The 67,156-nt window shown below is 45.4% G+C and overlaps 1 protein-coding gene across 1 annotated transcript; it reads left to right on the top strand.

The window, feature by feature from the left end:
- Positions 1 to 14,998: 14,998 nt before the first annotated feature.
- Positions 14,999 to 55,692, top strand: TNFAIP8L3 (TNF alpha induced protein 8 like 3). Its single transcript, XM_069492126.1, has 4 exons — positions 14,999 to 15,070; positions 17,715 to 17,837; positions 17,918 to 18,266; positions 54,222 to 55,692. Exons 1-4 carry the CDS (start codon positions 14,999 to 15,001, stop codon positions 54,782 to 54,784), a joined length of 1,107 nt encoding a protein of 368 aa, XP_069348227.1. The 3' UTR covers positions 54,785 to 55,692.
- Positions 55,693 to 67,156: the final 11,464 nt, after the last annotated feature.

Below are 67,156 nucleotides of genomic sequence, written 5' to 3' on the forward strand. Positions count from 1 at the left end.
TGTGAGTTTTACATCTGGAGACTGAACGAAAACTCATCTAAGCACTTGCACAAGAGCTTCCTACTCGACTGGCAATCTCTTGAAAAGCCATGTGCAGTAAATGTGGAAAATTTTCAAAACACTAGTTTACTGAAAAATGATTTTCAGTTTGAATGCTGTATGAAGATTTTTAAATATTATTTCCGTTTTAATTTCAGGCTCCTCTTCTTGAAATGGCATTGTCTTTATTTCTTGTTTTGTTTTTGAGCACATAGCTCAGCAAGAAGAGGTCTGTATTCTGCCCTTCAGCAGAGGGTTTTGGGTACTTATTTTGCATGAACCTCCCACCCCCGAATCTAGCTAATTAACTCCCTAAAACTGAGAGGGTCTCATTTCTCACTGTATCCTCAGCAGGCCCGAGACGGGGCCTCACAGGTGACAAGTGCTCAGTGAGAACATGCAGACCCTAAGGGAACCGGGGGGGGGGGGGGGGGGATAGGCAGTGGCATGGCCTTATCCTAGGAAAACAGGGTCATGGGGCAGCCACCTGAGAGATCACTTTGTCCTCTGTTCTGGGGCCCTCATGATGGCAGAGACCAGGGCATACCTAGCTTTATGTCCCTAGCCCTCAGTGCCCACAAGGCATTCAATGAATGTTTGATGTAAGAGGCCTGGCATTAGGGCAGGGGGGAAAAGAACATTTATACATCAGGGGAAATAGTACAAGTGTAGGTTTTTTTCTCTTTGGAGTCAGGGAACTCTAGGCCAGAGGAGCAGCACTGTTGTGGATGCTGGCATAGTAGTGCTGTCACTGGCGGGGGATGACGGGAGAGTTCCCAGGCTCTTCATTCCTGGTGGGCGAACAGCGTGGGCAGGATGCACAGATCTGCTCCTCCGTGCCTGGAGCAGAAGCGCCATCTCTGCTACAAGTCTCAGTTCAGAACCTCTTTCTGCATACATTCAACCAGGACGGGCTCTGGGGAAAGACAGTGCTATAGTTTGGATGTTTGACTCTCTAAACCTCTGTTGAAATTTGATCCCCGATGTCGGGGGTGGGGACTAATGAGAGGTGTTTGGGTCATGGGGGCGGATCTCTCATGAATGGCTTGGTGCCAACCTCAGGGTAATGAGCCAGTTCTCACTCTATTAGTTCCCAGGAGAGCTGATTGTTAAAAAGAGCCTGACACCTCCCTCCCCTCTCTCTTGCCTCCTCTCTCACCATGTGATCTCTGCATGTGCTGGCTCTCCTTCACCTCTGCCATGAGTGGAAGCAGCCTGAAGCCCCCGCCGCCCCCAAGAAGCAGATGCCAGTGCCATGTTCCTTGTGCAGCCTGTAGAACCATAAGCCAAATAAACCTCTTTTCTTCATAAATTCTTGAGCTATTCCTTTATAGCAGCACAAATGCACTAAGACAGACAGGTTTGAGTTTCAAGCAAAACTTCACAATTTACCACCTGTGTGACCTTGGATAAATGACTTAGCTGTTCTGGGCTTCCATTTCCTCATCTTTAGAATGGGGATAAAATTTAGTAGTACTTGTCTCACTGGGAAGATTAAATGAAATCTTGACACATGTAAAGCACAGCACCTGACACATACCAAGCACTCAGTGAATTTCCCTAGGGTGGGAGAGGCTTACCCAGGCCACAATTGCCAGGTGAAAGGTGTTTGCCCACAACCCTCTCACAGCTCCTGTGGTGACTCCTCCCCTGAAAACAAGCCCAAGCTCAGGAATGGGGTGGGAGGATGGCTGGGGGCTCAGGGAGCATCACAGAAGCCGGCACAGGGCAGGGCTGGGGCCGAGGGGAACCACCTGCAAGGCGCCTGCCCCACCCTGTGTAGCGGAGTGGGGTGGCCGACCAAAGGCTACCTGGGCATGCCAGGGATGGCCCTGGAAAGTAGCCTGGACCAGGGATGGTGCAACAGGGCAAGATGGGGTGACAGTCCCAGGGGAATTGACAGAGGAATTGACAGGCAGTTTCCGGGGCCTCATCCAGGAAACTGGGGTTCTGGATACAGCTCCCATGTGAGTGCTCATGTCACCTACCAGGGCTTACTCTGAACTTTCAGGCACTAGGACAGGAATCAGGAGCAACGGCTCCTGCTCACCCCATGCCTCCATCCAGCCACCAATCTTCCTGCCTTTCCTCGACACACCAAGCCTCCAGGCTCAGGTCCTCTGTCCCCATATAGCTCACACTCACTGGTTCAGTCTCTGCTCACAGCTCTCTTCCCAATCGTCCCCTAGCCAAGAGGCTGTCCCTGTCTTCCATATAGAATATCACACATGTCTTCCCCCATCCCTAGCACTCTCCGGCCCCCTCATTTTCTTTACGGTAATTACCATGTGGCCCATGTACATTATTGGTAAATTTGTTATTCTCCACCTCTTGTGCTATAATGTATGTTCCATGAAGGCAGGGACTTTGTCCATTCCTGGATTTCCAGAGTCTAGCCAAATGCCTGGCACCTGAACACAAAAACAAGTATTTGATGAATTAAAGAATTAATGAATGAATGAGTGAACTACCAAATCCCATCTGCTGGTATGGGAAGGACCTAACATTCTGAATTGGTTCCAGAATTGGCCAGGACTGAACCAGGACCTCAAGAAGGTCACAGGGACTAGTTGCCAGCATGTTGGGAATTGGGGAGCAGAGGGCTGAGTTTAGAGAAGGCAGGAGCTCACCTTGGGGCCCCCATATACCTGTTCAAGTATCTATCCAGGGATATTTTCATTAGGGGACTCAGGTACACTGAAAAATTCCTTTTGATTCAGTGGTGTGAACTGCTGATGGTGGAATTCGGGCACTATGGCAGGTAGGGGAGAAGGTGTCATGCTGTTTGGCTCACCCAAATCATACCCCTTGAGTCACTGCACACCTGCTTATAAGACTAACTCCAATAGTTAGATCATATGTGCAGACGAGCCATTAGAGAATTGAGAATTCAGTCATAGTTTCAGCAGTATTACACACAGACAGACGGCAGCTTGTGGTTAGGTCTTGGATGGAGTTCTTGCCCACGGGTCTGGGTTTCTCCTCTTTGGTGCTTAAAATCACTGCCTTGCCAAGGAGGCAGCAGTCAGGGTATCATTACAGTGAATGATTTGTGACACAAAATGCAAGAATGTCCAAGCCCCACCTAGAAGCCCACGGTCATGATGCCTATGTGATCTGCTCAGGACTGAATCCATTGAGAGGAATTATTTGGGTACTAAGACCACATTTCTCGAATTCTCATCTGTACGTAGAGAGAAAAGGCACGCCTCTCTATGTGGCAGTGCCCAGAACCAAACGGTTCTCAGACTGGCGAGCGACAGAAGCCTCACCCACAGCCAGGGCTGACATCTGAGACGCTGGCCAGAGAGCCTCCTTGAAGAAGCAGTGATATTTTCCAGAGGAGGGTGGAGCACAGGGGTGATAATACGGAAGAGGAAAAAGAAAATGAAATTCCTGGTTCTGACTGCGTGAGCTCAGAAAGCAGCGGTTGTGTAAGAGGCTGTCCCTCGCAGGACTGTCATTCTTCCCTCTCCTGCAGCTCCACCTTCTCTGCCCGCCGCACCCCGGCGCATTGAATCTCTCCTGGACGTGACCAGTTACAACAAAACCCCATCCCAAAAGAATTGCATCTGCATGGTGTTCTCATGAACAGGATTTGATCTGTGCTCTTAGCAATATAAGATAACCATATGCCCATGGAGTTGTTTCATCAGGATTACGTGAGATTAAATGAAATTGTGCACATGAAGGACCTAGCAAATCTATGCCTGGGAGATAGTGTGTGCTCAATAAATATTATTTTTCCTGTCTAAGTACCTCATTGTTTTGTTTACCAGTGATATTATATTACCTTGTAATGAATATTATTTCTTGTAACATGTGGTTTAGAGTGCCTCTTTTAGCTTCTTGCATTTTTGTTTTAGAGAATATAAAGTATGCTTGCTTTTTAGTTATAATAGTTACAAGCTGGAACTAGCTCAGTCTGGTAATACTCTCAAACATTAGAGTGGGCTGGGCACAGTGGCTCATGCCTGTAATCCCAGCACTTTGGGAGGCTGAGGCAGGAGGATTGCTTGAGGCCAGGAGTTGGAGACCACCTGGGCAACATAGCGAGACCCCATCTCTACAAAAATTTTTTTTAGTTAAAAAAAATTAAAGTGATTTGAGGGACAATCATTCCCCCTATTATTTCATTTATACCCCACTTTGTTGCAAAAGTATTTTGAGGGGCCTTACAAAAATAAATATGGCAGGATACAAAGAGATAAGATTAATTATTATAAGTTGGTCACAGAGTTGGTCCCAAGCATCCTAGAAGCCAAAGCAAAGAAGGAAAGCTGAGCAATAAGATTCACAGTGTTTGCAAGATATCAGTGGCTTCAAAAAAACACAATTTTTCCTGTACTAAGGTCTAAGTGAACTCTATGCCCTCCTCAATGGTATCTCCACAGAATAGCTGCCTCTGGTCCTGCCTGTTAGTACAAACCAGGACACACAGGTGAAAGCCTCAAAGAAAAAAATCCAAGCAAGGTAAATTTCTTCTGGTCTAGGTCATAGGATCTTACTTGCAATGAAATGTACATTTGTTTCAGTTAGTACAGATGCATAACAAATTAACTCCAAAAACTAGTAGCTTACAACTACCTTTTTAGTTTGCTTACAATTTTGTGCAAGAGGAATTTGGACAGGGCACAACAGGGATAGCATATTTGCTCCATGGTGTTTGTTTGGGGTTCACCAGGAGCTGTGTGAAAGCTGGAATCTGGAAGCATCTTCACGTACATGGCTGGTGGTTGATGCTGAGACAGGACCACTCACACTTGGCTTCTCCCCAGGGCCAGGGCTGCCTCACCGCATGAAGGCAGGGGGTAGTCAGAATTCTTATGTGGCAGCTCGGGGCTCCAAATGTGAGCATCCCAGAGAGCCAAGCAGCAGCTGTATAGTCTTTTCTGGCCTAGCCTCAGAAGTCATGCAAAGTCCCTTTCACTGCATTTGGCTGCTTACAAAGCAAGTCACAACCCCCGCTCCCCCGGCCCCAGATTCAAGGAGAGAGGACACGGACTCCACTTCTATGCATGAGGCATGTCAAGGTCACATTGTAGAAAAGCATGTGGATGGGAGATACAGTTGCTGCCATCTTCAGAAAATATAATCTGCTACAACCTCCTTTATGCAATCACCCATAAACACCATATCTTGCAACCAAGATTTGATAAGAATTGAGCAGACCTGAGCCCCTAGTGAACCCCAAACAAACACCATGGAGCAGATATGCTATCCCTGTTGTGCCCTGTCCAAATTCCTCTTGCACAAAATTGTAAGTAAACTAAAAAGGTAGTTGTAAGCTACTAGTTTTTGGAGTAATTTGTTATGCATCTGTACTAACTGAAACAAATGTACATTTCATTGCAAGTGGTGCTTTTTGGTGCCAACCACTAGGTGAAGAGGTCTTGGCTTGGCCTAAATAGGTACACAGGAGATTTAAAAGTCACAGTGACCATAAACTAAATGGATCAAGAAGATCTGGGTCCTCCTGTGTTTCAGTCTGCTTAGGCCGTCATAACAACATACCATAGACTAAGAGGCTTAAACAACAGAAATTTTTTTCTCGCCATTCTGGATCCTGCAAGTCCAAGATCAGGGTGCCAGTATGGTTGGTTTCTGGTGAGGGCTCACCCCTTGGGTAGCAGATGGGCACCTTCTGGCTGGGTGCTCACCAGACTTCCTTGTGGGAGGAGAAAGTGGAAGGGGGGGTGGGACGGCAGCAGAGAGAAAGACAGAGAGAAAAATGGGAGACAGCACCCTCTTGTGTCTCTTCTTATGAGGGCATTCATCCCATCATAAGGGTCCTGCCCTCATGATCTCATCTAACCCTAATTACCTCCCAAAGGCCCCATCTCGAAATATCATCACACGGGGGTTAGGGCTTTACATGTGAATTTGGAAGGGACACAAACATTCAGCCATAACACCATGGGTACAGACATGGCCAGCATTCTGTGGAAAATGGTGTCAATCCCCGAATATTTCCAAATATCTGGAGTCTGAAATCAAGTAGATAATTCACCCACATATGTGAATTTTTCACTTTCTTTTCAACTTAGTCTTATAGCTAAAATTCAAGCCAGAGACTATGACATAGATATAAATAGACCCAGAGCATCATTATATATAATTTGGAAAGGGTTTCACTGGCACACATCTGTAGGCAGTTCAGGAACACTTTCAAGCTGTGTTTACATGATATCAAACATCTGGATGAAAACTGAAAAAAAAAATAATCAATTTGGACTGGAAACAAAACAGCAGTACCAATCTCAGCGCGCTGGCCCTTGGAATACTGAATGCAGAGCCGAACCCCACACCCCGGGAATGAGACAATGGTGCACAAGAAGGGCCATTGAAATGGCCAAGGGGGAAAGGGGGCTTCCGTGGGAAGGCGGACTTTTAAAAAAGAACTGCATTATGCAAACAGGGCATGGGGAGGGATGAAATCAAAGTCTGAGAAACATGAAGTCTGAATCTTAAAGAACAAAACTGCTGGAGCTTTGAAGCTTGAAGACAATGATTCTAATTCAGCTGAAAATCCAATAAATCCTGGCTATCCGGGAAAGAGGCATTCAGGAAACTCAAACTTCTAGAGACCCAAGGAATTATCCCTTTAAGCATCACAACATATTTTCACTTTTTCAGCTAGAACCCTTTCTAAAATGTGACACTTATTCCCTGGGCCCCTTAAAGAGAACACACTCCATCCAAATCACTACTCTGGCCCTCCGTGTGGACAGAAACTATGTCACATACCTGATGGTGTCCCGATGGTCTGTGTTAAAGGACCCCAGGGCACCCAAATCCTTTAGTTCTTGCCTCTGTTTTTCAGAGTTCTGCTGTTTTCTCGTCCCATCATTCCTCACTTCTAATTCTTGAGGCATGTCCTAGGGTAGGTGCCCTCAGAAGTAGACCCCAAGACAAGGCTTTGAGGGCAAGGTGTGTGTTTGGGGGTGATCCCAGGAAGCACCAGTCAGAGCTGGGACTGAAACAGGACAGGACAGGCAGCGAATGCGGGTACATCACTGAGAGGCCACTCACCCTCGTGGGCAGCTGGGGCGCAGTGCTGCTGGGATCTCTACACGACATGTAGAGCTGTCCCACACCGGGGACAGGAACCCGGATTGTATTCTCAAAATCTATCCATCGTTCTTTGAGGGCTGCTCCCCTTAGCTCCCTGGCACTTTCGAAAGCCTGCGGGTGTGTACAGTAGGAGGCGGTCAGGGCTAGGGAAGGTAGGAGGTAACATGGGCACGGACAGAAGCTCCTACACGCTGGCTCCAGTGCTACCTGGCGTCGCTGCTCCCCCCACCCCCCGCGCCCTCCTGTTCCCACCCCTGATAGAATTTATGGGTAAAGAAAGAAAACTAGACTATGAGTGAGAGCCTAAAGGACTCTCCCTTGAGTAAAAGATACCTTTTCTTACAGCTCAGGAGCCTTTACTTTCCAATTTCTCCCTGGTTCTTCATTATATTCTTAAAAGGTGCTATAAGGCAACTAGTAGTTAATAAAAACATTTTTGGTCACCCAAAAAGTCCAATCAAATTAATTTTCGAAGCAAAATAAGAGTCCACTAAATGGCAGATTATGTTAGGTAAAGAGAAAGAAACTGACTTATTGCTGTTCCCTCAAGTAATGGGAAATGGCCAGACCTCAGAAAGAGTCAGCATGCAGGTTGGGGGCTATTGTCCCAAGAGGGACACCTGAGTGCAAATGGAGAAACTGAGGCAAACCTCCCCAAGCACACTGACTGACACTCTGTGGGGTAGAGCCGAAGGGAAAACTGAGGGCTATATAAGGGGCCCAGGGCACAAGGGATGTCAGGTTCAAACAGGAGACATCCCCTCCCTCATCTTCTGGGTCAGGACTGGCTCAGGAACCAGCAGGGAAGGGGGCGCAGGAAGCCATGTTCGTGGCATGCAAGACGGCAAGCCGAAAGTGCTCAGAACTGGCATCTGAAGAGAGCTGGCACAGGCAGTCCCTGACCTGTTTAGGCCCCATATCAAGTTCACAAACAGCCAGAGCAAAAATCCAGGTGTCTTCACTCCAACACAGCAGAAATTACTCAACACTTAGTTGTCCAGAGGCAAGGCTAAGAAGAGGACACGGGCTCCAGGAACACAAGGGCATGCTAGCCAGAAGGTCCCATGAGGATAACTCCGGGGAGAAGGGCCTAAGGCCAAGCCAGAGAGCCAAACCCTGTAGCCATCGCAGCAGCGCATCCCGCTGCAGGGAGGAGAGAGGCCGGGAGTGCACACACCAGGGATGGGGTGCAGCAGGCTGGGAGCCAGAGAAATGAAACAGGGTGTCAGGAAGCAGAGAGAGACTGAGATGGAGAGGATGTGGGACAGGGCTGGCCTGTGACAAACCCATCATGGCATGGACCCTGCTGAGTTCTTTGTTTTGATACATCTTCAGGGCTGTCCTGTGGGTGGGGAGCAGAGCAGGACAGTAAGGAGGCAGGCTCTCAGACAAAGAGAAGGAGGATGGTTGAGAAAGCCCGAGCTCTGGCTCGGGTGTAGCTGGATTTGGGCAAGGCTGGAAAGGGGAGACGAGCCAAGAGCGTGTTATTGCAGCAATCGTGACACGGGCAGAGAGCTGGGAGGAGGGAGACCATGGATATGGAACGGAAAGGGTAAAATCAAAAGACTCGTGGCAAAAATGGCATTAGAATTTGATAGGGCTTTGGATGCCAACATGGAAGTAAGACAGAAATAAGGAAACTAATTTGAAGCCTATGAGCCTAGGGAACTAGGAGGCTGTTGGCACCTTGGATGCAAAGGAGATGTAATTGTTGGAAAGCTATGGTTGTTTGGATGGAACTGAGAGTCCTTGCACTGACCCCACCCTCCACTCTATACTAGGAGAGGAGAGCATGACGGGGTCATAATTCCTGGTTTCTTAGGCTGTTCTCTTTCCTGCCAGTAGCTCCCCATTCCTGTTAACTCTTGCAGCAATATCACCTATACCAAAGGAGAGGGCAGGTGTCCTGTACTCTTGTTTTCTGGGACAGAACCCCAGTATTTGATCCTTGGACTTGCTGATTTCATCAAAAGAAATTAAAGTTCTCGACAATTATGTGACTGGGACAGAATCCACATTGGAGGAAAGTAACACAGAATTTGCAAGGATAGAATATCACAATCAGGCCGGGCGTGGTGGCTCACACCTGTAATCCTAGCACTCTGGGAGGCTGAGGTGGGAGGATCACTTGAGCTCAGGAGTTCGAGACCAGCCTGAGCAAGAGTGAGATCTCATTTCTACAAAAAATAGAAAAATTAGCCGGGCGTAGTGGCACACCCCTGTAGTTCCAGCTACTCAGGAGGCTGAGGCAGGAGGATCACTTGAGCCCAGGAGTTTGAAGTTGCTGTGAGGTAGGCTGATACCACGGCACTCTAGCCTGGGCAACAGAGTGAGACTCTGTCTCAAAAAAAAAAAAAAAAAGAAGATGATGATGATCACAATTAAGCCAACTGGAAATATGGTGTCAACGTGTCTGTTTTGGGGGAGGACCAGTTCACTTGAACAAGGTCACTGTGACTCAAATATTATGCTGTAATGATGTTATACTGAAAGAGCTTCAATAAATCTAACCACTCGTAAATGTCTAGATAATACAAATTTGGCAAGATCTAAAAACCAGCTAAGATTGAAACTGACAGCCAAAGGAGAAAGTTGTTGAAACACTGGAAGTTCCCACGGGATGATATGTGTTAATGGTCTGAACTGAAATAAATTTGATATCCTTGGCCACGGGAGGATTTCCCATCTCTGCAATAGCGTTTGAGGTGTTAAGATGCTCACATCCACAGTCAAGAGGCCAGGGAGGTAACCGAGACAGGCCCAGGCGTCAGCTGCTAAGGGATGACATCAAGTGCCTTTCTTCAGAGAATGATCAAAGGTTTATGGCAACCAGGGATCAGATCCAGTGATTGGAAGATTCCTCCCTCAGAAGTATTGAAGGCTTCAACCAGGCAGATTGGCTTTGAACACAGAAGGGAGGGATCACTTTAAGGACAATGCCAAGGGAAGACTTGGTAGGGAATAAAATGTTGGCTGGAGAGAAGAGAGAAATGAAAAGTTTGAAAACCCAGAAAAGAATAAAAGGGGAGGGGAGGGGAGGGAAGGGAAGGGGAAGGGAGACATAGGGAAGAAATCACTGGGGAGATGAAGAAATTGAAAAAGGCTTTGGTCGAGTCCGGCTTTTGATAATTCCATTTCAGGTGGAGATGGGCTACTAGAACACTGGTAGGCAGGAGGTCAACAAAGGGGAAAGATCAGTACTGGGGAGAGATTTGGAACACACTGAAAACTGGACATAGTCAAGGAGAATAGAAGGGCCGTAAAGGTCACGGTAATAAGATGGGATATCCTGAAGTGGGGTCAGAGACTTGGGTTCGAGTCTCAGTTCTGTTTCTAACTTCCGACAAGCCACTCCATCTTTCTAGATTTGTTTCTTCATGTCTAAAGTGATGGGGTTAGACCAAGTGACCTTGAACATTCCTTCCCTCTTCTGCAGCCCTCAATTCATCATAGGCGTTATGAAATCAGAGACTTTCATAAATGGCACCTTCCAGATTGGAACATGTATTTAGCTTTTCTAAGTAGAAAATGCTTTGAAGGGAGGAATAAAAGGTTCCACTCAACACTTGGCGAGCAATATTTGTTCTGTAAAATAATTAGCAAGCAAGCATTATTGAACAGGGTTGTCACATAATTACAAGAGAATTAAAAGGAAAAAACGAATTTAGGAGATTCAGTTTTCCCTCCCATAGATCAGCAGGGTGATTAACATAAACCATAGGAGGATGGCTAATAAAGATTCATGCAGGAGGAGAGAGCCAACGTTCAACGGAAAAAGTGCTGGTCTAGAGGTCAGGAGCCTTGAGTTCCAGTCCCAGCTCTGCCACTTCCAGGACGTGGGCATGTCATTTCCTTTCTGTGCCTCAGCTTCCAGAGGAAAGCTAAGATTGTGGACTCCAGCCTCCCACAATACCCCTGCTGATGGGGTAATTATTTTAAAAAACAGTTTTTTACTCCTGTGTGTTTGAACCAATAAGGTCCAACTAGGAAGGTATTTTATATATTTGCAAAGGAGGTGACGTAAGGCAGGGAGCTGGCGACACAGGTAGTGGAAGAGATAAGAAGACAAACAGAGGACAGCAAGGCAACCCAGACATTAGCAACAGCAGGAAGCCACTGTCACTCTGGGCTGCAAGGACACAAGGGAGAGGTGCTGGGTTTACCTCATGGAAGCTGGAACCATAGTGGGCCCAGCTGGTGGGAGCAGGAGCCACAAAGGAGCCACAGCCACCGTCAGAGGTGCCGAGATTGAGGGACAGAGGACTGGGGAGAACATCCTGGCTATTCTTTCCCCCGCCTGCCAATCTTCTGCCAGAGCTTCCTATTAGCTGGATCCAGCTAGAAACCAGCCGGCACAGGAGCCTGGCAAATGCAGCCTGCAGGGTTCAGCCCTTCTTCCACGCAGAGGAGGGAAAGGCCAAGGAATGGACCCGAGGATAAGCAGGCCAGGACTGACACAGATGCAAATCCTACTTTCTTATAACTTCTACCCATTAGTCCTGCATCGGCCTAGAATCCAAGTCTTTACATATTTGAGGACATACATCTAGTCATGCCTTGTTGTTATTGTTTTGTTTTGTTTTTTCCTTCCCCAGCTTGACATTCAAACTTCCTCATACAGAATGGGTTACAAACCTCTTCCCCTCCTCAGGGAGCTCCCTGGTATGTCTCCTTAAAAGGTGGCACCAGATGTTCATAAGACCCCAGATGTCCGTAATACTAGCTCTGATACAGAAGAACTATTCCTGTCCTCTTGTAGCCATACAGCTGTTATCCCAGTGTTGACTCATGTTGATCTTGGGACAACTAAGACCCACATATTTTTCCCATATAATTTTGAGTCTTCCCTGACTTGGCCTAGCAGGGTAATCTACATATTCGATAAGCACAACCAATAAATTCTTTTTCTAAATCACTGTTGCTATTGTTGTTGTTGTGGTTAAGAAAAAAAAGTAGAATAGACCAGAGCCAAGGACAGAGCCCTGTGTCACTCCACGGGAGACCTCTTTCCAAGTTAACTCAGAGCCATGAATCAAAGCTCACTGGGTAGGATTGTACAGCCAGCTCCAGAACCATCTAGCAGCAAGGAAATTGTGCAAGACTTCATCAAATTCTTTACTTAAGTCACAACATATGGAATCTGTGGCAGTCAGTTCCCTTCACTTTGCACCTGCAAGCACACAGGATGCTCAACTAATACTTGCTACACTGAAGTTGAATAAAATTATCTTGATTTATACACTTAATGATCCTGTTTAAAGAAAGTTAATATGGTTATTTTAGCAGGATATAACAAGGAACCCATGTTGGCTGCTGGTGATCACCATTTTCCTCTTTAAATGTTTATAAACCTGTTTGTTCCAGACTTTTGCTAGAGAGCAACAGAAATGTCACCAGTTATTTCTGGAATCCAATTTCTTCCATATGAAAACCAGGGCAACATTGCCCCATCCAGTCTTTGAGTACTCGCCCATCTTCCTGAAAACTGTAAAGACTCTAGTTATTGCCTGAAGCCTTGTGGGTCTTGACTCTGTCCTCTCCCCAGTGGGAATAATATTAACCCTTTCCATGCCACAGAGCTGTGTAAGGATCCAGGAAGATGGGAAGGCACAGGGCACAGCTAAAACAGTTACTTAGGGTGCCCATGTAGGAACTGTATGGATCCTTGTAAGAAGAGCTCCCACAGAGCAGCACAGTCACATCCTGCAGCCCCCAAAATGAAAGCCACAAGTGGGACCAGACACCATATGCAACCAGGGAGACTCCTAGTGGGGCTGAACCTGTGATCCTGGTGCTGCTATTTAAAAAGCTTGCAAATAACCACATAGGAAGCTGGCCAGGGCACAAAAGAGGTTGGGCCCATGCGGTTTTCTTCTTTCTCCCTCTTTCTCTTCCCCCTTTCTCTTCCTCAATTTCCTCTCCCTCTGAATCAGTGCTTTAGAGTTACTATAACTGCATTAGCCACTCAGGAAGCTGTGCTGTAGGCAGCTCATGAAGCAAAAGCTAAGAACCTGGGAGAACAGCTGAATGCCCAAGTTGCCAGCCTCATACACCCTCTGCCTCCTACAAGGTGTCTGGACTTGGATGGGGCTGTGCAGAGGACACATTGCCCACAAAGAAAGTGTGGAAGGAAACTTTCCAATCCTCTCCTAAACCTATAGGAATCCCCGCTATGCTCAATCAGTGCTTGACAAATGCAAGAATGAATTCATATAACCCACCCTCTGCCTAGCCCATGAAAATTCTTGATAGCCTCAAAGTCTCAGGATATATGCGGAAATTACTTTGTTAGCTGCAATTTTGTCTTGTTTCTCTATCCCAAGGTGAACCAAGGAGGCTGCTAAAGATTCATAGACATTGATTAAAGATGTGTGCAAAGATTTAGACATGAGTATATTTACTGATGCTCTCATAGCAGAGAATTGGAAACAACCTAAATGCCAAAAAATATTGTTTAAATACAGTATGGTACATCCATCCAATAGGATACTGTGCAGCTATTAAAAATCATGTTGTTGAGGGGTAGATGGAAAGATGTTTACAACATATTGTTAAAAAGAAAAAACAAGTTCCAAATGCAGAAGGCTATACACACAGAGGGAATTTTTTCAAAAGATGTGTTAACAGTGATGGCAACTGGCAGAATTATGAATGGATTTTTTATTTTCTTCTTTTTCGCTTATAGGTATTTTCCAATTTTTCTATGGTGACGTGCATGGCTCTTGAAATAAAAGGAGGGGAATAATAAAAGCTAATTTTTACTAGCAAGAAAGAAATAGGCCTAGCACTTTGGGAGGGCAAGGTCAGAGGATTGCTTGAAGCCAGGAGTTCAAGACCAGCCTAAGCAAAAGCAAGACACTGTCTCTACAAAAAATAGAAAAATTAGCTGGGCATGGTGGTGCGTGCTTGTAGTGCCAGATACTCCGGAGGCTGAGGCAGGTGGATCACTTGAGCCCAGTAATTCAAGATTGCAGTGAGCTGTGATGAGGCCACTGCTGCACTCTAGCCTAGGTGACAGAGCAAGACACTGTCTCAAAAAAGAAAAAGAAAGAAAGAAAAGAAAGAAAAGAAAGAAAGAAAGAAAGAAAGAAAGAAAGAAAGAAAGAGGAAAAGTCCCCTCTTTCAAGGCTGTCTTTTCAGCACCTTGTTCTGTCAGGTGGATATACAGCCAGGTTGGACCCTGTTGTCCAGCTTGACCATGGAGGCCACCTTGGCTCTGAGCAGAAGTTTCCTTGGAATCAGTGTCTACCTCGAGACAAGTTATTAATGGGGCTGTCCTGGCCAACCTCTCACCCCTAAGGACCAAGAGCCGCTTCAGCCCAAAGAAAACCAGTTCCAGAGCCTGTGGGTTCTCGAAGCAGAGCAGCAGCCCTAGCATGAGAAAGGTATCTTTCTCCCTCTTTCTCCTTCCCTCCCACTGCTGAAGGTTTGCAGACAGCTCCCTTTCCACCCCACAAGAGGAGACAGGCAGATGAGTCATAGCACTGGCTCAGATTAAAGGAGTATTATTGTGTTAGCAGAAATGGATCTATTTTATTATCTGTTTCTTGACACCTTACAGATAGATATGCTTTTCCCACCAGACTAACAATTCCTTTAAAAAGTCAACAATTTCATTTGATGAAGTTAAAAAATGACCAATGAGAATTAGAAACTCGTATGTCTGAAGAGCTGCCAGGCTGAAAAGATGTAGTGGAAATACTGAGGAAGGTGGTTTATAACCCTCAGACTCTAGATTCAAGTCTGCAGAGTGATGCCATTCTTCTAAAAATATACAGAGGAACCCTCTCTCCTTTCTCTTTTTTTTTTTTTATTAAGAAATATCCCAGAATTGGTTTGCAGAGGGAGATTACCACCTCAGATTTCACTGCTTTTAACTGGGATGATGGTCGTGAGATACTATTTTAAGGACTTCCTTCTCTTACACAGATTTTTCCATACTGGGAGGACAGATAAGGTATGTTCCACTAATGTTCCTCGTTAAAACCCACATGCCTGCCAGCAGTCATTTCCCTTTGTCTTGCTGTCCCATGACAACAGATTGCATATCATAGGAAATTGGAATGAAGACCTTATTTTGTTTGGATCTCTCTTCTCCATTGTTTAATTCCACACTCAGTTTTTCATTCTCTGTCTGCCTCATTTTGCAGAAATACACTATGAGTGCATACAGGAACAGCTAGATGAATAAGTGTTGTTTTTCTTAGGACTCACCTCAGAGACTTTTCAAGGCACTTTGACCAGCTCTTCCTTCTCCTTGCCCCCAAGCATTTATCTCTGGACCAAAATGTACTAGGTACTCAGTAAAGACCCAATGACTGATGGGCATACATGTGTTGTAAATGTGCGTTCCCAGTACTTTGTTTAATGTTAATCAAGTTCTGCAACAAGAACTTCCGTGTTTCCTTTTTTGCTATTATACATAGATGTCTCCATGGTATTTCTGTCTCCCTCAGCCTGCAACCCAGGTAACCTGTCCATTAAAATTTATAAACAAACAAAACCAAAAAGGCTTCCACAATGTGCAAGGAAAGGAGGTCTCAGAGAACAAAGAAAGTTTCACATTTCCTGTTTTTGAATCTAGGCATGGCTTTTAGGAGAAGCTAAATGCCTTTCAATCCAAAATGCTCTGTTCTATGAAGCTATCATAGTCGTATTACCTTAAGACTGCAAAGCTAATATGGCTAACTTTTTACATGATCTCAGCTATTTGTTTTTTGTTTTTCTTTTCTTTTTAAATTTTTAATTATTATGGGTACATAATAGTTGTATATCATTATAGGGTACATGAGATGTTTTGATACAGGCATACAATGTGAATTAATCAAATCAGGGTAATTGGCATATCATCACCTCAGGCATTTAACATTCCTTTGTGTTAAGAACACTCCAATTCCACTCTTTTAGTTAATTTAAAGTATATCCTAACTTGTTGATTATAGTTCCCTTGTTGTGTTATCAAATATTGTTCATTTGATCTCTATCTAACTATATCTTTGCACCCATTAACCATCCCTACTTTATCCCCCACTTCCCACTACCCTTCCCAGTCTCTGGTAACTGTCATTCTACTCCCTGTCTCCATGAGATCAATTGTTTGCTATTTGTTTTTTGAGTATCAACTTGTATCCAAATTTTGCCATTACTTTTTTCTTTTTATTTAAAAATGCAATTTTTAAATATTTTGTTTTTCTAAACAGGATCCATTAGATCTAAGAATTAATGTTCTTTCCATTTATCAAATATTAACTGTGTGCCAGGCATTGGCTAATTGCTTCCACACTCATATTTCATTCCTTTACAACCACCCTATGAAGAAGATGCCAACACATGAGGAAACTGAAGCTTACGCCGTTTGCCCAAGATTAGTGTGATCATTTCATTGAAATCCATTCAACTTTGATCACTGCAGTCCATGAGTTTGGTCATCCAGAAAACATTTTCTGAGAACACAAAGTAGTGCTGTATTTGCACTCTGTGATGCCCACCACTTCACTAAAGGAGGCTGCTCCCAGGGAGACCAGAAGCCAAAACTCACTTGTGACACTATAGCACAGCTGTTAGGAGGTCTAGACATCACACAGCCCTGATGTCAAGTCCCGGCTCACCCACTTACCAGCGCTGAGACCACAGGGAAGTTTTCTACTCTCTCTGGACTCAGTTTCCATATCTGTAAAATGGGGATAATAATAGGTTAGATTCTATGAAAATGCCAACTTTCAACCATTTTCGGCTTCCATAAAGTATTTTCAAATGGTTCAGCCTAAATTCTTCACTGGGTCATTGTACAGCTTAAACGAGAGCACATAGGAAACATTCACTAAACGACGCTTTTTAGTAGACTTTCTCTTCTTGGTTTCCTTTCGCCCAGGTCAGTAGTTTGCATTCTCTGGACAGACTTTATATACAGAGAAACCAGCTTGAGGGTATGTAAGTGTTGGAGCCTGTAACTCAGGAGACAGTAAAACCGCATGGATAATCAAGAATTAACAACAAAGGCCTTACTGCTCCTTGCATTTTCCCCCTAGTTCGGGCTCTTAATTAGTAAATAGGTTTACAAATGCTTTTTTTTTGTTTGTTTGTTTTAGAAAGTGGGTTGGGGGGTACTAAGGAAGGTTAGCACTTTTGTGTTTAATCCCATCAACAAAGAAAAGGTTTCACAATTAATTCCTGCCCTTCTAGTCGCAGGCGCGCAGTAGCACGCACGGCTGCTTGATTGGCAGGGCGGGTCCAGCCTTCCAGGCGACCGGGGCTGGGGACTCACCGGGCCCTCGGAAGCAGCCCCACCGCGGGTGCCACACCTGCCCCGCCCACACCGGAGACCGGGAACAGCCAGAGTTAGCACTACCTGCCCTGTGGTGTTCACTTCCTCGCTAGGAGCAGGCCCTGCGCTTGGTCCCTCACGTGCATCTTACTTCCCACAACAGTCCTACAGGAGGAGAATGTCATTCCCACCCCACTTCTTCCCTTCCTCCGAAGAGAGGAAAAAGACACACATAGATAGGTCTCGCCTGAGGTCTCTCGGCGTTGAAGTCAGACTCGAACCCGGGGAGCCCCAGAACTTGGAACACTCGGAACCTCTCCTTTTCCTACGCGGGTAGAGGCGCTTTTTCACCTACGAATCCAGCGAACTTGGCAGCACCCGAGGGAAGGGGCTCGGTGTCGCGGACCAGCACAACCTCGCCGCGCTCCCCAAGTCCAAGGGCTCCAGGCACGGGGCGCGGGTAGGGAGGAGTGGCGCCGCCCCCGGGGTATTTAACCCCAACCCGGAGCCCGCCGGGTGCCGGACGCTCCGGCTCCCCAGTGCTCGCGCCTCCCTCCTCCTCCCCGCTCTCTCCCGGAGCGCCCCACCCTCCGCCCCGCGCTCGCCTCGCGCGCAGGCACCGGCCGGCGGGCGCCGGGAGCGGGGCGCGGGCGGCGCTCGCCTCTGAGGAGCAGCCCCCTGGCCGTGGCCGCCGCGCACAGCCCGGCCCGCGCCGCCCGCGCTTCAACCGCCCGGCTGCCCGCACCGAGTGCGCCGCGGCAGCCTGAGTCGGGACGCCGGCCCGAGCGCCCCGCAGACGGGCTAGTGGCCGTGGACGCCCGGCAAGCAGCCCACAGCATGGATTCGGATTCCGGGGAGCAGAGCGAGGGCGAGCCGGTGTCCGCCGCAGGTACCGAGGGGCCGCGGCCGCCCAGCTGGGAGGGCTGGGGCTGGGGAGGAGGGGAGGCTGGGGCAGGAAATCGCGAGTATGTCTCGGAGCTGCCAAGCGGGAGGCCGGTCGCCAGCAGCCCGATCCCTTCCAGGCCAGGACTGGGGATTGCTTCGCGCTGTGAGTTTGCTTTGGGGCTTACCCCCACCTCGCTGCACTTGGGCGCGCGGGAGGGAGAGAAGGTGCATTTGGGGGTGGCTCTCTGCGCTGCCAGTCTCCTGCAGCGGGCTCGGGTCGCCCTGGCTAGGTGGGGGCGGGGAAGGGTTCGGGAATCCGCGTCCTGTAGTTTGCTGCAGCGAGGGTTGCAACACGTCTGCCTTTTGAAATAACTTTCGGAGCTCCGGCACGATGCTCAAACTCTGGGTGCCAAGGCCGCGCTGCGGAGCAGGTGACCAGGTCCGAGGGCGTGACGGGGGACTCTGGGAAGAAAAGGCCCCGCGAGTGGATGGCCAGGGGTCAAACCACAGCTCATGGCTGCGGTTCCCGAGGCTGCTGGCGAGCCCATGCAGAAGCGCTCGCCCGTCACTGCCGCGCAGCCGGCGGAGGAGATCCCCGCGGAGGGTCCCCGGACACAGACGTGGGGCCGCGGGACCCGGGCCTCGCCCTTAAGAGGCGCCGCCGGCTTTTCACGATCAATAGTTATCGAAGCAATAGGTGGATGCATAGTTAGGGAAAAAATGAATGTCCTCCCCCGCCTCTCCCTGATACTGAGCAACAGGAGGAAGCCACCCACAGCCGTGGGTCGACGTGCCTCCGGGCTCTGCCCACCTCCACCGGCCCGGCCCGCCCCGCCCGCCCACCGGGCCACGCACCTGGGACCCGCTCGCCCTCCACACGTGCCCACAGCTCGCTCAGCCCTGAAGCTTAGCCCTGGCCCGCAGGCTGGAACTCTCCTGGTACAGACCACAGCCCGGGTCTGGCCCCTACTGTTCCCGATGTCAGACCAGAGTGCCGAGGGTGGGGACCAAGTGATGGGAGGCACCATCAGTCCAGGCGTGGGTGTAGGAAAGGCAGGTTCAGGAACCAGGCAGGCGCCCTACATCTCTTATTTTCCTTCGTCCTCACTGCACCTAGCCAGGCGGTTACTACCTCTATCTCACAGAGGTTCCGAGAGGATCAACGGCTTGACCACATCCCACAGCCATGAAATAGGCAGGGCCCGCTGACTCCCTTCACCTCGCATCAGACCCCTCAGGGGGCTGCTGTGGTCCACACCTTTGGGTGGGTGGGAAGGGACAAGCCTGGCGGAGGGGAAAGGCATCGCCGAGATGCCTGTATGTGAGGATTCCTGTGCGTGTGTGTGCAAGAACCACCTGCTTTGCGTAGGTATGTGTGGATGTAATTCATAAACATGAGCCCTTTGCATGCCTGTATGTTTCTGTGACTGTAAAGCACCAAGATTTTGCTTCACAGGTGGCTTGTGGATCTCCTCTCCTCATTTAAAAGTTCCAGTAGGTGTTTTGTGTGTAGCTAAGTATATTTCCAGAGCTAAAGGCGAAGGGGAGACATTGACACTGACACTTTATTCTCTCAAAATCCCAAGGACTAACATTCTTCATGCTACCCCTGCCCCAAAGCTCAATCAATTGGCTAGTTGAGGAAGAGGGAGGAGGAGAAGGAGGCCCGAAGAATGGGGGGAGGAGGAGGAGAATCTCCAGAATCCTTGGTACTTGGGTGAAAGGGGAGGGAGAGAGCCCAGTGTCTGATGTCCCTGTATCCATCCACACCAGTTTGTGTCAGAGGCCTCTGCACAGCTAACAGCAAACATCATCACTAAGGTCAGATGAGTCGGAAAAAGAATAGGGCAGCCAGCTCTCATGAGCTGTCCCCATTTGTTTGCTTCTCACTGTTTTCTACAGTCATCTCTTCTTTCTGCGTGTGCGTGAATCTCACAAGTTGAACATTAATTTTAATGTCACAAGCCATTCTTCTAAATGGCATTCAGTCTCCCTTATTATTTTCAGTCTTAAGGTATTCTCCTCTGTGACAAAGCTTCAAAACGGGATGCTAATTCACCACCTTGCAATGGCTGCATCCTGGCAGACGGAAGCCCTTGTTGCAGCTTCAGGTGCAGGTTAAATGACAAGTATGTTATCCATAGGGGTTGACCTTTGTACCCGCAAGAAACTGGGCATTCATCTGTGGACCTGGATCTGTGCAGGCTGAATGAGTGTGTAACTGAGAAAGACGACAGAGTAAGTGGGACCTCTTGGAGTACTTATGTGTGCGTCTGTGAGTACCTGCCTCTTAGGGAGATGGGATGAAAAAGCTGCTTCTTCCTCCACACTCTTCCCTTCCTGAACTTGTGGAAAAGCCTTCTTATAAGGTGGACTTTATAAGGTTAAGACGCTGGACTTTGGAATCAGACAGACCTCTAGGTTTTTGGTCTTCACCTGATGGGCAAGTTACTTAACCTCTGCAACCTCAGTTTTCCTTTCATAACACAGGGAAAGTGTTCCTGGTAATCATTCAGTAAATGGTAGCCGTGACTTTGATTATCACCTGATTGGATTAATCATTGTAAGAATATTGCTAAACAAGGGACCCTAGTACTTTGTAAAAGATAGATCACTAGGCAGGTGTAAGACAATTAGTATTGTCATTATTATTGCATCAATATCATTGCTTAAAGAGATTTGTTTTGAATTTTTTCCTTTTCAGTCTCATTCTCTCTAGTGTGTGCATATGTGTGTGTGTGTGTGTGTGTGTGTATGATTGTAGGGGGGGTATTTTTAATTTATCTCTTATCATCTTCATCCATCTTCCAGCTCAAGAGATGAAGATGGGGTCATTCCAACCTACAGCTTTCACTGCCCTCTCTTCCGGCCCTACGGAGAATTGTAGAAAGCAGAGAACCCTTTGCCCAATCCACCTGCTAACCTGGGGATAGAGGAGTTTCTTCTTTCATGCTGCTCCGCATGGAAGAAGCAGGATCAGTCCCCTTTCCTTCACCTCCCACCCCACTGATAAACCTGTTCCTTTCCAGGTGGCGGGAGGCCCAGGAGGTACTCACCCTCCTCCTTTCCACTTTTGCCCATCATGGTCACCTTCCTGTCACCTGTTGGCAGAGAAGTGAGGAAATCTCCATGGACCACTCACTTTTTACTGTACCCTTTCAAGAGACTCTTCCAAAGGTCTCCCCACTGCGTGCATGTGGTGCAGATCTCGCAGAGCAATGCCCTGCAGCGGTGGGGATGGGAAAAATGAGTTTCATCTTGTCCTGCGTTTTCTGTTTTCCAGGAAGCACAGAAAGCTGCTTCTATGTCATTCTGCTGCCTGCAGCTCTCCTCTGCCTTTCTGTCATTTTATGGATCTTTCTATGATTAGGGAAAAGGCAGTGTTTATGGAACACTGGATCCATTCCAGAGACCCAGATTGGCAGTCTTTCCTTTGGCAAACCCACCATCCATCTCTCAGAAATCTTAGAGCTTGGTGTATTCTCTCAGGAGTAGTTGAGAGTCTTTCCTAAGAAGCAACAGGGGAGTAAACATTATCGACGTCAGCTTTTTCCTTTTCTGGCTTGGAAGACCAAGGCAGTCTACCCAGCTGAGGGCAGATGAGCTCCTTCCTCCCCCAGCTAGATGGTCCTGGGCAGTCAAGCTGAGGGGGGCATCCTTGTGCCTGGGTAGGTGTTGCAGAAAAGCATTTCTGTGTGATGGAGTTGGCATGGTAGGGGAACCAGAGAGAAAAAGTGGGAGAACAGCAGGCCTCTAACCCTGCTCTTCCTGTCCCTCTCTTCCCCAGGTCCTCAGCTTGGCTCGTGTGAACCAAGCAACAAGGAACAGGTAGGTGAGGCGAAAAGACATTCCAGGAGTCAGACACAACTTAAATAAAGGCACAGATAAACAGGGAGGCAACTAGAGTAGAGGACATATGCTGGGGAATCCTGGGAAATAAAACTAGGTGAGTGTAGAGAGGCCAGTGATAAGAGGGTCTTAAAAACTTGGTCCCAGTGGTGCCTGGGGAGCCCCCGTGATTGCTGAGCAGAGATGCGACCAAATGAGAGCTGGGTTTGCAGAAGCTGCATCTGGCAGAGATGGGGAAATGCAGGGTTTGCCTGGGCCTGACGCCTCTGCTCCCAGGGTGCGTGTGGCCACAGGATGGGAAAGGGTAGTGACACTAAGGCGAGGCAGAAGAGGAAGGAGGCAAATGACATTTCAGAGAAATCAACAGCAGAAGTTGGTGACAGATTGTACAAAAGTGATGAAAAGAGAGGGAGAGTGGAAAGAGACCACAGCAAGCTGAGTTGTGTGAAGATGCCCTGGAGGCAGGAGACAGGCTCCCCCACCCCACAAGTGCTCCCCCTTCCTTCTGGCGCTTAGCAGTGAGGTTTTTGTTAAAGGTTCTTTTCCCCTGTAAGTTATGCAGGTGCAGTGGTCTGGAGGGATTGTGAGTTCCGGGGGGGTTGTTGATTCTCATTGTTAGTTTCTCATGGAGGCAGCTCAGTAACCTTCATCAACTGGCAGATGGATGATGGATAGGCTGGCTAGCTGAGGGCAGGGACAGCCTGGGACAATGTGCCATTTGGCTATTAGTCATATTCCCATTTTTTGTTCCTGTTTGTTGAAATTTACACAAATCTCCGCTTCGTCCACATGGTGAGCAGTAGTTGCTTTGTGGGTCAGGTTAAGAATTATGTGAAATATAAAGAGAGATAAGGAAACAGTCTACCCTGTCCTCCAGGGCTTGAAATCGGGTGGGGAGACAGGACGTGTACACTGATGGCCACAGCCTAAGCCAGTGCCTGAAGACTCCTGAGCTCCCTTGCCTGGAATTATACCCTTGGCTGTGTATATGTTCTCCCTTGATACCAGCCACTTTTTTTTCATTGTGTACTTTATAGTTATTCCTATACTGGACTGTTAGTTTGTTCTCTAACAGCAAGGACTGTTTTTGTTGTTTTTTTTTCATCTGTATCACCCCACACCGCCCAGGTACCCTAAACACAGTGGCTGGCTGGCTGGATAGATGGATGCACGAATGGTGTTGTAGGCTGGTTCCCCGGGAAGACTCGGAGATGGAGGTTGGCCGTGTGCAGGTTTATTTGGGAGTTCTCTTAGGATCAATACCTCTAGAAGGCAAGGGAAGGAAGTGGGAAGGGACAGGAGAGGCAGAAGCTGAGCTGCAATGCAGCCCCAGCAACAGCCAAGCCCACAGGGAGCTCTAGAGCTGGAGTGGCCCTTCAGAACCGTTCTGAGTTGGATTGAGGGACCAGGCCTTTATACCCCCACAATGAGCAGTCATTGAAGGAACAGGTTGTGACTTTGGGTGGGGCTGTTCTCACAGGCAGCACTCTGAGCAGCGTGTGGAGGAAGTGAATCCAGGCAGTACTTGGCAGTGTGCACTGCAGGTGGCCTCCACAATTTTGCAGGGATGTTTCATTAGAGACGGCAGCCCTGTCTACCGCCAGAGTTCAGGGCTAATTGTTGCACTGTAAACTTTATCTAGACCTCTTCGGGGCAGTTCAGGTTGCCAGATTAAAGTGGCTATTCTAAACCTCATAGCTCTGCATCCTACTGTTCTGTCCGCAGGACCCAATAGCTATTGCGTGATTGGCTGTTTTGTGTTCAGACTGGTGCTGGGTGCTGTGGCAGTATACGGAAATGAAATTGGACGTGGCCCTACCTTCAAGAGGTTTGCAGCCATGTTAGGGAGACAAAACACCCACCCAAAACTGAATCTGTGAAATTGGGCAATAAACAATGTAGGACTTGAAGCCTGGGGCAGTGTGATTTGGACTTCTAGGAGGAAGGCTTCTAGGAGGTGGAGAGAGAATACTTACGTACATAGAAAGCTCTAGTTTCTACATTTTTTTCCTCTTAAAAAGATACAGCACCTGCTTTTTCATTTGTCAGCAAAGCCAAATTATAGTCACACTTTCCATTAGCACATTTCTCTAACTGGTTCATTTTCCCCCAGAGTTTGAATTCACATGTAAATCTCGATAAAGTCACTATATAAATCATTTTGTTTTGTTTTTTCAGTCACTCGGCTTCCAACGCTTTATGTAAAATGCCTGTGTAGGTGGGTGTTTGGGCTGTATTCTGTATCAGTGTAGACAGAAAAGGATAGAAGAGAAGGATGGAAAAGACAAGTGTCCTCTAACAACTCAATCCAAAAAATCATATAAGGAGAGCGAATACCCTTTTCTCCTCATATAAATTAAGGTACGCTGGAAAAATACGTTATTTTATCATATGTCTGAAATGCTCTTTTTAGGCGACTGCATGGCACAAATTCTGAGGCTGCTTTAGAACAGTCTTCACGTTCATATTGGGTTTCCTAAACATCACTGCCTGGGAATAAAATTTGAGCCTGTTCATGGAAAATCTACCAGTGTGCAGACTATAAAAATGGAAGACTTGGCAGCACAGAAAGTGCTAGACACACCCTAATAGAAACCAGTATTTTCTAACTCCGTTCTCCGGGGGAAAAAAAAAGGAGACACTTTTGGTGGTGTCTAATGTTGCTTTAAACTGTTGAGAAACCACAGGGGCAGCCACTGGCTTCTAGGTTCTGTTTCAAAAGTGAAATATGCTTTCTGTCAAGCTATTCTGGCCCTGAAGGGAAGCATTTTAGCGACACGTAGCTCTGTGGAGACTTCCAGTTTGTATTTTTATAGTGGAGGCATCCAATTTCACATGAGGAGGGAATTCTGTAAAGAGCTGCTGCTGAGCACGCAAGCATGTCCCGTGTTCCCGATTCCGGGCCTGTGGGTTGCGCGGGGACGGTGGGCAAATAGGGGATAGCGGATGGGAGGGAAGCGATCCGGCTGTCTGCAGGGCGGGCCTCTGCGGCAGCTCTTTCCTGCCACCGTTGAGTCCTGGTTCCTTGGTTTCCTTTGGATAAGATTGAGAAAGTGAGAGAGAGGACTGAGATTGGGGGTTTTAGGTTAGAGAAACCAGGATTTACGAAATTGTGGCAAAACAAGATGAGAAACCCTGAGGACTGTCTTTGCCAGCCAGAGTCCAGCCCCAGAGGGCTGGTACTGAATGTAAAATAATAGTGATATTTTAAATTTGCATTTATTTTATATCAGTTAGCACTTACTCTGTATTAGGGACTGGGTTCTTTGTTTATTTGGTAGTTAACCCTTATACTAACCTTCTGGGCTATGTACTATAAATCAGCGGTCCTCAACCTTCTTGGCACCAGGGACCAGTTTCATGGAAGACAATTTTTCCACGGTCGGGGGTGGGGGAGGAGAGGAAGAGAGCTCAGGCAGTGATGTGTCACCTGGTTCCTAACAGGTCGCAGACCAGGGTGTTGGGAACCACAGCAACAAATAGCCCCATTTTATAGACTAGGAAATTGAGGCACAGAGAGGTTAAATAACTTGCTTAGGACTGTACGGCTTGTCAATTGAAATGAAGCCAGTCTAAGTCCAAAGACTCTTCTCTTATACCAGGCAGACTGTGTAGTTAGATGGGTGGATGCCACTGCATTCCCCCGCTCAGCTGCTACCATGCCCAGAACCTTGACCATTGGGCCCCCTCTGTTCAGTCAGGGCATTACAGCCCTGCAAGGCCCAGTTTCAAGCTGCAGACATTTCCTGCGTTCGCCCAATAACACATGGGTGCGGACTGGCTGACATGGGCTCCAGAACGGGGGCCATGAAGGGTGGTCTGGGAGGGAAGATGGGGAGAGCTGGCGCAAAGCTGCTGCCAGGAAGAAGGCCCTGGAAGGACACAGCAGCTGTGGGCCCCTTCTAGGTCACGGGGGCCTGGTGAGAAAAGAAGCTTTGAAAAACAGGGTTAAGAAAGGTGCCAAAGACAAATGTTCCTTTTTCAGAGTATACTTAGGTTGGGGCCAAGCCCTTTTTTTCCACCCCAACATTTAGGATCATTTCAGATGTAGAATCCCCAGGACATGGTGACAGAAGAGCTTGAGGGGACTCAAAGATAAGAATGCAACACAGTGGGAAGATCTTGAGATTCAGAGCTAGACAACTCGGGTTTGGGTTTCCAGCATTGTCGCTTAGTTACTGCTTTTTAGTAACATTATTTTCGGACCAAAGGAGTGTAAGCTCATGGTAGATTATATGAAAACAGTATAAAGAAGAAAATGAGGTTGAGCCCTAAGAGAAGATGCTCTCTTCCAAAGGAAAGAGTGCAATCCAAAAGCAATCTGGAAAAGACGCGAGAGAGCTTTATTTAGAGAGAGGGGGGTTTTATAAGAGAACGAGAGTCTCACTTCTGAAATGTTTACCAGGGGATGCTAAAAACATTTGGCTACACTGCCAGGCAGTGTGAGACTCAGAACTGGAGGCCAGATCCTCTGAATTCTCTATCCTTCTCCAAAAACATATGTCATTTAAAAAAAAAAAAAAAAGGATTAGAGTTATTCTGAATGTTAAGGTTTCAAAATGACTTTTGCTCTTTTTCCTTCTGGAACCTTCTACTGTGTTCTTGCCACTCCCTTCTCTCACCTGCTTTTCCCTTCTTAGGTTTCTCCATCCTGGGCACATCTTTCAGAGGTCAGCCCACCACAGAGGCGCACACCAGCGCTCCGCCCAGAAGCCCCCTTCCCCTGCGTCGGGCCCACTCCTCTTTCTCTGTCACGAGTCCTCTCTCTGTCAAGAGTCCTCCGTGAAGCCCTCGGAAGATTATTACCTTTTTTTTAATACTTGAGAGGCATTTGGTAGGTTTTACAAATGCCCAGTGACAATTGCAAAGGTTAAATTACTTTGAGCTTAAATAGCTACTAGCTTCAAGAAAAGCTATATTGGCCTCTGGTTCTCCAATTATGTTTTATCTTTCTCTAGATTGATTCTTTTTAATTCTATAGAAACTTGCAAATTTGTTCATCTGTGATAGGCCTCTCTACCTTTAGGATTTAACTTCATAATTCACTGATTCAATCTCAGTCGAACAAGGTAGGCAGAGTTAAGCGTACACAGGGTCAACCTTTAGAGAGCCCAGAGCGGGACCCAGTGGGAATTAAACCTGAATTGTCTTCACTCTTTTTTATTTCTTTTTAAGGTTTTGACTATACAGTCTCGGTTTCCCTGTACCTTCCTCAGGTACTATTCTTGCATCCCTCATCCATATCTTTTTCCTACCTGTGTCCCCGAAGGTGGAGCCCTTGCCTTGTTCTTTTCTGACAAAATACTTTCTTTTGGAAAAGACCATTCATTCTTACAGTGAAAGTCATAAGCTTTTGGGAAGCTAAAGATTCCCAAAGCTGTGGTCCAGCCCAGCCCTCTCTCCTGAGCAAGAATCTCGTCTTCCAAATGCGCCAGCCTCTCCTCCTCACTGTCCCGGAGACACTTCAGTACAGCCACAGCCAGGCCACCACCTTTCTCTCCCCTTTTCCCAACTCCGCTGGTGGCCATGACAGCTACCGAGTCACTCAGAATTAAACAACTGTGAAGTCCCAACAGCAGTGAAATATCCTACACATATTTTCTCCTAGCAAACCGTGACGTGGATAAAGTGGCTATTATTCTTCCCGGTTTACAGATGAAGAAACAGATTCAGAGTGTTGAAGTATCACAATCACGAAAGAAATGGCAGATTTTCACTATTTAAAACTGCCCCCCCTAAAAACAAAATAAGAAGAGATAAATAAATAAAACTACCCAAAAGGGGAGGGGAGCAGAAACAAAACTGAATATCCAACCTCAATAAACCACTTTAATAGTCAGTCAAATGTATTTTTACTGAACAATGAAAGACATAATGACATTTCCACACGTGGGATATTATTCAGCTGTTAAGTAAAACTAATTTGAAGAACATTGGATGATATAGAGAAATGTTACATTATAATGTTGTGCAACGAGGGCTCAGCCACCTATGATAGCAGTTTTGCTGTATGTGCGTCTGTTCATGAACATGCGTGCATATGCACATGCACACATACACACACACACACCCCTTTGTATTTGGAGAAGAGGAGAGATCTCCCCCCAATGTCACACGTGTAAACACTTAAAAATTTTTTTTCATGCTCGAACAAAATAAACCACTTTACGTGATGAGTTTATGGGAACTTCCTTCGTACTCTTCCGGATTTTCCCTCGGTAAGTCAGTCCATGGAGCTTTGAGCAGGGAACGTGCTTTCTAAACAGCAACCAAGTGAAATCCGGTGGCCTGTACCACTGCTCGCCCTTCCGCAGCCCTGTCCCGGTTCCCTCCATCCTCCTCCTTAAGCTTGCTCTTCCCTTGGTTCCCTGTGCTCCTCTTCCCCCAGAACAGTCCTTCGTGGCCCTCTCATGGCTCCTCCCAGGCCCCCTTCTCTGGTGACTCCACCCTTCACCAGTCCCTCCTCCAAGCCCTCCTGGCCTGGCCCTCAGGTGGGTGATGAGCTTGCAGATTTGAGGCCGACAGACTGGCCAAGGGCACAGGAGCCTCCCAGGCTGCCTGGACCTGCGGGCTGGGTTGTAGACACAGACGTCCTCTCTGTCCTAAAGCAGGACCAGCAGTGTGGGCCCCTGGCAGCTCTGACCCTCACTCCCTCTGTGACTCTTCCTCTGTCCTTGACCCCATCCCAAATATGAGTGACTTTCACTTTCCACATTTTCATTTACACATATTGGCTTTGTGTTATTATTGCTTTTAAAACTAGAAACAAAATAAGGACATTGAGAAGTCTGTTATAACAGGATTATTAGCTTTTAGGAAGTATTAGCTTGCTACCACCAACATTAGTCCACCATTCCAAAAAAATGTATTATTGAGGAATTGTGTGATATCAAGTATGTATCTATTTCTGAATTTTAATTGAGGATTCCTTGTGCATCTTGCAAGTGAAAATAAGAGATTATGTGGTGGCCCCTCCTGCCCCTCTGCCTTCACCCCATTCTGCTCTCGCTACCAAATAGAGGTGGCCCTGTCAGAAAGCTTGTAGGAAAAAGAAGTGCTCACTGTCTAGATTCATATTTATTGTAGTTTTGTAACCCAGTTTTATGTTAGCCCCAATCACCCTTAATGCCTGGTATTCCCCATCAGCCAGGAATTTGCCTATCTTCATTTACTTTTTTGGTTTATATTATTCTAAAAATTGTTTGTTTTTACCCTTTTCAGATATAAAATTATAATATATAGCCAGGTCCCCTATAACAACATTTTGCTCAATGATTGACCCCATAAATGAAGGTGGTCCCATGGGATTATAACAGAGCTGAAAAATTCCTATCGTCTGGTGATGTCTTGATGATCCTGACCCTATGTAGGCCTAGGCTAATGTGTGTGTTAGTGTCTTACTTTTTAAGAAAAAAGTTTAAAAATTAAAAAAAAATTTAAATTTTAAAAATAGAAAAAATCTTGTAGAATAATGATATAAAGAAAATATTTTTGCACTGCTGTACACTGTGGGTTTTAAACTAATGTTATTACAAAAGAGTCCAAAGGTTACAAAAAATTAAAGAGTTTATAAAGTAAAAAGATTTTAGTAAGCCAAGGTTAATTTATTATTGAAGAAACAAAAACATTTTGTATAAATTGAGTGTAGCCCAAGTGTACAGTGTTTATAAAGTCTACAGTGATGTACAGCGACGTCCTAGGCCCTCACATTCACTCGCTGACTCACCCAGAGCAACTTCCAGTCCTGCAAGTTCCATTCATAGCAAGTACCATATACAGGGTACTTACTTTATTATCTTTTATACTGTAATTTTACTGTACCTTTTCTATGTCTAGATATGTTTCAATACACAAATATTTGCCATCGTGTTACAGTTGCCTAAGGTATTCAGTACTGTAACATGCTGTATGAGTTTGTAGCCTAGGAGCAATAGGCTATAGCATAGAGTCTAAGTGTGTAGTAGGCTCTACCATCTAGGTTTGTGTGAATATACTCTATTATGTTCATGCAACAGCAAAATCGCCTAATGACACATTTCTCAGAACATATCCCTATTGTTAAGTGACACATCACAACATACTGACTATGATTTTTCACGCTTCCAGAAAATTTCCTCCCCCATTTAAGAAAACAAGACTATTCTTTCTTAGTTGTCAAGTGGAAAACAGTAAAATTCCCTTATTTAGTTCCCTTATTAGGGAAAGCCATCTTTCCTTGCAAGTGAGTGAATATGACCACTGTGGATTTTAAAGGAGAGATCAGAGAACAACAGGCAGAATGATTGAGGTAGGAGCAGACTCTGGGAGAAAGCAGGTGTGTGCCAAGAATGATGCACAGCACATCCTAAGACCAGCAAGCGTGGTCAGCGCGAAGGCTGTTACCAAACACCCAGCAGTGAAGTCCGTGATGGGCTGAGGCCCAGGCATGGGTGAAGAGGTCTGTTTCCAGCCATCCTTGGTATTTTGTTTTGCTTTATTGTTAAAAAACAAACTGCATAAAAATAGCGCTACCAAATTGTCATAACCCAGTGAGAGTGTCTGAGCCTGAGCAAAGTTGAAGGTACGTGGTAATTTGGAGGGAGACATCGTGCAGGCAGAACCAAGCCTAGACAGGAGCTAAGAGCTGCTGGTCAGGTGGTTCAGGAAGTGGGGGGGCCTGTGGCAGGGGTGCTGCAGGGTAGGCCCATTCTCTTGACAGTCACATGGCCTGCAGCTAGTCTGCCAGTCATCGCTGCGCTAGCTTTCTTGGGCCCCTCCACCTGGATGGCAGCTCCTCTTAACCAGGGTGCCCTGTCCCTCTTGACCATGCTCCAGAATCAACTCCTCCTCCTGACTTCTCCCCCATCCTCCCCGTCTCTCTGGTCCAGCTCTCTGCCTCGTCCTTGGAGTCTGCCCTTCCCAAGTAGCATCTCGGGCCCAGAATCTCCTCTCCATGTGCTCTGCCTTGAGTGCCCACATTCCCCCACAGGACCTCCAGGCATGAGAGGGAGGAAAGCAGTGGAAACTCCAAGTCTTGTAGCCATTCTTGGAGACTGGTCATGAAGCATAAATCTTAAAAGCTTCCAGAAATAAAAACCAGTCCCTTACCAATGTGCTAGTTTTCTAAATAGCAACATTGAGCGCTAGACAACAGTGGTGCAATGCCTTTGAATTCTCAAGGCGAATAATTTCCAATGCAAAGTTGTGGACCCGACAAAACCATCTATCAAGTGTATGGGCAGAATAAAGTCATCGTATGACATGTTAGATCCCCCAAAATGACCTTACCATGTCCCCTTCGTTAAATAGCTGCTTAATCAGGAGGCTACCAACTGAGGCCCCCAGGCCAAATCAGGCCTGCCACCTGTTTTTGTGTTTTCTTGTTTAAAAGGCTATACCTTAAGTGGTTATGTAAGTACCTACACAATATTCTCTATTTTGCCTTTGGCCCACTTACTCTCTGACCCTTTAAGGTGGTTTGCCGAGGCCTGTGCTAGACAAAGTGCTCCACTGAAATGGGAGTGAGTGAAGGAGGAGGAGCTGTGAGGTCCAGGCAGCAGGAGACCACACAGGAGAGAAGGTGGAAGGATGGAGGAGCACCCAGGATGGCAGCCTGCACCGGGCATGGAGGGAGACGTGCCCAGACTCGAGCCAGAGGACAGCAGCTCCCCGAGGTGTCTCCAAGGAAGAAAAATCTGTAGATTAGTTGATGTGTTTGAACCTATTGAGAAGAACTTCCTATTCTGCCAGGAACTTTGGGAGTGAATTAGCACTAGACAGAAAACTAAACAAAAGGTAAACAAGGAGCCTTTAACTCCTGGGAAAACAAGATGAGTAAGAAAGGAAATGGAGGCATGGAAGTCATAGAACACTACATGACTCAGCTGTGTATCTAAATCACAGGAATGCAATTGCTGACGTTTGATTTAATCAAATGTTGAAGAAGAACCAAATTGGAAAGTGGCAGGAGAAATGAATAGCAAAGAGAGCTAAATTTTCACCTTCTATAGTAGGAAGTTAAAAGCAAATAAAACCAAGAACAGTATAAGCATGTTATTTAAATGTACAGAGATAATTATTCATGGAAACAGCTAAAATAATTAAGTGGTTTGTCTCTAAGGAGCCAACATCAGAGGTGGGCTGGAGGATGCTGCATTTTGTTGTAAGCCTTATAGAGTGATTTGATTTGACTTTTAAAATAATGTACCTGTATTACTTTGAAAATAAATACATAAATAATAAAATGAGAAAGAAAAGTGACAGGTCAGCCCAGGGGGTGATGTGGTGACCATGCCCAGGAGGAGAAGGGCACAGTGGGGGACCTCAGGCCCCGGGTTGGAGGAAGCAGGCTTCAGGGTCCGAGGACGTGCCAGCTCTGGTTGTCGTTATTGTTCCTGACATGAGTGTGAATGCATTTCACTAAAATGTCAAGACTGAGAGCCATTCATGCACGCAATGGACATTCTCTGTTCAACCTGTGGCTGCAGTTGCTGGGAGAATAAACCATGGTTCCTGCCCTCAAGGAGTTCACAGCCTGGTGAGAGATAAAAGTGCTCATCCAGCTAAAGGGTGATTGATTGAGTGTACTGGAGGGAAGTGACTGCACAGAGAAATTGCCCAGAGGTCAGAAGTCCTTCAAGGGAAGCCCTGGAAGTTGAGTAGGAATGGAGCTGGGACAGGGTGAGAGGGGATCCAGGGTCCACGCCCAGGGACAAGACATGCAAAGTCTCAGAGGGGACTGGGCGTGAGAGAGCTGGTGCAGGTGAGACCTGCATGTGGCCTGGAGTCAGGGCTTTGGGTTTGTGAGGGCGAGCAGAAGACAGATGATCAGCTCTGTGGCCTGGCGTGCCCTGCTAAAGGGGACTGGACTTTGTCTCGAAGGGTGTGGGAATCCAGCTGAAGATCTTACTGGAGAAGAAGCATCATCAAAGCCTGTTCTCAGCCCAGTGTGGAGAACAGAATGGAAGCTGGGGCAGAGAGATGAGGAAGGAGAAAGACGAGTGTTCCAGGCAGAGATGAGGGGCTCTGTACCGAGGTAGGGTGAGTGAGGTAGAGGAAGGTAGGTGCGTTTGAAGGAATTAAGGAAGCTGAGTAGACAGTCTGAGGCCCCACAGATGTGGGAGGTGAGGCCGAGAAATAAGGCAAGGATGGCCCCCAGGTTCTTGTCTGAATGGGGTGGGGGGAGTGGGTGACAGAGTCCTATAGAATACAAGGAGAGGGCCCCCGCGGGGTTGGGGAAGGGAGCTGGTGGGCAGCGGTGGCATCTCACACGCAGGGGGAGTGTGTGGTCAGAGAGGAGAGGGCCCTGTGTGATCTCAGAACACCCAGATTTAAGGCACTGAGCGGAGGAGTCCTGCAGGAGGCTGAGAAGGGCCAGGAGAGGGTCCGTGCTGCTCTCGGCCATGTAAGCCAAGGACCAGGAAGTGTGTGTCTCAAGAGTGCCTTTGGCATTCTCCGTTCAGGAGTAAGGGTGGTCATCATACCCACTCCTGGCACTACAGCCTGCAGAACCCCCCACTCGTGTGCTGTGACGACTGAAAATGCCCTCCCATGTTTCCAAACATCCCTCAGGAGCAACCGAAAGGCCATTTGGTGACCTTGGTGAGAGCAGTTACCATCGAGTTTGGGCTGAAAACCAGGGAAGGACAAAACCACAGCTGCCACCGCAGCCGTTCCCTCCTCAGGCCTCCTCCTGGGCTGACCAGTCACTGTTTATTCTTTGAGGTTTGAATGTATTCTTGAGTTCCCACCGTGTGTCAGGGATGCCACAGTGAACGGGGCAGTCAAGGTCCCCTCTCCTGCAAGTGCCAGGGAACAAACAAATGAGGCCAGCTGGGAGTTGCTTGAACAGGCCCTGCTGTGGGGGTTTGCTCAGAGGATGGGGGGAGGGCACCAGGCCATGCCTGGATCTGGAGAGATGCACAGACCAGGGAGAGGACACGCTGCCTTCTCTATGGGGCAGAGACGTGGGGCAACAGGGATATTAGGCTCCCCAGGGGCCGGCCTTAAGGTTTCAGACACAACTGCCACACGCAGCTGCATCAGCACAGGCGGCTTACCAGGGCTGGGGCCTGGTGGGGCTGGCAGTCTGCGGTTTGGCCGGTGGGCACCACGGCCAGCACAGGAAGAGGCCGAGGGGAGAGCCAGCACGACCGCCTGCTCTGTGGCTGGGTGGCATTTTGGAGGGAAGCCACAGAAAAGGAAAGCTGGAGGCTCCAAGGTCAAGGCCCCAGGTGTTTCAGGGCAAGGGAAAAGCAGATGTTCCGTTTCTGAAAACCAGGAGGAGCAGAGAGAGTGGTTGGTGGGTGGCAGGGAACCTGCATGGGAGAGGAGGGAGCTGGTGACCATCCCACAGGCACCCAGCGCTGTTTTTTCATGGATTAAAAAAAAAAAAAAAATTCAATTTCTGATACTTAAGGGGTTACTATTAAATTGAGAATATAAACCAAATTAACAGAATCATCTAGTGTGCCTCCTCACTTACCAACCAGACTGAAAGAGCAGAACATGGAGAGTGGCCCGTGGGCACCGGGCAGGCAGGCTGGGGGCCGGGCTCTCCTCCTGTCCCCTGCGGCTCAGCAGCGAGTCAGGACCAGGGCCCAGCTCTCTGGTTCTCCCTGTGTTTTGGGAGCAAAGGGACACAACCCATGACTGGGCAGGACAGCCATTCTCAGCATCTTTGAGTGACCGCTCCTGGAGACTTGGCTGGAAAGCAGTGAAACCTTGTGGTGATACTGCTTTGTATTACCACGAGGCATAAAAAATTCTATTCTGAGCTATTTACTGCCTTAGAGGCAAGTATGGGGAGAGTTTAATTTAGAAAGGAAGTCTCAGAGAAAGACACATTTTTGGGTGACTTCCAGGAAGTCACGCCTCCACAGCTAGTTGAGTGGTGTCACTGGGACTCCCCTGGACTCAGAGCGGTCCCATCACAGTGGGGGTCCCAGCAGATCTGAGGGCCCCAACCTTGGGGGACCTTACCATACCCCCTTCCGTCGACATCCTTCAACACTGTCATTCCACGGGCCAGATATTGACCATGGCACCGGCGGATATCCAAAATGTAGCTTGACTCACGTCTCAGATCTCAAATCCATAAACGAAGCCAATTTTACTACAGCGTACACGTCAGGGAAATTATTAGTAATATATCACATGTGCCCCTTTCCTGCTGTTCCACATTCACATTGACTGAAATCCAAAGATGTCATTGTACAAAATTCATATTTCACTAAAAAAAAACATTAAGTAGAACATTGAGCAAGACGTAGTGCTGTCTGCCAGATCATCTCCCATCCAGAAGTACCTTCTGGTTTCTTCTCCTTCACGTGTTCCGACCTCTCTAGTACAGCTAACAGTCAGTTTGTCTGTCTGTTTGTTTGTTTTTAAGCTCACTAAGCTGAGGGTTTATGTATTGCTCTATTAATTAATTAGAGCACCTTTTAGTAGCCTGTCCTTTAGGCTCAAATACCCACTGCCAGGGGCCATGTTTTGTTTATTTTTTCCAATATAGACTGGCGTTTGTTCTGTCGTATTGCCTGCTTTTTAGCATTTTAGGTTCTGTATCTATGTTCCAAAAATTGAATTCCAATGACTGACATTTTTATTGCATCAGTCTCTTTATTAATTTCACATATTACAGTGTTGGCATGCTCCCACAGCTCTGAATGTGGCATACCACCAGCGTCCTTGTTAGCAGTCTGGTGGCCGGAGCCTGGGGTTTGGGGTGCCTGCCGTGGTGGAGAACAGTTTGGGAGCAACAGAGAGGGGATCACCCTGTGCTATTCCGATGCCCAGCAGCTCCTGAGTATTAAAATAGCTTGTGAGTGTGAAGCAGCGTGAAAGGGAAGGCTCCGGGGGTGGCAGGAGGGAGGGGTGCTGCTGCCATGGAGAGAGGGTTCCTGCTGAACCGAGCAGTGGGGGCGTGGTGGGCACTGCATCTGGCCCTCAGGTGACAATGCTGCAGTTGGGGCGAGGGCAGGCACAGCCCGAGTGGGCCCAGCAGGTGGTTCCGTGTGAAAGGCAAGGGGTGGGCCTTCTGCTGAGTTCAGCGGGTGTTTGCGTGCATTCAGTTCAACCTGTACTTCGTGAATACACACCTCCTTCCAGGGGTGAGTCCTGAACAGATCGAATCTGGGCCCCGAAGAACCAGACATAATATGCTAAAATCATTCATTCAGTCCTCATTTACTAGACACATATGGAACAATGTCTACACAGTAGGCACTGTCCTACTTGTAAGGATACACAAGTCGTCTGAGCATCATCAGTCCCTGAGAGCTCAGCCCCAGGTGCGGAAAGCAGAGAGCCGATCACAGTGCAGCATGGGGACAGGGCTGCTTTGGAGCTGGGCGCCAGGGCCACCCTCCCTGGCTAGCGGGACATGACGGTTGGCCAGAGGCTTACAATAGGAGGGGGCCTTCAGCTGCAACGAACAACCTGTCAGCTGTGCCTTCTCCACCTGGGCAGGGGTCTGCTGGATTCAGCTACAGGCACGAGAAGGTCAGGGCATGACTGGCACCCATGGCACCACCCCGGGGAAGAGCCCACTTGATTTCAGGTACTTTTTCGCTCTCATCTCTGGCTGTCTTCAGCCAGCAGGGTTAGGGCAGAGCCATCCTTGTGAAAGGGTGAGCTGCTTTTTGGCTTCTAACTTCAGCATGTTGGCATTTGACTGACATTGGACAAGCTGGCCTCTGGGGGAGGGAGGGCTGGGCCTGGGCAGAACCGGAGATCTGTTCATGGGACTCCGAGGTGTCTCCTGGCTTAAGAAGGAGCGTTAGACGGAATCCTACCGTGTGCCAATAGACACTTTTAGACACCCTTTCCCCCAACAGGCATCCTGGTGTTGGGTTATTTGTTACTTTCTGCAGACGTTTTGCAGCAAAACCTGGACATAGTTTGAAATCGGGGACTGGGAGAGGAAATGGTGACATATGCTGTCATCAAAAAATGATGATGTAGTACATTTATTGGCCTGGAAAGACATCCTCAGAATGGTGAGTGAGGAAGCAGATGATAAAATAGTGTTTGTCGATCCCATGTTTGTGGATGTTAAAGTGCACGTGCCTGGGAAATGTTTGGGAGGATACATGTATGCCAGCCAGGAAGCATGCTGGGGCTGTGCGGTCTCATTTTCTTCCTTTCGTTTATCTGTCTTTTCTGACTTTTCTTAGTGCTCATGTAAAAATTTTTTAATAAAAGCATTAAAGAAAGAAAATATTTTGAGAAGCAACTCCTCAGCCTCCCTTCTTAAAATAAAACAAGGAGGAGAGTGTTGAAAATTTTACCGGTGAGGATGGGACTGATCTACCGTTCAGAACAACTACTTTGTGGGTGCTCTAGAGAAAGAAAACAACCTGGAGAGTTTGAGATAGTTGTTAAATGAAATATCAAAGTGTGTGTTGTTTTAGAGGATGACTCCCCTTCTATACCTGAGTAAACATTAAAGAAATTGGTTTCTCACCCCATCCCCACTCTCAAAATATACACTAGACACGAGTGGCTTACTTTATAGGTGAGTGTTACTAAAACTGTCAAAAAACAATTAATCCCCACCTTACACAGTCTCAGAAAATAGAGAAAGAGAGAAAGCTACCTAATCCATTTTAGGGGGTTAGTTTACTCTGACATCAAAATTAGACAAGGACAGTACTAGGAAATGGTTATAGACCAATCTCACTTTTGAGCGTAGTTGCAAAATGCTAAATACAATATTTGCTGATAGGATTCACCGGTATATTAAATACTAATGCATCATGACCAAGTAGGGCTTAAGCTGGGAATGCAATGATGATTTAAATCAAAAAGACTTCTAATAATTGGTTAAATTCACATATCAGAAGAGATATGATCATCTCAATAGGTACAAAGATAGTGTTTGATAAAGTTGGATACACATTTCTACTTAAAAGCAAACAAAGCCTTAGCAAAATAGGAATAGAAGGAAGATTCCTTAGCTTGTTAAGTGGTATCCATCACAAACCCAGAGCAAACATCATACTCAGTGGGGAAATTTTAGAGGCAATCCTGTTAAAGTTAGGAACAAAACAGGGAAGCTAAATAGCACTGTTACTATTCAACACTGTGCTGGATGTTCCCACCAGTGTAATAAAGCAAGAAGAAGAAATACGAGGTGAAAGAAAACAATCATTTTGTGCAGGCAGTGTTGTGCACATTAAGAAAAAAATCCAAGAGATGCTACATAAACTATCTTATAACTAGAAACAGAGCTCAACAAAACTTCTGAATTGGAGATAAATATACAGGAACCAGTTGGGTTCCTACGCATCATTAATAGCCGTTTAGAAACTATAATAGAAAAAAATTACACTAACACTAGCACCAAACCTAAGCTACCTAAGAAGTAAATCTGATGAAAGATATGCAAGAGCTTTATGGTAAGGACTAAAAACATTACTGAAGTATACAGAATAAAATCTGACTAAATGGAGAGATATATTATGTTAATGGATGGGAAGGTTCAATATCATAAAGATACTGTTTATCTCAGGTAAACAGTAAAGATGCTGTTTATCTCAGACTAATATAGGGCCTTCATGGCATTTGATCAAATGATCCTGAAATTCATATGGAAGAATATTGAAGACAATTTCTAAGCAGAATAAAGGGGGTGGGGGGGCACTTCTCTTGGGTCTATTGTGAGTTATTATGAGTTAATACCAATTAAGAAAATGTGGTATTGGTACTGAAATAGACCAATGAAGCAGAGTAAAAATCTCAGAAACGGGTCTATGCAATATGGAAACTTAATATGAAATAAAGAGGTCTGCCATTTCAGTAACAGAAGAATGAACTATTCAATGAATAGAATAAATTGTGGAGAGAAAAATATTCCCAACCTAAAATAATATGTGCAAATAATTTCCAAGTGGATTAAAGACCTAAATGTGAAAAGCAAAACCCTAGAACTTCTGGAAAATGTGAGATTCTTTTATCACCTCATGGCAGGAAACGTATTTTTAAAATGAGATATAAAACCACCAACCATCAAGGAAAAGATTGATACTGATAAATTTGACTATGTTACAATTTAAATTTTCTGTATGACTAAAGATACCATACTAAATTTAAAAAGTAATGTTCCAGACTGGGAGGAGATAGTTGTAACTCATGTGATCCACAGACGATTAGAATCCATAATATATAAAAACTACAAATTGACAAGAAAAAGACATAGAATCCAACTGAAAAAAATGAATAAATTATATGAACAAGCAATTCACAGAAGAGAAAAACCTGAATGCCCAATAAACAGGAAAATATATTGAATCTCACTAGCAATCGGGGAAATGCATATTAAAACAAGATACCATTTTGTACCTATCAGATTGGCAGAAATCAAAAAGTGGGATGACTTGAGGTGTTGATGAGGAAGTGGAACCACAGGAACTCATACATGGCTGCTGGGAGTGAAAATTAGTGCAATCTCGCTGGAGAGTAATTGGCAGCCTGACGACAGGACTTGGCAGTCAAGGTCTAGGTATAGAACCGGGGAGCTGCTGTGTGTGTGCACAAGGAGATGCGTCTGTGGACTTTTTTGCCTGCAGTTTCTGATGGAAGAAACGTCCATCAACAGCAAACATGAACATATAAAATATGCATGTAAACAACTTAGTGACTAAACTAGATAAATCTTGAAAGCAGGAAGTTGAATGCAGAGTTGCAGAAGGACCTGTGTAGTATGATACCTTGTATGTGAAGTTTTAAAATACTCCAGTCTAAACAATATAATGTTGATACATGCACACTCATACAATGAGGCAAAAGTATGATATAAAAACATGCATGACATGAAAACACATTACCTTCTGAAATACAGTGAGATTTGAGGAGGCGGTGGCAGAAGAGAGGAGTTGAAAACAAAGAGGGCTTTACCTCCCTCTGTCTTTGAGGGCAAAATATTAAGAATGGTCCAACATTAAAAAGATTACAACTCACTGAAAAAAAAAATTTTCCATCTTGGTGGTAGCCATACAAGTGTTGGCTATATTATCTTCTGTTTTGTCTATGTGTTTGAAATGCTTTGTTGTTTTTAAAAAATTAATTCTTGTGAGGGAATAAAAACTGCTTAATCTACATATTAAAGTGGGCAATAATTCAAAAAGCATTTTTACTAATTGATGTTTGTCACCCACGCATAGCAGTCAGTGTGGCCGGCTGAAGCACAGGGCTCTGAGGCTGACTCAGGGGCAGACTGCCCAGTCCAGCTCTGCCACTTCCCAAATGGTAGGTTTAGACAAACTACTTAATCTCTTTTTACCTCGGTTTCCTGAATGTATTTAGGTCATTAAATATGAAATGTGTGATTTCTAATCAAAAGTATAGTTTATTATATCCCAAACAAGAAGCAGTACAATTAATCAAAGTAGGCAACTAAATTATCAACACAGCTCTGGCATCTTAACGGTAGCTTGTTTTGAAGAAGCCTGGAGAGCGAGTGGCGATGAAATCTCCAAAGGCGTTTTCCATAGCTTGTTGAGAATGGAATATTTTTCCTTGCAAGAAGTGATTCAAAGCCTGAAAGAAATGGTAGTCAGTGGGTGCAAGGTCTGGTGAATACAGTGGATGACAGAGAGTTTCCAAGTCCAGCCTCTGGAGTTTGAGCAGCATTCTTTACGTGACATGTGGTCAAGCGTTTTCTTGCAAGAGGATTGGCCAGGCTCTATTGACCAGTCTTGGCTGCTTAATCACAAGCATCCTCATCATTTTGTCCAATTGGTTGCAGTAGACATCTGCAGTAATCGGTTGACCAGGTTTCATGAAGCTGTAGTGGATAATACCAGCGTTAGACCACCAAACAAACAGACACCATTAGCTTTTATTGATGAATATTCCGTTTTGGAATATGTTTCAGCACTTCATATTTATCCAACGATTGTGCAGAATGCTTGCAATTATCAAAAAGAATCCATTTTTCATCACACATAATACGGTGAAGAAATGGTTCACCTTTATGTCGTGACAGCAAAGAAAAGCAAGCTTTGAGACAATTGCTCTTCTGGCACTCGTTTAATTCATGCGGAACCAATCTATCCAGCTTCTTTACCTTGCGGATTTGTTTCAAATGGTCCGATATTGTTGGAATAGTAACATCAAACCTTGCTGCTAATTCACGCATAGGTTGAGATGGATTCGCTTCCATTCCAGCTTGCAGCTCATCATTTTCCACCTTGGTCTCAGGTCACCCACGTGGCTCCCTTTCAAGATTAAAATCACCAGAATGGAATTTCTCAAACCATCCACGTACTGTGCATTCATTAGCCACATCCTTCCCAAACACTTTGTTGATATTTCAAGCTGTCTGTGCTGCATTGGTTCCACAACGGGACTCAGATTCAAAAATAACAAGAATTTTTTACTTATCCATGGTTTCACAAAAATTGCTCTAAAAAAATTTGCAAGATAGTCACAGCCAAAATGTGCATTCAAAAGACTGAGGATGTACCTTCACAATAAACATAAAACAAGAAGTGTCAAAGTGAAATGTCAGAGATATCAACTGTCAAACAGTACTTAAGGAAATCGGACATTTCATACTTAATAATCTAAAATGCTCCAACTGCTGCTGACATTAGTGCCTACTTCATAGCATTGTTGCAAGAAGACAATAAATTACTGTGCATAAAGCACTTAGAAAAGCAAGCACTACATAGGTGGACTTTGTTATTATGATGCCTGGATATGATCCACCATTCAGAGAGACACTAGTTATTTATTAGATTTAAGGGCGGGTTGCGGGGATGGATAAGCTTTGTTTAAAGAAATCATGTAAGTAGATGTTGTTTGTAGGGATGGTTGCTCTTCTGCAGTGAGACAAAAATACCTCTCAGACCTCCAAAATTAACCTGTTGATTTGGAGATGATTCACCCTCCCAGTGATTTCACAAATATGTGCTTCACTTAGCTCTGGTAAGTAAAATTATCAGACACTCATTCACTTTTCAGAGCTGGCTGTAAAATCAATATGAAAAGCAAAATCAGTATATAACTCCATGAAATATGTAGAATTCCCTCTAAAAGTGAAAGCTACATCTATCTTCGTTTTGATGAATATGTGGTATTTTTCTATCACATAAGACTGTCCCTTATGTTTTTTATTGTAAAAAAGACTGTTTTTTATTGTAAAAAAAAAAAAAAGATGAAATGTAATTCCCCTAGCTAGGTGGAGATTTAAATTGAGGACTATTTAATGTTTCAAGTAAGTGAGAAATCACAGCTGTTAGGGAGCCAAGGGCAAGGTTGTAAAGGCAGATGCAGGAAGGCAAAGATTGCTGGCTTTGTCTTGTGTCTGGTGAACCTGGACCCAACTGCAGCTCCGCTACTTACTAGACAAATAGCTTTGAGTGAATTTTTTAAATCTTCTGTGCCTCAGTTTCCTCATCTGTGAAATGGAATTCACAGTTCCTCTCTTGAAGGATTGTAGTGAGGACCCATTACACGGTGTGCCACCTTAGGTACGTAATCTGTGCTCGATAGTTATCTGCCATTGTCATTAACTGAGTTATGGATTGCTTAATGCTGGTGGTTGGTGGTTAGAGGGTCTAAGACAAGATGAGATAGATAATAAGCTGAAAGGTTTTACAGTTCACCCTGCCAATCTCTCTTCATTTTACCTGAAACAATTTATTTCAAGGCTAAGGAATGAAAAAAACTTAATCTTCATCTTGAGGATGATCAAATGCTGCTTTTCAAGTGTAATTATTCAGTGCAAAGTACTCAAGCGATCTGAATCTGCGTCCTGTTTTGCCTACCATTGCTTTTGTGTGTCCTTATTCAGCACCTTAAAATGTCCAATAGAGCTAGGAAATTTCATCATGGTTGGTCTTCCCAATTTGGGTGTCTCTGGTAATTCAGTCCTTCCTCCTTCTAACCTCCACCCTAATCCTACTGCACCCAAGCCTGCCTCTGCTTTCCTACCCTGATTTTTAAATAATTCATTCTTTGGGTGGGGGAGAAGGAGTGGTTTGGAGGTTGGCCACAAAGGGGAGAGGGAATTCCAAGAGAGAGACAGTGTGGCTCTGACTAAAGTAAATAGAGAATCACTTCCGCCCACTCAGTAGATGTTTGCATTTTTTTTAATTTTTTTATTGATACATAATAATTGTACATATTCATGGAGTCCATGTTATATCATGATACAAGCACATAACATACAATGATCAAATCAGGGTAACTGGGGCATGATTCACCTGAAACATTCATCTTTGTTTTATGTTGGGAGCATTTGAAAACTTCTAGCTATTCTGAAATACAATAAACTATTGTCAACTATAGTTGCCCCATTGTACCACTGAACAGCAGAACTTCTTCCTTCTATTAAACAGAATTACCCCTTCACCAACATCTCTTCCTTACCCCTTCCCACCACCCTTACCAATGTCTAGTAGCCACCATTCTATTCACTATCTCCTTGAGATCAATTTTTTTTAGGTCCCATATATGAGTGTGAAAATGAAATATTTGTCTTTCTGTGCCTGGTTTATTTCACTTAAAATAATGTCCTCCAAATCTATCCATGTTTCTGCAAATGACAAAATTTCCTTTTTTTCATGGCTAAATAATATTCCTTTGTGTACATACACCACATCTTTTTTATCCATTCGTCCCTTGATAGACCCTTAAGTTGATTCCATATTTTAGCCATTGTGAATAATGCTGCAATAAACACTGAAGTGCAAATATCTTCTGGTTACATTTTATGTCTTTGCCTCACCCAAGCAAGGTTTAGAGGCATGCCCTTCCCCTCTACAATGCTCACCGTGTCTGTGACCCTTAGTTGTGAGTTTGTCCCCCCCAGCCTCCTAATCCCTGGAGAAGCTGGTGGGACTGCAAATTAGTGCAACCTCTGTGGAAAAGAATCTGGAGATACCTCAAAGAGCTAAAAATAGAAATACCGTTCGATCCAGCAATAGCACTATTAGCACTAATAGCACTACCCAAAAGAGCAAAAGACATTCTATAATAAAGACATCTGCAGGCTGGGTGCAGTGGCTCACGCCTGTAATCCTAGCACTCTGGGAGGCCGAGGCGGGTGGATCGCTCAAGGTCAGGAGTTCGAGACCAGCCTGAGCAAGAGTGAGACCCTGTCTCTACTAAAAATAGAAAGAAATTATCTGGCCAACTAAAATATATATATAGAAAAAATTAGCCGGGCCTGGTGGTACATGCCTGTAGTCCCAGCTACTCGGGAGGCTGAGGCAGTAGGATCACCTGAGCCCAGGAGTTTGAGTTTGCTGTGAGCTAGGCTGACGCCATGGCACTCACTCTAGCCTGGGCAACAGAGTGAGACTCTGTCTCAAAAAAAAAAGAAAAAAGAAAAAAAAAAAAGACATCTGCACCCGAATGTTTATGGCAGCACAATTCATTATTGCAAGGATGTGGAAACAACCCAAGTGCCCGTCAATTCATGAGTGGATTACTAAAATTTCGTATATGTATACAATGAAATATTACTCAATTATAAGAAACAACAGTGCTCTAGCACCTCTTATATTTTCCTGGATTGAGCTTGAGCCCATTATCCACAGTGAGGTATCACAAGATTAGAGGAATAGTCTACACATGTACTCGCCATCAAATTGGTACTAACTGATCAACACTATGATGTTTGCATTTTGAAGGAAGAGCCCCTTCATCCCTCAGGATGCCTTACTGGCTTATTATTGCAGGAAGATGGGTCTTTTCAGCAACTCTTACTTGCTGGAAAGGGACAGAGTGTGCATGGAAAATGGGAAGCACAGGGGAGGACAGGTGAGGTTTGAAGTGCCCTACTAGACAGGCTGCTGTGACCATCTCCACCCAGGTGCCCATAACTCAAGACTGACTTCACCTGTGTGCTGGCTTTTCCTCTCAGATGCCTATTTCAGTTTGTGGCACCTTAACATATACCCCCTCGCCCCACCCCGTCTCCCAAGCTGGAAGAAGCACTCAGTAGCACCATCCTTGACTCATCCCTCTCCCCCAACAGGCATCCATGATGTTCCTTATCACACTCTCTCCTGTCACCCAAAGACACAATGCTTTTAGCTTACGTGCTAATTGCCACGGCTCCCTGCTGCCTTTTGGGAATATCTCAAGGCAAGTAAAACTGTTTGAAATCTAAACTTCAAATCATCCTATTGAAGTTTTTGAGATTTTTATGGCCCATTTCTTGTCAGGTCTGATTAGTTCAATACTTTTACCTTGTAGTTTGGCTGCAGAAAAGCTCTTGGCATGAGGAGGAGAGATTATCGTCCACTCTGCCGTTTCCTGGCTGTTCATTTGTGCTTGTGTGATGAACATATTGCCTTCAGTCCTCAGTTTTGTTTCTTGCAGGAATCTTTTGAAATCACTGGTCCATTTTGCAAGGGTTAGTTTAGTTAGAACTAAATAATATAATCAGTGAGTCTGTTTAACCAGGCATACATAAACATATGCTGAGATAAATCAAAACCACTGAAAGGGAACAAACAAGTGAGGGTTACACTAAACACCCCTCCCCACCCCGAGTGGCGACCTTTCCCTCCTCCCTCAGAAGGCCACACAACAGTGGGCCCCGTGGCCAGTCTGTGTGTTAAATAAGAGTAAAGCTTAATTTATCTTATTACCAAAAAAAGGGAACAGGAAGAGAAGTTCTGATATTGCCATTTGTGCGCCCAGCGGAGGCTGCTGCCCTTTGAAGTCACGGTGGCCACGCCCATGAGACCCACAAACTGCTTGCTTCCTGTTGCAGCCGGTGGAAATTTGGGGAACCTCAGGTCTTCCCAGAAGCCAGGGTGAGCTCAGGGGTTTGGCTTCAAGACCTTCTTTGGAGGGTCAGGAAGGGACCAGACCCAAGCAGTCCCCAAGGATGTGCTGCCAGTTAACCCTCGGTCAGAAAAATCCATTCCTTAACCCTCCTAGGTCATCTAACCGTGGATGCCTTTTAAAGTATCCCTAAATATCTTTGTTAAGCCTCAAAAATGCCATCTCACTCAAGTATGAAAGGAACTGGACCCCAAAAAGGCACTTTCCATGAACTTCTAAGCTTTGATCATTTCTCTGTGGGGGAGGGGAGGATCGGGTTTTTGGTTTGTCCCTAACTCCAAGGCCTCCACCATCCCTCAGCAACTTCATTTCATTCTACCTCCCCCAGCTCTGTGTTCTTTCTTTAATATTCCAGGAGTATACAAACAACAGTTTTATACAAGGGAAGGAAAATGTTTTTTTAGTTTGACTCCACTGGAGATGCAACCACTCAATTAGTCTTTCTGGAAACCACAACTGCATTAGGTTCACATTTCAAAATACTTAAGGTTCCTTAATAGTCTTGTCCCTACAGCTACTTAGAGATGACCAAGAACTAAAGCAGAGGCAATGTCTTCTCCAGAAGGTGTTTTATCATCGTCATGGATCTCCATCCTGCAGAGCACCTCACCCCTGCAGCAAACCCCTTTGTCATCCTTCACCCAGAGAGCAGAAGAGGAAATGGGAAGGGATGGGGGAGGCCATCGCTCTCCGCCCGCCACCCTGCCACCCCCTGGCTCCTGGCCCCTTGTCACTAATGAAGAATGGAATATGAGGGACATGATAGGTCCCATCAGCTTTTCTGAGTGCATCAGCAGCTGAGCAGAAGGATGGTTGCTCATCATGAAAGTTCAAGTTCAAAGTAGTTTGTGAGCCTGCTCTATCTCAAGGAGGTTTGCTTGAGGTTTTGTGGTTTTTAGGTTTTTTTCTCCCAGCAGTTAGTGATTGAGTGCCAGAAACTGGGGCTGCCATCAATCTCCCTCTGCCCGGGGTCTTACCCCAGCCTCTGGGCCTCCCCTTCCGCCTTGCCTGTTCTCTGGGTCCCCTGCCTTGCCAGATGCTGCTCAGTAAGCACTCCAGATGGTTTTCCTCTGGGAACCATCTCCACTCCTAACTTCTACTTAACATTTTTAGCTAATTCTCCTTCCTGCCGTCATCTTAAGCTATTTACAGAATGGAAGTGAGCTGGCTATTACAATAATTTCCCGTTTTATAATTTTGACACAGCAATCCATACTTACATGCAAGTTTTCCACATACTCCTTAGAGAATTTGCAGAGCCCTGCAAGTAAGAGGAGAGAGTAGCGGGGCCCTGGCCCTCTCCACCTCTACCTCCTGGGGTGAAGCTTGGAACACTTTTCTGGGCTGTTGCCAAGAGCTCAGATCCCATCATCTTTTATAACCATCATTTATTTTATTTTCCCCCCAAAGTTATTACCTTTTCCTCACCACACGGAAGCTCAGCTGCCTCTTTTCTGCCCACACACCCAGCTTGGCGAAGACCTTCCTGCTGTGCAGCACCATCAACTTGGAATTCCACCGTCTGGGAGAGCTTCGTGTTTTCTAGAAACCTGGAAACATCACTTGTGCTCTGGCTGAACATCATTTATAAAAGCAGCAACTCACACTGGCCCCAGTGCTTTTCCACGTGGTGAAGGGCCCACTTAAATTATCTTTTGCTTTCTCTCCTCTTACCAGCTCACAACCATCGTCATGACATTCTCACAACGCAGTCTGGTCCTTTTCTTTTCTTTAAGGATGTTCTAAGGGTACTTATTCTCAGAACACTACCTTCATGTTCCCTTCCCTTTAGCTCTTTCATCAATCCCACTTTGAGGAAGCCCCTGTTTTTTCTACAAGGATGAATTTTGCTATAGCTGCATAATCACATTTTTATCTCTATTCTCTGAGATTCTGAGGTATTATTAATATAAATAATTCACTACCTTTCCTGGCTGGAAAATGGGAACTTTTGTTCAATCATGGTTAAGAGAATTATCCCTGGCCAAAAGAGGTCTCCTAAGACTTGTATATAGGAAGAAGAGAACAGTTTTTGCCAAGACCTATCCTAGATCTCTTGGGCTTTTCCCACCAATGAACTTGTATCCATCAGTTAGGCCTGTTTCCCCTAATATCCCAAGCATTCCCCTGACCGTGGCTCCCAAAGCTTAGCTCACACTCTTCCTCTCAGCCGGCAGTGTCCCTCCCTGGTAGGTCCCCAACATGGACCCTCTGCAGAATGCTGAGACAGAAGGATGGATGGAAGGAAGCCCAAGATTTCCATGTGCAAAAAGTCTTCTGAATAGGTCTGCTCCCCGGTGCACTCACTATCCCTTAAATCATTTGCAACATTGTGTATGTATGCATGTTGGGAACAGTGGTGTTCTGTTGACCAGGGTGTCTTGATTTTATTTCTCTGAGTCTTATCCCAGTGTTTCCTATAATACATACCACAGAATGCGATATATTTGCATATAGATGTAGACGTGTGTGCCAGTAAGTTTGGGAAGTGGTGGACTAACCAAAACTCTACAGGTATCTTTACTGCATGACTTCTCAAAGGCTTAATGAGCTACCCTGTGTGGCGAGCTGTCAAGAACAAGCCATAATATAGAGTCATCTACAAACTCATTGAACTGGCCACAGAACCTTCTTTCCTGGAGCATTTAACAGGTTGAGCGGTCTGTAGATGTTGGGGTACATTGTCATAAATCAGTGGGTCCTATGTTCAGCGTGTCAGGGTCACCTAGGAAGCTTATGATCATCTGTGGTAGAGTACGGGAATCTACTTGGTGGTTATTTGTTGTTTTTTCTTAAAGCTTTCCTGGCAAAATTTTGATGATCCATAACATTTGGGTTCCTCTGCTCTAGACTTTTGATCATTAAGGCTTCATAGATGCTATCCTTGTGACCCTCCTGAGCCCTCTCCATAGAAGTTTGTACTCCAGATTCCTTGTGGGTAAATAATAAATTCTTACACAAGAGGGATGGCTGGAAAGGTGTCAGGGAAACCCCCCAGAGCCTTTGTGTCTTAGGGAAAATTGCTGGTCTGTATCCATGACTTTAGAAACCACTTCCTAACATTGTAGCTGTCCCCATTTACCAACACTCCAATCCACCTTCAGAGCCCACAGAGCTCACCCCAGCTATTCTCACTCCTGCCAATTTGGGCTGTTTCACATGTTTCTGTATTTTGTTCCATGTCTATCTCTTGCCTCCTTGTGGGACTATATTCAGAGCAAGACTGAACTGAATACTTTCCTTGGTATTTCCCCATAGCACTTAATACAGAGCTCTACTAATAGTAAATGCTCAATAAGTGCAGAGAAAACAAGGGACAAAAAGGACCTTTGTCTAAAAGGGACAAAAGAGAGTTAAAGTTGACTCTGCCATTAAAAAGCAGACAGAGAAGGTGGTAAGTGTGGCAATACGGGTGGGTATACGCTCACCACGCTGAGATAGTAGCATCTGAAATGTTAAGTATCATCTTCTCCCACTCTCTGAAGTTTTTTCTTGTTACTTCTCTGTTCTTTATGTTTTCGGTCACTGATATATACATCAGTAGTACTTCAGGAATAGGGTGAACCAACTTGTCCCAATTTGTGTGGGACTATTACAGTTTTAGCAATGGGGGTCCACTGTCTGGGAAACCCCTTACTGTTGGCAAACTGGACATCTGGTCACTATACTCAGGAGGCAAAAAGATGTCCCTGATCAAATAAAATTGGGAATGCTACATCTCATTCTACCCACCTGAATAAGTTTCCTATTGCTGCTGTAACAAATTACAAAAAATTTAGTGGCTTAAAACACTAATTTATCATCTTGCATTTCTGGAGATCAGAAATCCAAAATGATTTTTGTGGAGCTAAAATCTAGTGTTGGCAGGGCTCCATTCTGTCTGGAGAATCCCTTCCCTGGCCTTTACCAGCGTCTCCAGGCTGCCCACACTCCTTGGCTCCCAGCCCCCTCCACCGTCTTCAGAGCCAGAGAGCGCATCACCCCGACCTCTGCTTTCCTCATCACACCTGTTTCTCTGGCTCTCACTCTCTCCTGCCTCCCTCTTTGACTCATAAGGATTCTCATGATTGCTTTGGGCGCTCTGGATAATACAGGGTAAGCTCCCCATCGCAAGATCCTTAATCACACCTGCAAAGTCCCCTTTGCCGTGTGAGGCAGCACATTCACTGGTCTGGGGACCAGGATGTGGACGTCTCTGGGGCCGTTATTCTGCCCACCACACCCACTGCTCTCCGGGAGCTGCTCGAACAGCTTAATGTATTAAAGAAATACGTTTAAAATCTCACAGAAAAGAATCTATGTCACTCTGCTTAATCCAATGCCTTTCAAATTTATTTAATTAAGGAATTCTCTTTTTTCTTAGAGAAGAGCAGGACTCAGCCTGGTGGACAGGTGAACTCCGAGAGTCCAGAGCTTTTCCGTGAGATGTGCAGACAGAGAATTTTGAGGGAACAATTTATAGATCCACATTCTTCTTGACAACTTCAGTACCTGCACTTGGTACATACTTATATATAAACTCTTCTGCCTGAGAAGAAACCTGAGGTCAAAGCCTGGTGGCTTTCCCTTCTTTCCACTGTTTCAGTCATGGAGTTCTCACCAATAAAGAATCTTCCTGGGTCATATTGCCTTGGAGCACAAAACCTCCCCAAACAAGGGGTCGTCGATGTGAAACTCGAATTGGTGATGGTGACTCTTTTAATCAAGATGCCGTCACCCACCCCTGCCCATCTCATTTAGAGGTGCATTTCCAATAAAACTTCATTTTTCATGTTTAGTAAGTATCTACCAAAATTTCGATAGTTTATATCATACCCAAAATAGTAAAAATAACTCACTCCAGAAGAAATTTTTTAATGCTTAGGAATTTATGGTCCCTGGAATATTCTTTTAATTTAAATTTCAATTTATATACATCCTTTGGTTATAGAGAATTATGATGCATTGCTCAAATATTTTCAAGCATATAAACATACATGAAGTTAAAGTTCTCTAGGTGAAGTAGAATAGAGATGCAATTTCAAGGAAGAAAAAAACATAATATTTCTATATTTCTTTCTTTCTTTTCTTCTTCCTTTTTTTTTTTTTTTTGAGTGAGACAGGATCTTGCTCCGCTGCCCAGCAAGAGTGCAGTGGTGTTATCATAGCTCACAGCAACCTCAAACTCCTGGGTTCCAGCCATCCTTCTGCCTCAGCCTCCCCAGTAGCTGGGACTACAGGCATGCGCCACCATGCCCAGCTAATTTTTTTTCTATTTTTTTGTAGAGACAGTATCTTGCTCTTGTTCAGGCTCGTCTCTAACTCCTGACCTTAAGCAATCCTCCCACCTTGGCCTCCCAGAGTGCTGGGATCACAGGCATGAGTTACCATGCCCAGCACATTCCCAATTTTTAAAGAAGACCTTTCTCATGCCATTTTTTTAAGTGGACAATAATGGGTGTTATATCACAATGGTACTTATGTTACATTGGACACATTTAAAAGAATGATCTAACGGGTTAATTTGAAAATGTCAGTTACATTATCTAGAAATTATATCTTTCCTATTTAATGTGAAAAATACTTGCTGTCAAGTTTTAAAAATATACAAGAAGGTACATAGTTTTTAAAAATTCTTATGGGGGCTGGGCACGGGAGGCTGACACAGGAGGATTGCTTGAGCCCAGGAGTTCAAGGCCAGCCTGAGCAACTTAGGGAGACCTTGTCTCAAAGACATAAAATAAATGTTGATAAATTTAATTAATTATTTAAAAATTCTTATGGGTATATGTGAGCAAATGTCTGAGCACAGCTCTGAGGCAGAATGGAGGAAATGCTGGCAGTACAAAGAGCAGGGTTTGGAATCAGACTAGCAGGGAAGACTCGGTAAAATGCCTGCTTTTCCCAGCTCTCAGGGTTAAACAGTGAAGTGCCTGGCACAGAGCCAGCTATTCAACCAACACCTGCCGTGTGCCGCCAACATGCCAGGCACTGTGGGGAAGGAGGGCTTAGACAGACACAAGTCCCTACTCTCATGGCACTGACATGCCAGTATGTAGTTGATCTGTTGCTTCTGTGTCAATGCAAGTTTGCTGAATTTCTAAAGAGCCTTCAAAAAGACCTTATTCTCAGGCAGTTTTTAGGAGCTGTGATTACAAAAGCAGTGACTCATTTTCTGATATTTTAGAATGGATCCATCTAGATTCCATCATCCTCATTAGAATAATCACCTGGGGAGGCATACACTTAACTCAGTGACAGGCTGTTACTCAGAAGTCTCTAAGCTGCTTCTGTGGAATTGACTTCAAAGCATACAGCACAGTCATTTGAACATCCTCAGTTCTGGTAAATGTTTGGCTTTGGAGGACAAATTTGACATGGAGGGGAACAAAAGTTTTTCACCCAGAGGTCTGGTGGGTGATGAGACGGGGCGGGAAGATCATCTGCCTCAAACTCTGGAGGAGCCAGAGCTTCCTCATGGTGAAAAAGAGTCAGGAGATGCCGTTTATTCCTTTTATGTTCTACATGACGTGTTTGTTCTCTTTGTACTGGGGCAGAAGGGAAGGTCCTGGCCACATCAGGGTCACTTGGCTGTGAGGTTGTTTGAAGATTCTGTGGTCTCAGGACTCTGGGGACAGAGCTGGCTGTGGATGCCGAGACCCCTGGCACCCGCTGCTTTAGTTCTGCTCATCCTGCTGTAGCGACCCACTCCCGGCTGCACCCATGAGGGGCCTGCAGCTGGAAGAGGCCAGGGAGCAGAAGTAGCTGTCCTGGAAAGACCCAGGGCTGGGGGAGTGTGGCTGGGCCAGCCATGAGGGGACATGCGGGGCCTTTGTTTAAATCACGTTCGAGTGTGTGTTGAGTCTGTGTCTGTGAGGCCAGAGCAGCCCATGATCAGTCACCGTGCGCTGAGGGAGCGAGTCCAGAGGGAGCAGAGGGTGCAGGATACGAGTTGGGGAGGGGCAGACAAAGAGAACAGAAAGCCAGTCCATGTGGCCTTCTTGCGATCTGCTCTGCCTGTCCCATCTGTCACTCCCGTGTGGCCACAAACCACTGGACAAAAGTGCTAGGGATCCTCAAGGACCTCAATTCTCAAAGTAATACTGGCTTTTCATAGTAAAGTTTGGAGTACATGGCATTTTACGACTTTCTGATTCTTCTGCACTTCTCTAGTATATTATTCAATAGGAGCCATCCCATCCCTGTGCCTGGCACTGAGCTAGGTGCTATGGGAGACATTGTCTCTGTCCTCCGGCAACCTGAATCTCCTTGGGGACATAAGAATAATATGCATACATACTGTAGAGTGAAGTTTCATTTCAAATGTCAGCTAATCGGTGACCATGTGGAGTATTTCATCAAATCTAAGACAGCATTGATAGTAAGATCCCATTTTATGTGCTCTTAAGAAAGAAAAAAAAATACACTGTCAAACTGTAAACTGTTGCTTTCTTATTACTTAGAATTTTTATTTATAGTTATGGAAAGAGCTTTTTAGACTATAGTGTTGTGGGTTTTTTATTCAACATATATTGCTGCCATTCATTCATAAAGTGAAAAATAACAGCAAAATAAATTGGCCATGGTTTTCCTAAGCTTCTTCACGTTCGGAGTACTATGCATCTGTAGCGTCTTGGACTTGGGGTTACTGATGTGCGTGTTTCCCACACAGTACCATTCTCTGCCATCAAGAGCACTCATGAGGCAACATTTCTTACAAAAATTCTTTTTGACTTTCTCCTAAATCTCTGACACGTATTGTGTAAATTGATATGCACACAGGTAATGGCAACTACAGCTACCTGGCAAAAGTGACTGTAATATTCACCCCAATTTCCAATATCTCAAAAGTGAAAAAAGACATCTTAGACTCAATGAAATATACATTCCAAGACCCAGTCAAAATGAGTACCATGATCAACTATCCGTGTCTGCCCTGGGAGTGGGGTTGACATTGGAGCTACATTCTTGTCATTAAACAATAACTTGCTTCCATATAATGTGAGACAGCAGTTGTACTTCTCTATAGCTAGTAGAGTCAGGAAGACTTTATGTATGAAGTAAGTCTGAAAAGGTAAGATTTGGCCCAGACAAGAGGAGACGCCTTCCAGCAGAAGGAATTGCACAAGCACAGTTTAGAAGATTTGAAAGGGTCACAAGTGTGTCATGTGGAGAGGAAAGTGGGGTAACCAGGCAGCGGAGGGGTTCTGTGAGAGAGTGGCGGGGATATAAACACATGAGTTTTTGCTCTAAGAACATGAGTTCAAGTTAGTATGTTTTACTTGTGGAAATGTAATAAACAGTTCTCATACCTCTATAACTTCTATTTCTTTTCTTACCACAGGTCCCGATGTTTTTAGTTCAAAGAGTCTTGCCCTTCAAGCCCAGAAGAAGATTCTGAGCAAGATAGCCAGCAAGACTGTGGCCAACATGTTGATTGACGACACCAGCAGCGAGATCTTTGATGAGCTCTACAAAGTCACCAAAGAGCACACCCACAACAAGAAGGAAGCCCACAAGATTATGAAGGACTTAATCAAGGTGGCAATCAAAATTGGGATCCTCTACCGGAATAACCAGTTCAGCCAGGAGGAGCTTGTTATCGTGGAGAAGTTCCGGAAGAAGCTGAACCAGACGGCCATGACCATCGTCAGCTTCTATGAGGTGGAATACACCTTCGATAGGAACGTGCTCTCCAAGCTCCTGCACGAGTGCAAAGACCTGGTGCATGAACTAGTGCAGCGACACCTGACACCCAGGACCCACGGGCGCATCAACCACGTCTTCAACCACTTTGCTGACCTGGAGTTCCTCTCCACCCTCTATAGTCTGGATGGAGACTGTCGGCCCAACCTCAAGAGGATTTGTGAAGGAATCAATAAATTGCTAGATGAGAAAGTCCTTTGAATGCCTTCCCTTCTCCTGAACTTTGCTGCTTTAACATTACAGCACCCAACCACGGTCCGGGTGAGAATCAAGTAGCTAAGCAGAAACCATTGTCAAAGATGTCCATGTTCTGTCCATTTGTCCCTCTGATGCTGATGCTGAACATAGCTCAGGTGTGTTTATCTTCTGAGCTCTCTGATGAAGTCTGTACTTAAAATCACCTGTGTTTGCAAGCCCAACAGGACATTTCATCTATTCTAAGCAGAAAGGCTGCTTGGCTCATTACAGTGAGCTCAGTTCATCTTGCAGAGTGGAACAAGCCCTGGATCAGGAGCCGGAGGATATGGATTTGGTTCCCAGCTCCACCAGTTATGACTCTGTCCTCTGTATCCTGGAACCATGATGCCTGCCTGCCTACCTCACAGGGCTGTTGTGAGGATTGAATGAGATGAAGTATGCTCATGTTTTTGAAAACTCTAATGTAAGGTCTTCATATTTTCTGTTCTGGGTGTGAGAGATATAAACCTAGATCTAGACAATTAAGCAGCATAGAAGAAAAGAACAATAGAATCTAATGGGCTGGGTCTGCAATCTGTCTCTAAATGTGCTGCTTCAAACAAAATGGAATCCAAAGGTGTGAAAAAAGTATAGCTGCAAATTGGAAAAATGTTTTTCAAGGGTTGTGTTTTTGAGTTCTTAGATGTGCAGGTTTATGATCCTGCAGAGGGAAACCTTCCACAGGTGGTGGGGAGACTTTCCCACCCGTAACGCAGAAACAGAGAAGCACTGTGCTCCCTCTGCAGGACCAGCCTTCCCTTATCCTTGGGGCACTGTCCACAGGGCATGGGAACGCTTTACTCTGGCAAGCACGTGAGTGGGGCAGAATGAACCCCTGTCTGTCTTTGTTGGCCTTTCACAGTCATTTTCTGCTGTTTTCTCTGGTTCATTAATAAATTAAAAGTAGCCTTCAAATAAGAGGTCTTGGAGTTGTGATTTAAAATAAAATTCCTTGGAGTTAGATACAGTATTAAGAATAATAGGATAGAAAAGAAGAAGAAAGATGAAGAATGGGAAGTCTACACTTAGTCCCCAAGGGGAAGTAGCTTCAGGGGACCACAAGTAGGTGGGTCTGTGAGCTGGTCTGTGGGGCACTAGCCCACAGAACAGACCACCTCCCCCAAAGGTCTCATAACCTCGCCCTCACACTACAGCTTCTCAGGTCTTTTCATCATAGTCTTAACCAACATCAGGACAATGTACTTACTTCCTTATAACATTGTGCCACAGTAAGAGACTTGCTCCTCCTGCCTCACCTCCCATCCTCCTGTGCTTTTCATGCATCTGATCAAAAAGTAAAAATACCACATGAGCTCAGCCTCATGGTTCATCCCACCCCATGGGCTCTCTCCAGCAGGAGCATCAAGAGATGCTTTGTGGGAGGGTATGAAATGAAGTCCACTGAGTCTACATTGGCCATTCAGCCTCAACTGGCTCCCAAGTCAACATCATTTCAAACCATCTAGTTAAGTTCTTTAGCCACATCACCCAGAATTAGTTTATAGGATGGATATCCAGTACAGAATATGGGAGAGTTAAGTCAGCCCCTGTTCGCCATACTGGACAAACATGGCCTGGCCCCTCTTCTCAGACCCAAGGGCTCAATAAGGATGCCCTGTGCACGTCTGGGCTGGGGTGGTCGCTGGTCATTTGGCAGTGCTGCTAGCAGCTGCAGGCAGCAGGCTCCCCTTCCCGCCTGCCTGCTAGGTGTCAGTCCAGCAGTAGCTGGATTTTTACATGCTAGGTCCTCAAGACCTGCCTTGGTGTACTCATCTAACTAAGGACTTCTTTCTAGCTCAAGAGATGGTTCTAGAAATAAGTTTGTTTTTCATTAAGTGGACCATTACAGAGAACTCAGACCTAAGAGGAATGGGTGGACCTGTCCCCTGTCCATGTGAGACACTGTGAGGAAGAGGGGAGGACCTGCAGCCATAGAAGGTTGTGGCTTCTCCCTGCTCCACAGGCCACCACACAAGCAGTGGTGGTAGGAGGAAGGCTGACTCAGGTTCCGACAGCCCACAGGTCTCTAAGGAAACTGGGCCCCTCCTGCTTTGGTCAGGGAAGGATTAGCACTTCCACCAGCAGGTGCAACGGCAGAGTGTGGACCCAAACATTTTCAGCTGCCTCAGGCTCCTTGGCTGCAGGAACTGGTGGGCTCTGTACCAGGGTACCAAGTATCAACAGCACCCAGGGGATCAGGCTGCCTATGCACAAGCAACTCATCTAAAATACAGAGCCAAAACCAATCCCAAGTGTACATTTCAAACATACTATTGGCATCTAAACTCCGGTAATTCTTGAGTTCCATCAAGCAGCTGAAAGACCTACAAATTTCAAATACTTTATATAACAATCTAGGGACAAAAGAAAGAATCTCATTACACAGTCATATTGGTTTATCCTGAGGACTCTAACCACATCTGGTGGCTTTGAAGATCTTTTCTGGCTGAAAAACTATGTGACAGAGGCTAGCAGATGCTTTTGAAAGCAGAACTCTGTACACATGCTTTTGTGCTCAGAGCTCTGTACAAAATTTTCAGTAATGAGAACCCACAAAAGCAAAGGTAGAATATCTACATTTAGGTGTCACCAATAAAAAACAGATCATTTTGCAAAAATGATGGGAAAGGAAACTAATTCCAAAAGGAGCAATGGTACAAAATCACTCCATTGATCAAGCCCCACACAGACTTCAGAGAGGAATGCCTGGCTCAGCTGATCAAGTAGAGATGTGACTCATTCTTTAAGGGTTGGAAGTGGCAGAAACAGCTTGTATCAGTCATCTGGAAGCATCACCAGGTCTTCAACCCTCCCTGAACACTCAGCTCTGTCCCCGCAGGACACCAGGGGCTCGTGCTGAAATTCCCAGCCCACCCTTTGGTATGCATCCTTCCCCATGTCTCTGAACCCTGCAGAAACACATTCCCTGCCAGCTGCCGCCTGCCATGTGTCGTATCACTCTTCCTCCCTGTGTTTGCATCTGTGAGTCTTAACACCCTCCGTAACTCCAGGTCTCTGCTCAGTGACAAATCAAAATGAAAAGACTTCTCCATCTGTGCTTCTTCTCCAAACTCCATCTCCCCCATCTGTACATTTTTCAGAAACAAATCAGTGCATTCATTGGCTGCTCCAATGAACTTCTTGCATCCATTTATATAAAAAAAAGAAAGTAGCTCAAATCAGGCCTATGTGCCCTCTGCCTCAATGTCTTTGGGGCTGTTTTGTTTTTAATAATTCAACATGGTCCCAGAGATCAAGACCAAAACCAATCAGTGAAAATTCTAGATTAGTCAACTTTGGCTGTAAAAACATCACATGAGCAGGAGCTGTCCAACAATGGACCAGGATGTTGACAATAGAGTCATGAATCAGGTGGGCCTGCTACGTGAGCCACAGCCCAAGCTGGGCCCAGCCTCATGCTCTTTCCTTAGGTGGAGGTCTTGTTTGTTAGGGGGGAAAGACGCTTCTACACTATTCCTCAAAATAGCATGTATGCATCCCTGAAAGTCCTGAGAACAGGGGAAGGGGTGGAGGTGGAGTCCATGAGTTTCAAAAGAAGTTTTTAATTTTTTGTTTCATTCTGAAAACTTTTTTTTTAAAGCTAAAATTAACCTAAGTACTTCTGAATCATGTGGAGATGAACTTACAGCCATGTGATGCCATCTGGTTTCAGAGTCTGAGTTTCTCTTTGTTTTTACAATGTTGTTTGTGCTGATGGAGCACCTCAAGTCAAAGAAAAGAATTTAACTTCATGCATTTTTCCGACTAGGTCTAGCATCTCCTAGAGGCCTGCAGGCATAACTTGGGGGTCTGTGAGTGCTCAATTTTGAGAGACATTGCTACATACATCAAAGTGGAGGCTTACAGAGAATGAATGTCACCTTGCTTTCAACAGTGACTCATTTGTGGGGGCTTAAAGGCTGAGAGGCTAGCCAGTTGGGGGGTGGAGTCATCTAGGTCTGCACACTGCCTGCCCTTTGAAAATAGGCCAAGAAAAGCTACCACATCTAAATCAAATCAAAGAATTGACTAACACATCCTGGCAATCCTAATACTAAATCTCAAAGGCACTTCCAAGGAAGGGAATAGAGGAGACACTTGTGAAGAAAAGATGTCACCTGCACATGCTCACTCTCTCTCTGAGGTCCAGCCTCATCTGCTGGTATGCAGACAGACGCAAGGCCTAGGGCTCCCAAGGCCTAGACTTTGTGTGGTTCCAAAATCCCAGGAGCTTATTCCTAAACAACGAGGCACATGGCACTCAGATACTGGTGGCATCAAATTCCTCCCAGTCCCAGAAATAAGAGAGATCGGCCAGAGCAGACACTCACACCAGCCCCCAGCAGCACCTCAGCACTGCTACTAACTGGCCTTTTCCTTACTTGTCCTTCCTGCGCTGGGGCAGGTCTCTACAGAGAAGGGTCCTGGAAGCCCACCCAGGCAGCCAGAGTCTGGGCAGCCAGCCCTCCAGGCCTTGATAGAGTTCCTCTTAGCTGACTACTAAGGCCATTTTGGACCAGTTCCTAGGACAAGGGAGTATGGGGTTTGGCTCTGGGCTCAAGGAGCAGCTGGGTAGGAGCCAGAGCTTGGCACGGAGTGAGTGCTGGAGGCCAGTGGGGAAGCAGCAATTAGGTTATGGTAGGGAGAGAAGCGCTTTTTCAGGCTCTATCACTTGTGAAGGAAGAATTTGTGGGCTGGTCCCCAAGGAGTGATTTGGGTTCCATCCACTTCTCAGAGCAGCCGGCTTCCGGCTGGCTGAGAGAGTCATATTTCCTCTGGTGATGGGATGGGGCTGCCCCTACTTTGTATTTCAGAAACAATTACAACTTGGTTTTAGAAATAGGTTGCTTGGTTTGGCTTTGGGGAGACAGGTATTTTGGGGTTTGTTCCTTTTTTCAGCTTTCATGGACAGCAGGAAGTATGGAACATGGGCCCCGCCATGAGGCTTAGTCTTAGCTTGCCCACTACCTGGTGATTTCCCTACACTTCACCACTCTGGGCCTCGGTCTCCTCAACTGTAAAAAGCAGAGTGTTGCACAAGGTCCTTCTGAATCGTTACAGTTCCATAGCTCCATGTCCTGAGCATCATGGAAGAGAAGCTCTGGGCATTTCTGCACTATAGTTTTCTTAGAAGGAAAACCTATTCATTATTTAAATGAAGCAATAGCTTCCAATTGACAAATAACTCCTCAATGATTTTCTTCAAGACTTTTGAATGAAGATCTAATTTCATGGATTTCAGAGATGAAAAGCTTTAAGCCAGAAGATACAAGGTAAAATCGAGACTCCACGAAGACCAAAGAACTGCACAATTTGGGCCCGGGTAGTCAGCCTAAAAGTTAGCCAGCTTAGCAGTGGCTGCTGGGATTCAGTGTTAGGCCCAACCCTCAACTGAGACAGACTTTTCAAATTGAAATTGTGTCAGACTCCAGTAATATATCTCTGGAAAGACAATAAGGTAATAAGCAAAGTCATGAATAAGTCATTGATTTGAGTCAAATATCATAGGATACTGTCTGAAGTATTTTAAAACATATTAATAAAGCCATTCCCCCAACAAATGAAACATTTTATGGACTTCTCAGACCTTTTTTTTTAACAGCTTTATTGAGATATAATTCACATACATACAATTTACCCATTTAAAGCATACAATTCGGTGGTTTTTAATATACAGTCATGCACCACATATGACATCTCGGTCAACAACTGACTGCATATGACAGTGGTCCCATAAGATTATAATGGAGCTGAAAAATTCCTATCATCTGGTGATGTCTTGATGATCCTGACCCTGTGTAGGCCTAGGCTAAAGTGTGTGTTTGTTAGTTTTAAACAAAAAGTTTAAAAAAAAAAAAAAAAAAAAAAGGCTGGGTGCAGTGACTCACGCCTATGATCCTAGCACTTTGGGAGGCCAAGGCAGGAGGATTGTGTGAGGCCAGGAGTTCAAGACCAGCCTGAGCAACATAACAAGGACCCCATCACTACAAAAACTAAAAATCAGCCGGATGTGGCAGCACACACCTGTGGTCCCAGCTGTTCAGGAGGCTGAGGCTGGAGAATCTCTTGAGCCCAGGAGTTTGAGGTTGCACTGGCTATGATCATGCCACTGCATCCTGGGCAAAGAGCAAGACCCTGTCTCAAAAAATAAATAAATAAATAGTAAAAAAGAAATTAAAAAAATTTTAAAATAAAAAAACACTTATGGAATAAGGATATAAAGATAATATTTTTGTGCAGCTATAAAATGTGTTTGTGTTTTAAGCTAAGTGTTATTACAAGAGTCAAAAAAGCTTTAAAATATTTAAAAGTTTATAAAGTCTCAGTAACCTAAGCTTAATTTATTATTAAAGAAACAAAAATATTTTGTACAAATTTACTGTAGCCTAAATGTACAGTGTTTATAAAGTCCACAGTGGTGTACAGTAATGTCCTGGGCCCTCACATCCAATCACCACTCACTCACCCAGAGCAACTTCCAGTCCTGCAAGCCCCAAATGCCCTGTATAGGTGTACCATTTTTTATCTTTTATATCGCATTTTTACTGTACCTTTCCTATGTTTAGACACACAAATACTTAACTGTTTTGTTACAATTGCCTCCGGTATTCAGTACAGTAACCTGCTGTTACAGGTTTGTAGCCTACGAGCAGCAGGCTATTCCATACAGCCTAGGTGTATAGTAGGTTATACCATCTAAGTTTGTGTAAGTACACTCTATGATGTTTGCACAGTGACAAAAGCACCTGACAACACATTTCTCAGAACATATCCGCATCGTTAAGTGGTGCATGACTGTATTCGCCCATATGTGCAACCATAACCACAATCAATTTTTAAACATTTTCATCACCTCAAAAAGAAATCCAATATCTTATCAATCAACTCCCTATCCCCTTCAGACCTTATTAGCAATATAAACGTTGATCTTTCCCCAAAAAAATATCACAAGAATTTCTCAATATTGGAATTGCTCTACGGTCTTAGATTCAGAGCAAGCAAATCCCAGTTACATGAGTGACTAAAGCTCATAGTGCTGAACTGCATCCTAAGTTGAGCCTCAAGTGCCACCTATCTTCCCCACCTCAACATTCCCTTGAGGAGAAGCCTCATCAGCCTCTTAACAGGGGCGGCCTCTGCGGAAGCAGATTCTGTAAAGTGTAAGGACATCCAGGCTGCCCAAGGTTGGCCACTCGTCCTCATCCTGCAGCCCCAGTGCTGGATGCAGAGTCAATGGCCGTGTGCTGGGGATGCCATAGAAGGAATGTAGGCATTACACAGGGCAGACGACCTCAAAATGTGGACCATGAACCACCGCATCAGAATTCCCAGGGTTGGGGGATGGTTCTAGCAAAAATGCAGAATTCCAGGTCTTTCTCCCAAACTACCTAAACCAAATCTCTGGAGGTGGGGCTTGGGAATCTGTGTAGTTAAGCTCCCTGGTGATTTTTAAACACAGTAGAGTTTGCTGACCTCGTATAGAGGGCTCAACTTGAAATTCTCTGCATCTCAAAATCTGTGGTTTTTGGAGAATGTAATTCCCTCCTGAATTGTTTTTATCTCCTGCCCTTTCCAGTTTTGAAACTGACTCCATCCCCTTCTTCCTTTTTGTCCATGAGGCACCTCCCTGGCTCATATTTCCATCACCCTGGGGCTGTCAGCAGACCCTGTCCTCAGGACAGCTGCCTTCATGAAGTGGACACCTCTGGGGGCCAGGGGAACCATGGGAAAAGTGGCCTGAGGTAGCCTGTATTGTCCTGGCAATGCTGTGAGTTTCATGTTTGCTGCATTTATTCTATTTCTCATCTCTCAATTAATCACCTTCTAAAGTAACTGTTTGAAATTTTCTTCTAAGGTCAATGACCCGGGATGCTGATTTGGAGATATAATTTCCAAGACTATATTTGGTCCAGTTTCCCCAGGAAGAATAAACAGAATCCTCACCCTTAGGGGTACATGTCACCTTCTGCTAAGCCCCTCTTTGGCCTTTTCTTTCTAAGACCTCTTCTCCAGCAACGTAGGATGATCTGGAAACCCCAATGGGGGCAGGACTATCCCTGGAACCTGGAGCTAAAAGAGGGTAGAAAGAGCCCTGTAGGTGATATGCCTTCCTTTCAGCTACTGGAGAAATAGAATCTAAAAAAATTGAACCCAGGCTCAGACCAGCCAGCCCTGGGACTCCCAGATGGGAGGGAGGAGCCAGGAGCACACAGAGACACAGCGGGGAGGCCCCCAAGCACATGTACATTTGGTTCCACACAGTTGTAAGTTGATCAGGGATACCCAACCCCTTCAGCATTCCCTAATCGAGCTCTCTTTGAGCAAGGGGAAAAAGGCTTCGTCTCAGAAAAGAGCCTTACAGCCAATGAAGCAAAAATAAAAAACAAAACAAAGCAAAGAAATAATGAGGGAGCTCCAACGATGATGTGGGGGTGTTTGCTCATAAGCATCCCCAAAGGACCAGTCCATCTCACTGCAGGTCCCTTAACACAGTGCAGGACTGCAGGTGCTGGCGTACAAGGCTGTTCCTGAATGGGGCTGAGTAAGGCCCTACAAAAGTCAGGGCTTGCCCCAGACCTCATGCCTCTAATCTGACAACAGGCAGCTCATTTCTGGAGAGACCAACCAGCTGCTAGTTCAGGTTATCAGGCCACACCCTGGTCATTCCCCAAACTCAAGTGCCCAGAATTGAGCAGGGCACTTCTTTCCATTCTATATGGATGGAGGCCTCTTCCTTCATCATTTATTTGGGAGGGGGAGGGAATTGAAAGTGTTTCCCTCCTGCTGCTCACCACAACAGACACCTTCACTCCTGGGTCTCCTGCCTACTCACCCCTTGCCCTATCAGGGCTTTGCTGCTCCACCCGCTCTTGGAATTTTAGATCACTGAAGAAGTCACGAAATCCGCTTAGCTAAGGGCATCGGTCACCTGCCAGGACTCAGCAGTCCAGGAGAATCAGAGACCCACTTCTTTCAATATCTCTAACTCTTCACCTTTTGGCAATCATATATCCTTTCACACTTTTGCTTAATTTTCTACCACTGTAATCAAAATCCCAAGAAAAGGAGAGGGATCTTCATGCTGTTTGTGTGTGCACACACATAGGGTTGCACAAGCATCTTTTTTTCTAACTCCCCAAACCATAGCAAAATATTTTTTTTTTCCTTTTTAAAAGTTAAATCCAGTTGATAAATTTCCCAAAGCTTCCTCTGAGTTAACTGCAAACAACAGGATTATCTGTAAAATTCCTAGCTAAACTTAACATCTCCAAGAACTTGAATGTGGAGGACCTGCCCATTAGCACGCATGCTTGATACCTCCGAACCTGGACCAGGTCCTCCAACCATCACTGGGAAAAAGAGGTGATATTTCACCTCTCACCTTGCCCCTGGCTGCTTCTCACTCACCCTCTGAGTCACAGTGGTCTCATCTGTGGACTAATCAATGCCAGGTTGGTGTATTAGGAGAGACACTGCAGCTGTTGGGAGAGATACTCCTTCACCCAGGAGAGAACTGCAGCTTGGCCAGGCTGCTAAACTCAGCCTTTGTAGGGACCACATTCCCCTTAGCTCTCCACCCCCACCTTGTAACCGCTCAGGGAGAAAAGGCCCACAGGGGTGTGGGTGACCCTCACAGTCATGGCTGGCCAATTCCTCACTTGCCTGTGAGTTCCCAGAGGAAATGCAAACAAATCAGACCACACTTGGCTGCTGGCCAATGAATCTTTGAACTTCTTCAATAAAAAGTCTTTAAAACTTTGGTTCTGACCCAAATCTTTTGCTCCAACATAAAAACTGCGGGGCCTCAAGTCTCTCTGTTTAGAGAAACAGTGTGTCTGTGGCATTTGAATAAGGGTGTCTATCTCAGAAATGGTTACTTGAATCCCACCATGTTCTATAGGCTCACTATACCTCACCTTCAGCCTGCAAACCTTCCTGAATATCTAGCATGTGTACCTATACCATTTGTAGCAGTTGTTGGTTATATTTACTTGTGAGTGTTTCTAACTCCATCTTCTTTCTTTATAAGCCCCTAATTGTGCCCTGTAAAAGGGCTCAGAGGTTGCTGAGTTTCCACTGAAACCAGGACAAGAGAGAAAAAAACTCTCCAGCAGGAGGCATTTAAAAAGGAATTGGTCACGAGTATTCACTATCCAATGTGGTCCATCAGAGAAAGGAACGCTTATACACTGTTAATGGGACTGCAAATTAGTATGACCTCTATGGAAAATAGTATGGAGATTCCTCAAAGAAATAAATGTAGACTTACCATTCGATCCAGCAATCCCACTACTGGGTATCTATCCAAAGGAGAATAAGTCATTTTATCAAAAAGACACTGGCACTTGAATGTTTATCACAACACAATACACAAAGGCAAAGATGTGGAATCAACCAAAGTGCCCATCAATTCATAAGTGGAAATAAAGAAAATATGACACACACACACACACACACACACACCATGGAGTACTACTCAGCCATAAAAAGGAATGAAATAATGTCTTTGCAGCAACTTGGGTGGAATTGGAGACCATTATCCTAACTGAAGTATCTAAGGAATGGAAAAATAAACACCACATGTACTCTCTAATAATTAGAAGCCAAATTATGGGCCCACATGAGCACAAAGAAATGTAAAGGACATTGGAGGCCGGGCGCGGTGGCTCACGCCTGTAATCCTAGCACTCTGGGAGGCCGAGGCGGGTGGATCGCTCAAGGTCAGGAGTTCGAGACCAGCCTGAGCAAGAGCGAGACCCCGTCTCTACTAAAAATAGAAAGAAATTATATGGACAACTAAAAATATATATATAGAAAAATTAGCCGGGCATAGTGGCGCATGCCTGTAGTCCCAGCTACTCGGGAGGCTGAGGCAGAAGGATCGCTTTGAGCCCAGGAGTTTGAGGTTGCTGTGAGCTAGGCTGACGCCACGGCACTCACTCTAGCCTGGGCAACAAAGTGAGACTCTGTCTCAAAAAAAAAAAAAGGACATTGGAAACCAAGAAGCGGGAGGGTAGGAGGGAGGGAGGGATAAAAACTTACCTATTAGGTACAATTAACATTATTCTGGTGATGGACACACTAAAAGCCCTGACCTAAGCATTATACAAGATATCCATGTAACAAAAACATTTGTACCCCCTAAATATTTTGAAATTTTAAAAATTCATAGAAAAAATAATAAAATGTTTAAGGAACTGGTAAAATATAAAGTGTATTTGTTTCTTTTAAATTAAATGGTACACTTGCTTTTTCTCATTCCCTCTTTGTTGCTGCTTACCTCCGAAGCAGGTGACATGGCAGACACCTGGTCTCCAAAGCCACCGCGCCTATCTTTAGAAAAGTGGTCTCAGGAAGACGGAGAACCAGGTCTTCCAGACCTAGGCCTTTCCCTGCATCCCATGTGTTCTCCAAATCAATACCCTCACCACCTGCATTTCCACACCTTCCCAGATATAATTTTATTGAGGCCACCCAGCCTTTGAGAGGAAGTCTGGAGGAAATCAGAGCAGTTGCCAGCAAACCACTAAACAGGTCCCTCGTTTAATCTGCCCTGTTACCGATTTACCTAAATAACATGGACATTCAGACGGTGGCTGAACCCTCCCTAGTGTGTCTCCTGAAGATAATAGACTTGAACCTGAAGTCTTCAACCTGAAATCTGCCTGCTCCCAATTTGTAGCACATCTGGAAATCAAAGACATTGGGAAAGTTCCCCTGAGAGTCCCAAGTTGCTGGAAAAGTAACCTGGGAGCAGAGGAGGATTCCGGATGCAAGGTAAGATGTGACAATCACAGGTCATACCCACGGCATATATTTTAGAAAACTCGAGTGAGCAATAATTGTTAACCCATTTCCATAATTGCTCCCTTAATTAACACCTTCATAGAATCCAAACTGTTCATTTTTACCTGAACAACTTTTAGTGACAATAGATGGGAACCAACTGTTTGAGAATTAATTTTCTTTTATGGCACACTTCCAGAAATGTCACAGGGCATTGAGTATTGTAAAATAATGGGTTTTTTTTTTTTGGTTACTCATAAAATGCCAGGATAAATTTATATGTACATAAATATGGTTGATCTAGTATTTTAGGATACCACCAAATCATTTATAAGGATGGACATCATTAACTAGAGATAAAAAGAGGATCTAAAGATGCCTGTTCCATTCCCTATTTAGGCATCCTTTCTTTTTTAGACTGGTGACAATACATATAACATCATCTTCCCCACCACCACTCATATGCTTTAGCCACCCATAAAACAATTTCATGTTCTATCATAATATTTGTAGATCAAATGTGATACTTGACCTCATTTTGTTCTGGTT

The sequence above is a fragment of the Eulemur rufifrons genome, chromosome 2 (genome assembly GCF_041146395.1).
Source record: "Eulemur rufifrons isolate Redbay chromosome 2, OSU_ERuf_1, whole genome shotgun sequence".
Lineage (NCBI taxonomy): Eukaryota > Metazoa > Chordata > Mammalia > Primates > Lemuridae > Eulemur > Eulemur rufifrons.

What these genes read in the sequence shown, in the direction of transcription:
- TNFAIP8L3 (XM_069492126.1), top strand. Translation starts at nt 14,999, where the DNA reads ATGGTCGTGAGATACTATTTTAAGGACTTCCTTCTCTTACACAGATTT. An exon ending in ATACTGGGAGGACAGATAAG is followed by an intron (nt 15,071 to 17,714) that starts GTATGTTCCACT and finishes CTACGCGGGTAG; the next exon opens with AGGCGCTTTTTCACCTACGA. An exon ending in GCTCCAGGCACGGGGCGCGG is followed by an intron (nt 17,838 to 17,917) that starts GTAGGGAGGAGT and finishes CCGGCTCCCCAG; the next exon opens with TGCTCGCGCCTCCCTCCTCC.